The sequence below is a fragment of the Pseudophryne corroboree genome, chromosome 4, assembly GCF_028390025.1.
Source record: "Pseudophryne corroboree isolate aPseCor3 chromosome 4, aPseCor3.hap2, whole genome shotgun sequence".
In the NCBI taxonomy this organism is placed as follows: domain Eukaryota; kingdom Metazoa; phylum Chordata; class Amphibia; order Anura; family Myobatrachidae; genus Pseudophryne; species Pseudophryne corroboree.
In genome coordinates, this window is record NC_086447.1 from 513096964 (window position 1) to 513169052 (window position 72089).

A 72089-nucleotide genomic window follows, 5' to 3' on the forward strand; every position below is an offset into this window, starting at 1 on the left:
TAAGAAATGAAAGAGTGAAAAGAGGCTCAATAACACGCAAACCATGATTTGCTTCAATGTGACAAACTGTGATTGTTTATTGGAAGAAGTCCTGATTGGCTCAAAAATGGTGCAAATTTAAAATGACATTTCCTGACCAACTGAGTATGAATCTTTATTGATTAAAGCTTTCAAAAAATTAGTAACAGTGTCTTCTCAGGGGCCAAAGATCCAGCAGTGGTGGCAACCTTCATGGAATGATCCTTCTTCCGACAGGATAGTGCTACTAGAACACGTCTGACAAGCAGACGCTTCCTGCTTTTACCTATGAAAAGTATTTCTCATGCAGCTAATTTTTCGAAATCATCCTGGGGTTCCAAAGAGTCTCGCATCAGGAACCCTGCCATACCTATGCAAGTATTTTGTTAATATGCACTATGGTGATAAAGTGTTATATGACTTAAACTAGTACCAGATAAGAAATGAAAGAGAGAAAAAGAGGCTCAATAACACGCAATCCATGATTTGTTCACTGTGACAAACTGTGATTGTTTATTGTAAGAAGTCTTGATAGGCTCATAAATGGTTACAAATTAAATCATGTTTCTTGACCAACTGAGTATGAATTTTTATTGATTAGGGCTTTCAAACATTGATAAACAGTTTCTTCTCAGTGGCCAAAGATCCAGCGTTGTTGGCAACCTTCATGGAATGATCTTTCTTCGGACAGGTAAATGCTACTAACAGACGTCGACAAGTAGACACTTCCTGCTACAATGCTTTGAAATTAATTTTTCATGCAGCAAATTCATAGTAACGATACTGGGGTACCAAAGAGTCCCACATCAAGAACCCTGCCACACCTATGCAAGTATTACATTAATATGCACAATGGTCATAACGTGTTATATGACATAGTATTAATTTCCTATATTAATTATCAATGCTTAAATTGTACACAGCTGCCGTATTATATTGTATTATAATATTATTTGATAACAAAATAAATCATAATAACTGCCAAAGCATTTTGTACCTGTTTACAATTTTCATGTATCACTGTTATGCATGGTTATCTTCTACAGTTTTACTTCTTGATTTAGCATTCTTATATATGAGTTATAGATTGTTATAGGTCTGTGTATTATGTATATATATTGCACTGTTATGCATCAAAATTTTTAGTTTTAAGATGCGGCAGGATTATGTAACTAAATTTATGTAACACTAATACAGTATGTAGCTGATTTACATACTGTTGACTCTGTATAAAGCACTTGATATGCCTTAGGTTAAAGCATTTTTAAGCATTAGGTACATACACTGTTAGTTGTTGTAGCTCTAAAATAATGTAACAGACCTATACATTGTAAAAATGTGGCATCATAGTGCATATAATGGCTATGTATTGTATTTATGCAGAATTTATTGTTTGGATTATAGGGTCCTATTTTGCTAAAGATTTTCTGTTTCTGACTGCCACTACTAGACTGTGCTTTTTCTTACTAGAACTAGATAAGAAATGAAAAAGTGAAAAAGAGGCTCAATAACACACAGTCCATGATTTGCTCACTGTGACAAACTGCTTTATTGCAAAGAGTCTTCAATGGCTCAAAAAATGGTGCTAACTTAACATAACATTTCCTGACCAACTGAGTATGAATCTTTATTGATTATAGCTTTCAAAAAATGAGTAACGATGTCTTCTCAGGGGCCAAAGATCCAGCGGGTGGTGGCAACCTTCCATGGAATGATCCATCTTCGAACAGGTAAGTGCTACTATCAGAAGTCGACAAGCAGGCACTTCCTGCTACAACACTATAAAAGAATTTCTCATGCAGCAAGTCATCAAAATGAACCTGGAGTTCCAAAGAGTCTCAAATCAGGAACTCTGCAAGTACTACGTTAATATGCACAATGGTCATAAAGTGTTATATGACTTAAACTAGTACCAGTTAAGAAATGAAAGAGTGAAAAAGAGGCTCAATAACACGCAAATAATGATTTGCTCAATGTGACAAACTGTGATTGTTTATTGCTAAGAAGTCTTGATGGGCTCATAAATGGTTACAATTTAAATCATGTTTCTTGACAACTGAGTATGAATTTTTATTGATTAGGGCTTTCAAACATTGATAAACAGTTTCTTCTCAGTGGCCCAAAGATCCAGCGTTGTTGGGCAACCTTCATAGAATGATCTTTCTTCGGAGAGGTAAATGCTACTAACAGACGTCGACAAGTAGAAACTTCCTGCTACAATGCTTTGAAATTAATTTTTCATTCAGCAAATTCATAGTAACGATACTGGGGTACCAAAGAGTCCCACATCAAGAACCCTGCCACACCTCTGCAAGTATTACATTAATAAGCACAATGGTCATAACGTGTTATATGACATAGTATTAATTTCCTATATTTAATTATCAATGCTTAAATTGTACACAGCTGCAGTATTATATTGTATTATAATATTATTTGATAACAAAATAAATCATAATAACTGCCAAAGCATTTTGTACCTGTTTACAATTTTCATGTATCACTGTTATGCATGGTTATCTTCTACAGTTTACTTCATGATATAGCATTCTTATATATGAGTTATAGATTGTTATAGGTCTGTGTATTATGTATATATATTGCACTGTTATGCATCAAAATTTTTAGTTTTAAGATGCGGCAGGATTATGTAACTAAACCTATGTAACACTAATACAGTATGTAGCTGATTTACATACTGTTGACTCTGTATAAAGCATTGATATGCCTTAGGTTAAAGCATTTTTAAGCATTAGGTACATACACTGTTAGTTGTTGTAGCTCTAAAACAATGTAACAGACCTATACATTGTAAAAATGTGGCATCATAGTGCATATAATGGCTAGGTATTGTATTTATGCAGAATTATTGTTTGGATTATAGGGTTCCTATTTTGCTAAAGATTTTCTGTTTCTGACTGCCACTACTAGACTGTGCTTTTCTTACTAGAACTAGATAAGAAATTAAAAAGTGAAAAAGAGGCTCAATAACATGCAGTCCATGATTTGCTCACTGTGACAAACTAATTTATTGCAAAAAGTATTCATTAGCTCAAAAATGGTGCTAACTTAAAATAACATTTCCTGACCAACTGAGTATGAACCTTTATTGATTATAGCTTTCAAAAAATGAGTAACGATGTCCTTCTCAGGGGCCAAAGATCCAGCGGGTGGTGGCAACCTTCCATGGAATGATCAATCTTCGAACAGGTAAGTGCTACTAACAGAAGTCGACAAGCAGGCACTTCCTGCTACAACACTATAAAAGAATTTCTCATGCAGCAAGTCATCAAAATGATCCTGGAGTTCCAAAGAGTCTCAAATCAGGAACTCTGCAAGTACTACGTTAATATGCACAATGGTCATAAAGTGTTATATGACTTAAACTAGTACCAGTTAAGAAAATGAAAGAGTGAAAAAGAGGCTCAATAACACGCAAATAATGATTTGCTCAATGTGACAAACTGTGATTGTTTATTGGAAGAAGTCCTGATTGGCTCAAAAATGGTGCAAATTTAAAATGACATTTCCTGACCAACTGAGTATGAATCTTTATTGATTAAAGCTTTCAAAAAATTAGTAACAATGTCTTCTCATGGGCCAAAGATCCAGCGGTGGTGGCAACCATCATGGAATGATCCTTCTTCTGACCGGATAGTGCTACTAGAACACGTTGGCAAGCAGACACTTCCTGCTTTTACTATGAAAAGTATTTCTCATGCAGCTAATTTTTCAAAATCATCCTGGGGTTCCAAAGAGTCTCGCATCAGGAATCCTGCCATACCTCTGCAAGTATTACATTAATATGCACAATGGTCATAAAGTGTTATATGACTTAAACTAGTACCAGATAAGAAATGAAAGAGAGAAAAAGAGGCTCAATAATACACAATCCATGATTTGTTCACTGTGACAAACTGTGATTGTTTATTGTAAGAAGTCTTGATAGGCTAATAAATGGTTACAATTTAAATCATGTTTCTTGACCAACTGAGTGTGAATTTTTTATTAATTAGGGATTTCAAACATTGATAAACAGATTCTTCTCAGTTGCCAAAGATCCAGCGTTGTTGGCAACCTTCATGGAATGATCTTTCTTCAGACAGGTAAATGCTACTAACAGACGTCAACAAGTAGACACTTCCTGCTACAATGCTTTGAAATTAATTTTTCATGCAGCAAATTCATAGTAACGATACTGGGGTACCAAAGAGCCCCACATCAAGAACCCTGCCACACCTCTGCAAGTATTACATTAATATGCACAATGGTCATAACGTGTTATATGACATAGTATTAATTTCCTATATTTAATTATCAATGCTTAAATTGTACACAGCTGCCGTATTATATTGTATTATAATATTATTTGATAACAAAATAAATCATAATAACTGCCAAAGCATTTTGTACCTGTTTACAATTTTCATGTATCACTGTTATGCATGGTTATCTTCTACAGTTTTACTTCATGATTTAGCATTCTTATATATGAGTTATAGATTGTTATAGGTCTGTGTATTATGTATATATATTACAATATTACACTGTTATGCATCAAAATTTTAAAATTTAAGATGTGGCAGCATTATATAACTAAAGTTATGTAACACTTATATGTGGCTGATTTACGTACTGTTGACTCTGTATAAAGCATTGATATGCCTTAGGTTAAAGCATTTTTAAGTATTAGGTACATACAGTGTTAATTGTTGTAGCACTAAAATAATGTAACAGACCTATACATTGTAAAAATGTGGCATCATAGTGCATATAATGGCTAGGTATTGTGTTTATGCATAATTATTGGTTGGATTATAGGGTCCTATTTTTCTAAAGATTTTCTGTTTCTGACTGCCACTACTAGACTGTGCTTTTCTTACTAGAACTAGATAAGAAATGAAAAAGTGAAAAAGAGGCTCAATAACACACAGTCCATGATTTGCTCACTGTGACAAACTGATTTATTGCAAAAAGTCTTCAATGGCTCAAAAATGGTGCTAACTTAAAATAACATTTCCTGACCAACTGAGTATGAATCTTTATTGATTATAGCTTTAAAAAATGAGTAACAGTGTCTTCTCAGGGGCCAAACATCCAGCGGTGGTGGCGACCTTCATGGAATGATCCATCTTCGAACAGGTGCTACTAACAGAAGTCGACAAGCAGGCACTTCCTTCTACAACACCATAAAAGAATTTCTCATGCAGCAAGTCATCAAAATGATTCTGGAGTTTCAAAGAGTCTCAAATCAGGAACTTTGCAAGTACTACGTTAATATGCACAATGGTCATAAAAGTGTTATATGACTTAAACTAGTACCAGTTAAGAAATCAAAGAGTGAAAAAGAGGCTCAATAACACGCAAACCATGATTTGCTCAATGTGACAAACTGTGATTGTTTATTGGAAGAAGTCCTGATTGGCTCAAAAATGGTGCAAATTTAAAATGACATTTCCTGACCAACTGAGTATGAATCTTTATTGATTAAAGCTTTCAAAAAATTAGTAACAGTGTCTTCTCAGGGGCCAAAGATCCAGCGGTGGTGGCAACCTTCATGGAATGATCCTTCTTCCGACTGGATAGTGCTACTAGAACACGTCGACAAGCAGACGCTTCCTGCTTTTACTATGAAAAGTATTTCTCATGCAGCTAATTTTTCGAAATCATCCTGGGGTTCCAAAGAGTCTCGCATCAGGAACCCTGCCATACCTCTGCAAGTATTACGTTAATATGCACTATGGTGATAAAGTGTTATATGACTTAAACTAGTACCAGATAAGAAATGAAAGAGAGAAAAAGAGGCTCAATAACACGCAATCCATGATTTGTTCACTGTGACAAACTGTGGTTGTTTATTGTAAGAAGTCTTGATAGGCTCATAAATGGTTACAAATTAAATCATGTTTCTTGACCAACTGAGTATGAATTTTTATTGATTAGGGCTTTCAAACATTGATAAACAGTTTCTTCTCAGTGGCCAAAGATCCAGCGTTGTTGGCAACCTTCATGGAATGATCTTTCTTCGGACAGGTAAATGCTACTAACAGACGTCGACAAGTAGACACTTCCTGCTACAATGCTTTGAAATTAATTTTTCATGCAGCAAATTCATAGTAACGATACTGGGGTACCAAAGCGTCCCACATCAAGAACCCTGCTACACCTCTGCAAGTATTACATTAATATGCACAATGGTCATAACGTGTTATATGACATAGTATTAATTTCCTATATTTAACTATCAATGCTTAAATTGTACACAGCTGCCGTATTATATTGTATTATAATATTATTTGATAACAAAATAAATCATAATAACTGCCAAAGCATTTTGTACCTGTTTACAATTTTCATGTATCACTGTTATGCATGGTTATCTTCTACAGTTTTACTTCATAATTTTGCATTCTTATATATGAGTTTTAGATTGTTATAGGTCTGTGTATTATGTATATGTATATATATTACAATATTACACTGTTATGCATCAAAATTTTTAAATTTAAGATGTGGCAGGATTATATAACTAAAGTTATGTAACACTTATATGTGGCTGATTTACGTACTGTTGACTCTGTATAAAGCATTGATATGCCTTAGGTTAAAGCATTTTTAAGTGTTAGGTACATACAGTGTTAATTGTTGTAGCACTAAAATAATGTAACAGACCTATACATTGTAAAAATGTGGCATCATAGTGCATATAATGGCTAGGTATTGTGTTTATGCATAATTATTGGTTGGATTATAGGGTCCTATTTTTCTAAAGATTTTCTGTTTCTGACTGCCACTACTAGACTGTGCTTTTCTTACTAGAACTATATAAGAAATGAAAAAGTGAAAAAGAGGCTCAATAACACGCAGTCAATGATTTGCTCACTGTGACAAACTGATTTATTGCAAAAAGTCTTCAAAGGCTCAAAAATGGTGCTAACTTAAAATAACATTTCATGACCAACTCAGTATGAATCTTTATTGATTATAGCTTTAAAAAATGAGTAACAGTGTCTTCTCAGGGGCCAAACATCCAGCGGTGGTGGCGACCTTCATGGAATGATCCATCTTCGAACAGGTGCTACTAACAGAAGTCGACTAGCAGGCACTTCCTTCTACAACACCATAAAAGAATTTCTCATGCAGCAAGTCATCAAAATGATTCTGGAGTTTCAAAGAGTCTCAAATCAGGAACTTTGCAAGTACTACGTTAATATGCACAATGGTCATAAAAGTGTTATATGACTTAAACTAGTACCAGTTAAGAAATGAAAGAGTGAAAAAGAGGCTCAATAACACGCAAACCATGATTTGCTCAATGTGACAAACTGTGATTGTTTATTGGAAGAAGTCCTGATTGGCACAAAATGGTGCAAATTTAAAATGACATTTCCTGACCAACTGAGTATGAATCTTTATTGATTAAAGCTTTCAAAAAATTAGTAACAGTGTCTTCTCAGGGGCCAAAGATCCAGCGGTGGTGGCAACCTTCATGGAATGATCCTTCTTCCGACAGGATAGTGCTACTAGAACACGTCGACAAGCAGACTCTTCCTGCTTTTACTATGAAAAGTATTTCTCATGCAGCTAATTTTTTGAAATCATCCTGGGGTTCCAAAGAGTCTCGCATCAGGAACCCTGCCATACCTCTGCAAGTATTACGTTAATATGCACTATGGTGATAAAGTGTTATATGACTTAAACTAGTACCAGATAAGAAATGAAAGAGAGAAAAAGAGGCTCAATAACACGCAATCCATGATTTGTTCACTGTGACAAACTGTGATTGTTTATTGTAAGAAGTCTTGATAGGCTCATAAATGGTTACAAATTAAATCATGTTTCTTGACCAACTGAGTATGAATTTTTATTGATTAGGGCTTTCAAACATTGATAAACAGTTTCTTCTCAGTGGCCAAAGATCCAGCGTTGTTGGCAACCTTCATGGAATGATCTTTCTTCGGACAGGTAAATGCTACTAACAGACGTCGACAAGTAGACACTTCCTGCTACAATGCTTTGAAATTAATTTTTCATGCAGCAAATTCATAGTAACGATACTGGGGTACCAAAGAGTCCCACATCAAGAACCCTGCCACACCTCTGCAAGTATTACATTAATATGCACAATGGTCATAACGTGTTATATGACATAGTATTAATTTCCTATATTTAATTATCAATGCTTAAATTGTACACAGCTGCTGTATTATATTGTATTATAATATTATTTGATAACAAAATAAATCATAATAACTGCCAAAGCATTTTGTACCTGTTTACAATTTTCATGTATCACTGTTATGCATGGTTATCTTCTACAGTTTTACTTCATGATTTAGCATTCTTATATATGAGTTATAGATTGTTATAGGTCTGTGTATTATGTATATATATTACAATATTACACTGTTATGCATCAAAATTTTAAAATTTAAGATGTGGCAGGATTATATAACTAAAGTTATGTAACACTTATATGTGGCTGATTTACGTACTGTTGACTCTGTATAAAGCATTGATATGACTTAGGTTAAAGCATTTTTAAGTATTAGGTACATACAGTGTTAATTGTTGTAGCACTAAAATAATGTAACAGACCTATACATTGTAAAAATGTGGCATCATAGTGCATATAATGGCTAGGTATTGTGTTTATGCATAATTATTGGTTGGATTATAGGGTCCTATTTTTCTAAAGATTTTCTGTTTCTGACTGCCACTACTAGACTGTGCTTTTCTTACTAGAACTATATAAGAAATGAAAAAGTGAAAAAGAGGCTCAATAACACGCAGTCCATGATTTGCTCACTGTGACAAACTGATTTATTGCAAAAAGTCTTCAAAGGCTCAAAAATGGTGCTAACTTAAAATAAAATTTAATGACCAACTCAGTATGAATCTTTATTGATTATAGCTTTAAAAAATGAGTAACAGTGTCTTCTCAGGGGCCAAACATCCAGCGGTGGTGGCGACCTTCATGGAATGATCCATCTTCGAACAGGTGCTACTAACAGAAGTCGACAAGCAGGCACTTCCTTCTACAACACCATAAAAGAATTTCTCATGCAGCAAGTCATCAAAATGATTCTGGAGTTTCAAAGAGTCTCAAATCAGGAACTTTGCAAGTACTACGTTAATATGCACAATGGTCATAAAAATGTTATATGACTTAAACTAGTACCAGTTAAGAAATGAAAGAGTGAAAAAGAGGCTCAATAACACGCAAACCATGATTTGCTCAATGTGACAAACTGTGATTGTTTATTGGAAGAAGTCCTGATTGGCTCAAAAATGGTGCAAATTTAAAATGACATTTCCTGACCAACTGAGTATGAATCTTTATTGATTAAAGCTTTCAAAAAATTAGTAACAGTGTCTTCTCAGGGGCCAAAGATCCAGCGGTGGTGGCAACCTTCATGGAATGATCCTTCTTCCGACTGGATAGTGCTACTAGAACACGTCGACAAGCAGACGCTTCCTGCTTTTACTATGAAAAGTATTTCTCATGCATCTAATTTTTCGAAATCATCCTGGGGTTCCAAAGAGTCTCGCATCAGGAACCCTGCCATACCTCTGCAAGTATTACGTTAATATGCACTATGGTGATAAAGTGTTATATGACTTAAACTAGTACCAGATAAGAAATGAAAGAGAGAAAAAGAGGCTCAATAACACGCAATCCATGATTTGTTCAATGCGACAAACTGTGATTGTTTATTGTAAGAAGTCTTGATAGGCTCATAAATGGTTACAAATTAAATCATGTTTCTTGACCAACTGAGTATGAATTTTTATTGATTAGGGCTTTCAAACATTGATAACAGTTTCTTCTCAGTGGCCAAAGATCCAGCGTTGTTGGCAACCTTCATGGAATGATCTTTCTTCGGACAGGTAAATGCTACTAACAGACGTCGACAAGTAGACACTTCCTGCTACAATGCTTTGAAATTAATTTTTCATGCAGCAAATTCATAGTAACGATACTGGGGTACCAAAGAGTCCCACATCAAGAACTCTGCCACACCTCTGCAAGTATTACATTAATATGCACAATGGTCATAACGTGTTATATGACATAGTATTAATTTCCTATATTTAATTAGCAATGCTTAAATTGTACACAGCTGCAGTATTATATTGTATTATAATATTATTTGATAACAAAATAAATCATAATAACTGCCAAAGCATTTTGTACCTGTTTACAATTTTCATGTATCACTGTTATGCATGGTTATCTTCTACAGTTTTACTTCATGATTTAGCATTCTTATATATGAGTTATAGATTGTTATAGGTCTGTGTATTATGTATATATATTACAATATTACACTGTTATGCATCAAAATTTTAAAATTTAAGATGTGGCAGGATTATATAACTAAAGTTATGTAACACTTATATGTGGCTGATTTACGTACTGTTGACTCTGTATAAAGCATTGATATGCCTTAGGTTAAAGCATTTTTAAGTATTAGGTACATACAGTGTTAATTGTTGTAGCACTAAAATAATGTAACAGACCTATACATTGTAAAAATGTGGCATCATAGTGCATATAATGGCTAGGTATTGTGTTTATGCATAATTATTGGTTGGATTATAGGGTCCTATTTTTCTAAAGATTTTCTGTTTCTGACTGCCACTACTAGACTGTGCTTTTCTTACTAGAACTATATAAGAAATGAAAAAGTGAAAAAGAGGCTCAATAACACGCAGTCCATGATTTGCTCACTGTGACAAACTGATTTATTGCAAAAAGTCTTCAAAGGCTCAAAAATGGTGCTAACTTAAAATAAAATTTAATGACCAACTCAGTATGAATCTTTATTGATTATAGCTTTAAAAAATGAGTAACAGTGTCTTCTCAGGGGCCAAACATCCAGCGGTGGTGGCGACCTTCATTCAATGATCCATCTTCGAACAGGTGCTACTAACAGAAGTCGACAAGCAGGCACTTCCTTCTACAACACCATAAAAGAATTTCTCATGCAGCAAGTCATCAAAATGATTCTGGAGTTTCAAAGAGTCTCAAATCAGGAACTTTGCAAGTACTACGTTAATATGCACAATGGTCATAAAAATGTTATATGACTTAAACTAGTACCAGTTAAGAAATGAAAGAGTGAAAAAGAGGCTCAATAACACGCAAACCATGATTTGCTCAATGTGACAAACTGTGATTGTTTACTGGAAGAAGTCCTGATCGGCTCAAAAATGGTGCAAATTTAAAATGACATTTCCTGACCAACTGAGTATGAATCTTTATTGATTAAAGCTTTCAAAAAATTAGTAACAGTGTCTTCTCAGGGGCCAAAGATCCAGCGGTGGTGGCAACCTTCATGGAATGATCCTTCTTCCGACTGGATAGTGCTACTAGAACACGTCGACAAGCAGACGCTTCCTGCTTTTACTATGAAAAGTATTTCTCATGCATCTAATTTTTCGAAATCATCCTGGGGTTCCAAAGAGTCTCGCATCAGGAACCCTGCCATACCTCTGCAAGTATTACGTTAATATGCACTATGGTGATAAAGTGTTATATGACTTAAACTAGTACCAGATAAGAAATGAAAGAGAGAAAAAGAGGCTCAATAACACGCAATCCATGATTTGTTCAATGCGACAAACTGTGATTGTTTATTGTAAGAAGTCTTGATAGGCTCATAAATGGTTACAAATTAAATCACGTTTCTTGACCAACTGAGTATGAATTTTTATTGATTAGGGCTTTCAAACATTGATAACAGTTTCTTCTCAGTGGCCAAAGATCCAGCGTTGTTGGCATCCTTCATGGAATGATCTTTCTTCGGACAGGTAAATGCTACTAACAGACGTCGACAAGTAGACACTTCCTGCTACAATGCTTTGAAATTAATTTTTCATGCAGCAAATTCATAGTAACGATACTGGGGTACCAAAGAGTCCCACATCAAGAACTCTGCCACACCTCTGCAAGTATTACATTAATATGCACAATGGTCATAATGTGTTATATGACATAGTATTAATTTCCTATATTTAATTATCAATGCTTAAATTGTACACAGCTGCAGTATTATATTGTATTATAATATTATTTGATAACAAAATAAATCATAATAACTGCCAAAGCATTTTGTACCTGTTTACAATTTTCATGTATCACTGTTATGCATGGTTATCTTCTACAGTTTTACTTCATGATTTAGCATTCTTATATATGAGTTATAGATTGTTATAGGTCTGTGTATTATGTATATATATTACAATATTACACAGGTATGCATCAAAATTTTAAAATTTAAGATGCGGCAGGATTATATAACTAAAGTTATGTAACACTTATATGTGGCTGATTTACGTACTGTTGACTCTGTATAAAGCATTGATATGCCTTAGGTTAAAGCATTTTTAAGTATTAGGTACATACAGTGTTAATTGTTGTAGCACTAAAATAATGTAACAGACCTATGCATTGTAAAAATGTGGCATCATAGTGCATATAATGGCTAGGTATTGTGTTTATGCATAATTATTGGTTGGATTATAGGGTCCTATTTTTCTAAAGATTTTCTGTTTCTGACTGCCACTACTAGACTGTGCTTTTCTTACTAGAACTACATAAGAAATGAAAAAGTGAAAGAGGCTCAATAACACGCAGTCCATGATTTGCTCACTGTGACAAACTGATTTATTGCAAAAAGTCTTCAAAGGCTCAAAAATGGTGCTAACTTAAAATAAAATTTAATGACCAACTCAGTATGAATCTTTATTGATTATAGCTTTAAAAAATGAGTAACAGTGTCTTCTCAGGGGCCAAACATCCAGCGGTGGTGGCGACCTTCATGGAATGATCCATCTTCGAACAGGTGCTACTAACAGAAGTCGACAAGCAGGCACTTCCTTCTACAACACCATAAAAGAATTTCTCATGCAGCAAGTCATCAAAATGATTCTGGAGTTTCAAAGAGTCTCAAATCAGGAACTTTGCAAGTACTACGTTAATATGCACAATGGTCATAAAAGTGTTATATGACTTAAACTAGTACCAGTTAAGAAATGAAAGAGTGAAAAAGAGGCTCAATAACACGCAAACCATGATTTGCTCAATGTGACAAACTGTGATTGTTTATTGGAAGAAGTCCTGATTGGCTCAAAAATGGTGCAAATTTAAAATGACATTTCCTGACCAACTGAGTATGAATCTTTATTGATTAAAGCTTTCAAAAAATTAGTAACAGTGTCTTCTCAGGGGCCAAAGATCCAGCGGTGGTGGCAACCTTCATGGAATGATCCTTCTTCCGACTGGATAGTGCTACTAGAACACGTTGACAAGCAGACGCTTCCTGCTTTTACTATGAAAAGTATTTCTCATGCAGCTAATTTTTCGAAATCATCCTGGGGTTCCAAAGAGTCTCGCATCAGGAACCCTGCCATACCTCTGCAAGTATTACGTTAATATGCACTATGGTGATAAAGTGTTATATGACTTAAACTAGTACCAGATAAGAAATGAAAGAGAGAAAAAGAGGCTTAATAACACGCAATCCATGATTTGTGCACTGTGACAAACTGTGATTGTTTATTGTAAGAAGTCTTGATAGGCTCATAAATGGTTACAAATGAAATCATGTTTCTTGACCAACTGAGTATGAATTTTTATTGATTAGGGCTTTCAAACATTGATAAACAGTTTCTTCTCAGTGGCCAAAGATCCAGCGTTGTTGGCAACCTTCATGGAATGATCTTTCAACGGACAGGTAAATGCTACTAACAGACGTCGACAAGTAGACACTTCCTGCTACAATGCTTTGAAATTAATTTTTCATGCAGCAAATTCATAGTAACGATACTGGGGTACCAAAGAGTCCCACATCAAGAACCCTGCCACACCTCTGCAAGTATTACATTAATATGCACAATGGTCATAACGTGTTATATGACATAGTATTAATTTCCTATATTTAATTATCAATGCTTAAATTGTACACAGCTGCCGTATTATATTGTATTATAATATTATTTGATAACAAAATAAATCATAATAACTGCCAAAGCATTTTGTACCTGTTTACAATTTTCATGTATCACTGTTATGCATGGTTATCTTCTACACTTTTACTTCATGATTTAGCATTCTTATATATGAGTTATAGATTGTTATAGGTCTGTGTATTTTGTATATATATTACAATATTACACTGTTATGCATCAAAATTTTAAAATTTAAGATGTGGCAGGATTATATAACTAAAGTTATGTAACACTTATATGTGGCTGATTTACGTACTGTTGACTCTGTATAAAGCATTGATATGCCTTAGGTTAAAGCATTTTTAGGTATTAGGTACATACAGTGTTATTTGTTGTAGCACTAAAATAATGTAACAGACCTATACATTGTTAAAATGTGGCATCATAGTGCATATCATGGCTAGGTATTGTGTTTATGCATAATTATTGGTTGGGTTATAGGGTCCTATTTTTCTAAAGATTTTCTGTTTCTGACTGCCACTACTAGACTGTGCTTTTCTTACTAGAACTATATAAGAAATGAAAGAGTGAAAGAGAGGCTCAATAACACACAGTCCATGATTTGCTCACTGTGACAAACTGATTTATTGCAAAAAGTCTTCAATGGCTCAAAAATGGTGCTAACTTAAAATAACATTTCCTGACCAACTCAGTATGAATCTTTATTGATTATAGCTTTAAAAAATGAGTAACAGTGTCTTCTCAGGGGCCAAACATCCAGCGGTGGTGGCGACCTTCATGGAATGATCCATCTTCATAGGTGCTACTAACAGAAGTCGACAAGCAGGCACTTCCTTCTACAACACCATAAAAGAATTTCTCATGCAGCAAGTCATAAAAATGATTCTGGAGTTTCAAAGAGTCTCAAATCAGGAACTCTGCAAGTACTACGTTAATATGCACAATGGTCATAAAGTGTTAAATGACTTAAACTAGTACCAGTTAAGAAATGAAAGAGTGAAAAAGAGGCTCAATAACACGCAAACCATGATTTGCTCAATGTGACAAACTGTGATTGTTTATTGGAAGAAATCCTGATTGGCTCAAAAATGGTGCAAATTTAAAATGACATTTCCTGACCAACTGAGTATGAATCTTTATTGATTAAAGCTTTCAAAAAATTAGTAACAGTGTCTTCTCAGGGGCCAAAGATCCAGCGGTGGTGGCAACCTTCATGGAATGATCCTTCTTCCGACAGAATAGTGCTACTAGAAAACGTCGACAAGCAGACGCTTCCTGCTTTTACTATGAAAAGTATTTCTCATGCAGCTAATTTTTCAAAATCATCCTGGGGTTCCAAAGAGTCTCGCATCAGGAACCCTGCCATACCTCTGCAAGTATTACGTTAATATACACTATGGTCATAAAGTGTTATATGACTTAAACTAGTACCAGATAAGAAATGAAAGAAAGAAAAAGAGGCTCAATAACAGGCAATCCATGATTTGTTCTCTGTGACAAACTGTGATTGTTTATTGTAAGAAGTCTTGATAGGCTCATAAATGGTTACAATTTAAATCATGTTTCTTGACCAACTGAGTATGAATTTTTATTTATTAGGGCTTTCAAACATTGATAAACAGTTTCTTCTCAGTGGCCAAAGATCCAGCGTTGTTGGCAACCTTCATAGAATGATCTTTCTTCGGACAGGTAAATGCTACTAACAGACGTCGACAAGTAGACACTTCCTGCTACAATGCTTTGAAATTAATTTTTCATGCAGCAAATTCATAGTAACGATACTGGGGTACCAAAGAGTCCCACATCAAGAACTCTGCCACACCTCTGCAAGTATTACATTAATATGCACCAGGGCCGGCTCTAGGCATGTTCGAATAGAGCGGCCGCGCAGGGCGCCACCCTTAATGGGCGCCGCCATATTCGAAGCTGGAGCCGGCCCTGTGTGTGCAGCATTGGCCTGTCCCGTCCGTGTGTGCGCTATGCGCGCTGCGCGGCGCCGGTGTCCAACGTCAGACGCCGACACTGCGCAATGCGCATACAAATGGCCGCCCACCCATTCGCACCCAGACCCGCACCCTCACTCGGCCGGCCGCCCGCCCGCCTGCACTCCCGTACTCGGACAGCAGTACTCCTCTTCCTCTCAGCGCCGCAGGTACTTGGGGGGGCACATTTATGGATCGCACTGTGGGGGCATTTATCTGGCACTGTGGGGGCATTTATCTGGCACTGTGGGGGCATTTCTGGCACACTGGGGGCATTTCTGGCTCTGTGGGGGCATATCTGGCACTGTGGGGGGCATTTCTGGCACTGTGGGGCATATCTGGCACTGTGGGGGCATATCTGGCACTGTGGGGGCATTTCTGGCACACTGGGGGCATTTCTGGCTCTGTGGGGGCATATCTGGCACTGTGGGGGCATATCTGGCACTGTGGGGGCATTTATGTATCTGGCATTGTAGGGGCATATCTGGCACTGTGGGGGCATATCTGGCACACTGGGGGCATATCTGGCACTGTGGGGGCATTTATCTGGCACTGTGGGGGCATTTATCTGGCGCTGTGGGGGCATTTCTGGCACTGTGGGGCATTTCTGGCACACTGGGGGCATTTCTGGCACACTGGGGGCATTTCTGGCTCTGTGGGGGGCATTTCTGGCTCTGTAGGGGCATATCTGGCTCTGTGGAGTCATATCTGGCACTGTGGGGGCATATCTGGCACTGTGGGGGCATTTATGTATCTGGCATTGTGGGGGCATATCTGGCACTGTGGGGGCATATCTGGCACACTGGGGGCACATCTGGCACTGTGGGGGCATTTATCTGGCACTGTGGGGGCATTTCTGGCACACTGGGGGCATTTCTGGCTCTGTGGGGGCATATCTGGCACTGTGGGGGGCATTTCTGGCTCTGTGGGGGCATATCTGGCACTGTGGGGGCATTTATGTATCTGGCATTGTGGGGGCATATCTGGCACTGTGGGGGCATATCTGGCACACTGGGGGCATATCTGGCACACTGGGGGCATTTATATGGCACTGTGGGGGCATTTATCTGGCACTGTGGGGGCATTTCTGGCTCTGTGGTGGCATATCTGGCACTGTGGGGGGCATATCTGGCTCTGTGGGGGCATATCTGGCACTGTGGGGGCATTTATGTATCTGGCATTGTGAGGGCATATCTGGCACTGTGGGGGCATATCTGGCACACTGGGGGCATTTATCTGGCACTGTGGGGGCATTTATCTGGCACTGTGGGCATTTATCTGGCACTGTGGGGACATTTATCTGGCACTGTGGGGACATTTATCTGGCACTGTGGGGGCATTTATCTGGCACTGGGGGCATTTATCTGGCACTGTGGGGACATTTATCTGGCACTGTGGGGGCATTTATCTGGCACTGGGGACATTTATCTGGCACTGGGGGGACATTTATCTGGCACTGGGGGCATTTATATGGCACTGGGGGCATTTATCTGGCACTGTGGGGGCATTTATCTGGCACTGTGGGGGCATTTATCTGGCACTGGGGGGCATTTATGTAGCACTGTGGGGTCATATCTGGCACTGTGGGGGCATTTATCTGGCACTGTGGGGGCATTTATCTAGCACTGTGGGGGCTTTTCTGTATCTGGCACTGTGGGGGCTTTTCTGTATCTGGCACTGTGGGGGCTTTTCTGTATCTACATATCTGGCACTGTGTGGCCATTTATGTATCTGGCATTGCTGGGGGGCATGTCATGTGTTGCTGGCACTGCTGGAGGGCATGTCATGTGTAACTGGCACGGCTGGGGAGCATATCATGTAGTGTTCCCACTAGGCATCTGTGGCTAGGCAATGTGTCTAACGTGCTCTGCCTGGCGCAAAGTGTCTAACGTGCTCTGCCTGGCGCAAAGTGTCTAGGAGGTTCTACCTGATGCAGTGTGTATTAACTGCACTACTGTGTGGTGTAATGCAAATTGCCACTATTATGTGGCCACGCACCTTCCCCACAAAGCAACGCCCCTAAATTTTTGCTGCACGCCTTCGGAGCGCACTGTCCATGCTTTACCATGTAGGTAGATGAGCAACAAGCATTACAGTATGTACATCATTTTGCCCTCCTTACTTAAAAATGTGCCCTCCCTGCCCTAAAAAGTGAACACTATCATGTAGCTGGCACTGCTGGGGGGCATATTGTGTGTAGCTGGCACTGCTGGGGGGCATATCATGTCTATCTGGCACTGCACATTGTGTATCTGGCACTATACTGGAGACATTATGTGTATCTGACACTATACTGGAGACATTGTGTGTAAGGAACACTACTGTGGCTGTTATGTGTAAGGCTGCTAATTGTGTGCGTAGAGGGGGTGTGAAAACATATTTATTTATAGTCTAATAATATGAAGTTATGAGGCCACGCCCACTTTCCAAGAGGCCACGCCCACTTTTCCTGGAGAGCGCGCATGGGGGGGGGGGGGGGGCGCTTTTACATGCTTTAGCTCAGGGTGCTAGTAGGCCTGGAGCCGGCCCTGATATGCACAATGGTCATAACGTGTTATATGACATACTATTAATTTCCTATATTTAATTATCAATGCTTAAATTGTACACAGCTGCAGTATTATATTGTATTATAATATTATTTGATAACAAAATAAATCATAATAACTGCCAAAGCATTTTGTACCTGTTTACAATTTTCATGTATCACTGTTATGCATGGTTATCTTCTACACTTTTACTTCATGATTTAGCATTCTTATATATGAGTTATAGATTGTTATAGGTCTGTGTATTATGTATATATATTACAATATTACACTGTTATGCATCAACATTTTAAAATTTAAGATGTGGCAGGATTATATAACTAAAGTTATGTAACACTTATATGTGGCTGATTTACGTACTGTTGACTCTGTATAAAGCATTGATATGCCTTAGGTTAAAGCATTTTTAAGTATTAGGTACATACACTGTTATTTGTTGTAGCACTGAAATAATGTAACAGACCTATACATTGTTAAAATGTGGCATCATAGTGCATATAATGGCTAGGTATTGTGCTTATGCATAATTATTGGTTGGATTATAGGGTCCTATTTTTCTAAAGATTTTCTGTTTCTGACTGCCACTACTAGACTGTGCTTTTCTTACTAGAACTAGATAAGAAATGAAAAAGTGAAAAAGAGGCTCAATAACACGCAGTCCATGATTTGCTCACTGTGACAAACTGATTTATTGCAAAAAGTCTTCAATGGTTCAAAAATGGTGCTAACTTAAAATAACATTTCCTGATCAACTGAGTATGAATCTTTATTGATTATAGCTTTCAAAAAATGAGTAACAGTGTCTTCTCAGGGGCCAAACATCCAGCGGTGGTGGCAACCTTCATGGAATGATCCATCTTCGAACAGGTAAGTGCTACTAACAGAAGTCGACAAGCAGGCACTTCCTGCTACAACACTATAAAAGAATTTCTCATGCAGCAAGTCATCAAAATGATCCTGGAGTTCCAAAGAGTCTCAAATCAGGAACTCTGCAAGTACTACGTTAATATGCACAATGGTCATAAAGTGTTATATGACTTAAACTAGTACCAGTTAAGAAATGAAAGAGTGAAAAAGAGGCTCAATAACACACAAACCATGATTTGCTCAATGTGACAAACTGTGATTGTTTATTGGTAGAAGTCCTGATTGGCTCAAAAATGGTGCAAATTTAAAACGACATTTCCTGACCAACTGAGTATGAATCTTTATTGATTAAAGCTTTCAAAAAAATAGTAACAGTGTCTACTCAGTGGCCAAAGATCCAGCGGTGGTAGCAACCTTCATGGAATGATCCTTCTTCCGACCGGATAGTGCTACTAGAACACATCGACAAGCAGACACTTCCTGCTTTTACTATGAAAAGTATTTCTCATGCAGCTGATTTTTCGAAATCATCCTGGGGTTCCAAAGAGTCTCGCATAAGGAACCCTGCCATACCTCTGCAAGTATTACGTTAATATGCACTATGGTGATAAAGTGTTATATGACTTAAACTAGTACCAGATAAGAAATGAAAGAGAGAAAAAGAGGCTCAATAACACGCAATCCATAATTTGTTCACTGTGACAAACTGTGATTGTTTATTGTAAGAAGTCTTGATAGGCTCATAAATGGTTACAATTTAAATCATGTTTCTTGACAACTGAGTTTGAATTTTTATTGATAAGGGCTTTCAAACAGTGAGAAACAGTGTCTTCTCAGTGGCCAAAGATCCAGCGTTGTTGGCAACCTTCATGGAATGATCTTTCTTTGGACAGGTAAGTTCTACTAACAGACGTCGACAAGTAGACACTTCCTGCTACAATGCTTTGAAATAAATTTTTCATGCAGCAAATTCATAGTAACGATACTGGGGTACCAAAGAGTCCCACATCAAGAACCCTGCCACACCTCTGCAAGTATTACATTAATATGCACAATGGTCATAACGTGTTATATGACATAGTATTAATTTCCTATATTTAATTATCACTGCTTAAATTGTACACAGCTGCAGTATTATATTGTATTATATTATTTGATAACAAAATAAATCATAATAACTGCCAAAGCATTTTGTTCCTGTTTGCAGTTTTCATGTATCACTGTTATGCATGGTTATCTTCTACAGTTTTACTTCATGATTTAGCATTCTTATATATGAGTTATAGATTGTTATAAGTCTGTGTATTATGTATATATATTACACTGTTATGCATCATTTTAAGTTTTAAGATGCGGCAGGATTTTGTAACTAAACTTATGTAACACTTATACAGTATGTAGCTGATTTACATACTGTTGACTCTGTATAAAGCATTGATATGCCTTAGGTTAAAGCATTTTTAAGTATTAGGTACATACACTGTTAGTTGTTGTATATCTAAAATAATGTAACAGACCTATACATTGTTAAAATGTGGCATCATAGTGCATATAATGGCTAGGTATTGTGTTTATGCATAATTATTGGTTGGATTATAGGGTCCTATTTTTCTAAAGATTTTCTGTTTCTGACTGCCACTACTAGACTGTGCCTTTCTTACTAGAACTAGTTAAGTAATGAAAAAGTGGCTCAGTAACACGCAGTCCTTGATTTGCTCACTGTGACAAACTGATTTATTGCAAAAAGTCTTAATTGGCTCAAAAATGGTGCTAATTTAAAATAACATTTCCTGACCAGCTGAGTATGAATCTTTATTGATTATAGCTTTCAAAAAATGAGTAACAGTGTTTTCTTAGGGGCCAAACATCCAGCGGTGGTGGCAACCTTCATGGAATGATCCATCTTCGAACAGGTAAGTGCTACTAACAGAAGTTGACAAGCAGGCACTTCCTGCTACAACACTATAAAATAATTTCTAATTTAGCAAGTCATAAAAATGATCCTGGAGTTCCAAAGGGTCTCAAATCAGGAACTCTGCAAGTACTACGTTAATATGCACAATGGTCATAAAGTGTTATATGACTTAAACTAGTACCAGTTAAGAAATGAAAGAGAGAAAAAGAGGCTCAATAACACACAAACCAAGATTTGCTCAATGTGACAAACTGTGAATGTTTATTGGAAAAAGTCCTGATTGGCTCAAAAATGGTTCAAATTTAAAACGACATTTCCTGACCAACTGAGTATGAATCTTTATTGATTAAATCTTTCAAAAAATTAGTAACAGTGTCTACTCAGGGGCCAAAGATCCAGCAGTGGTGGCAACCTTCATGGAATGATCCTTCTTCCGACCGTATAGTGCTACTAGAACACATCGACAAGCAGACACTTCCTGCTTTTACTATGAAAAGTATTTCTCATGCAGCTGATTTTTCGAAATCATCCTGGGGTTCCAAAGAGTCTCGCATAAGGAACCCTGCCATACCTCTGCAAGTATTACGTTAATATGCACAATAGTCATAAAGTGTTATATGACTTAAACTAGTACCAGATAAGAAATGAAAGAGAGAAAAAGCGGCTCAATAAAACGCAATCCATGATTTGTTCACTGTGACAAACTGTGATTGTTTATTGTAAGAAGTCTTGATAGGCTCATAAATGGTTACAATTTAAATCATGTTTCATGACAACTGAGTATGAATTTTTATTGATTAGGGCTTTCAAACAGTGAGAAACAGTGTCTTCTCAGTGGCCAAAGATCCAGCGTTGTTGGCAACCTTTATGGAATGATCTTTCTTCGGACAGGTAAGTTCTACTAACAGAAGTCGACACTTCCTGCTTCAATGCTTTGAAATTAATTTTTCATGCAGCAAATTCATAGTAACGATACTGGGGTACCAAGGAGTCCCACATCAAGAACCCTGCCACACCTCTGCAAGTATTACATTAATATGCACAATGGTCATAACGTGTTATATGACATAGTATTAATTTCCTATATTTAATTATCACTGCTTAAATTGTACACAGCTGCAGTATTATATTGTATTATATTATTTGATAACAAAATAAATCAAAATAACTGCCAAAGCATTTTGTACCTGTTTGCAGTTTTCATGTATCACTGTTATGCATGGTTATCTTCTACACTTTTACTTCATGATTTAGCATTCTTATATATGAGTTATAGATTGTTATAGGTCTGTGTATTATGTATATATATTACACTGTTATGCATCAAAATTTTAAGTTTTAAGATGTGGCAGGATTTTGTAACTAAACTTATGTAACACTTATACAGTATGTAGCTGATTTACATACTGTTGACTCAGTATAAAGCATTGATATGCCTTAGGTTAAAGCATTTTTAAGTATTAGGTACATACACTGTTAGTTGTTGTAGCTCTAAAATAATGTAACAGACCTATACATTGTTAAAATGTGGCATCATAGTGCATATAATGGCTAGGTATTGTGTTTATGCATAATTATTGGTTGGATTATAGGGTCCTATTTTTCTAAAGATTTTCTGTTTCTGACTGCCACTACTAGACTGTGCCTTTCTTACTAGAACTAGTTAATAAATGAAAAAGTGAAAAAAAGGCTCAATAACACGCAGTCCATGATTTGCTCACTGTGACAAACTGATTTATTGCAAAAAGTCTTAATTGTCTCAAAAATGGTGCTAACTTAAAATAACATTTCCTGACCAACTGAGTATGAATCTTTATTGAGAATAGCTTTCAAAAAATGAGTCACAGTGTCTTCTCAGGGGCCAAACATCCAGCGGTGGTGGCAACCTTCATGGAATGATCCATCTTCGAACAGGTAAGTGCTACTAACAGAAGTCGACAAGCAGGCACTTCCTGCTACAACACTATAAAATAATTTCTAATTTAGCAAGTCATAAAAATTATCCTGGAGTTCAAAAGGGTCTCAAATCAGGAACTCTGCAAGTACTACGTTAATATGCACAATGGTCATAAAGTGTTATATGACGCTTCCTGCTTTTACTATGAAAAGTATTTCTCATGCAGCTAATTTTTCGAAATCATCCTGGGGTTCCAAAGAGTCTCGCATCAGGAACCCTGCCATACCTCTGCAAGTATTACGTTAATATGCACAATGGTCATAAAGTGTTATATGACTTAAACTAGTACCAGTAAAGAAATGAAAGAGAGAAAAAGAGGATCAATAACACGCAATCCATGATTTGCTCAATGTGACAAACTGTGATTGTTTATTGGAAGAAGTCCTGATTGGCTCAAAAATGGTGCAAATGTAAAATGATGTTTCTTGACAACTGAGTATGATCTTTATAGATTAAGGCTTTCAAAAAATGAGAAACAGTGTCATCTCAGGGGTCAAAGATCCAGCGTTGCTGGCAACCTTCATGTAATGATCCTTTTTCGGACAGGTAAGTGCTACTAACAGACGTCGACAAGCAGACACTTCCTGCTAGAACATTATGAAAAGAATTTCTCATGCAGCAAATTCATTAAAATGATCCTGGGGTTCCAAAGAGCCTCATATCAGTAACCCTGCCATACCTCTACAACTATTCAGTTAATATGCGCAATGACATAATGGGGGGAATTCAATTGTTTGAAAAGTCGGTTGGGTGTTTTTTCCCCCCGTCTATTAGATAGGAAAAAAAAGACACCCAACTGACTTTTCAAACAATTGAATATCCCCCAAAGTATTATATGACATAAAGTATTATTAGTTTCCTATATTTAACTATTATTTTTAACTGTTTAATTTGTACACAGCTGCAGTATTATATTACATTGTAACATGGGCCCTCATTCCGAGTTGTTCGCTCGCAAGGCGAATGTAGCAGAGTTACACACGCTAAGCCGCCGCCTACTGGGAGTGAATCTTAGCTTCTTAAAATTGCGACCGACGTACGCGCAATATTGCGATTACAAACGAGTTAGCAGTTTCAGAGTAGCTCCAGACTTACTCTGCCTGTGCGATCATTTCAGTGCTTGTCGTTCCTGGTTGACGTCACAAACACACCCAGCGTTCGCCCAGGCACTCCCACCGTTTCCCCGGCCACTCCTGCGTTTTTTCCGGAAACGGTAGCGTTTTCAGCCACACGCCCCTGAAACGCCGTGTATCCGCCCAGTAACACCCATTTCCTGTCAATCACATTACGATCGCCGGAGCGAAGAAAAAGCCGTGAGTAAAAATACTTTCTTCATAGTAAAGTTACTTGGCGCAGTCGCAGTGCGAACATTGCGCATGCGTACTAAGCGGATTTTCACTGCGATGCGATGAAAAATACCGAGCGAACAACTCGGAATGAGGGCCATTATTTGGTAACACAGTTACGTATTATCTGCCAAAATATTTTGTACCGGTTTAACATTTTCACGTATCACTGTTATCAATGGTTCTCTTTTACAGTTTTACTTCATGATTTAACATTCTTATAGATGAGTTATACATTATTATAGGACTGTGTATTGTATACATATATTACTCTGTTATGCAACACAATTAAAAGTTTTAATATGCCGCAACATTATGTTACTAAATTAGTTATGTAACAGGTATAGGTTTCTGATTTATGCATTTTTGCCTGTGTATAAGTATTGTTATGCCTTAGGTTAAAGCATTCACCTCACAATATAACCATGAAGACCAGATAGTGGTGATTGAATAACTCCTGATAAGTGGGTGGGAAGAGATAGGGACCGTGTTCATGGCTTTATGTGTGTGATGCCTGTGAACTCCCAAAGAATAGGTTCAGTATTAGTGATGAGCGGATTCGGTTTTACTCGGTTTTACTCGGTTCTCAAAACGGCATCTTATTGGCTCACGGATGTCACGTGTTTTGGATAGCCAATAAGATGCCGTTTTGAGAACCGAGTAAAACCGAGTAAAACCGAACCTCGCTCATCACTATTCAGTATATGAGTGGGGAGAGGGAGGTTCAGATCTGTACTATTCATGTGTGTTAGGTCAGTGATCTCTCCCACTGGCTACAGTCTATAACATTTCTATGTATTAGATTATACAATATTATCTAATGAAGTATTAAGAAAGTATGCATGATGGTCATAAATTGGAATCTGAAACAGAATTACTTTCCATCATATAAAACCACGTAACAAAGTATACATTTTATAAAAGCAGCAGAGAGAGGTCATGGGGCAGAGAGGACGTCAGACTGAGGTGACCCAGCACAGGCCAGGTCACTTAGGTTCATTTACTAGTAATTATATATTGTTATCTGACAAAGAATTGTTCTATATCAAAAATAATGTATGACATTGCAACATAGCAGTATGATGTATCTCAGTTTTATAATGACATCTGCGCCAGTATTTTCTCCCTGTGTTAGTGTGTGAGGTGCTAGTGAGCGGCTGGGTGCAGGGGGCTGTGTGACAGTGTGTGAGGTGCTGGGTACAGGGGACAGTGTGTGTGGTTCTGGAGAGGTCTGGGTACGGGGGCAGTGTGTCAGCTTGTGACGTGCTGGGTACAGGGGGCAGTGTGTGAGGTGCTGGTGAGGGGTAGGATGCAGGGGGCTGTCTGTCAGTGTGTGTGGTGCTGGGTACAGGGTCTGTGTGTCAGTGTGTAAGGTGCTGGGTACAGGGGGCAGTGTGTGAGGTGCTGGTGAAAGGCTGGGTGCAGGGGGCTGTCTGTCAGTGTGTGAGGTGCTGGGTACAGGAGGCAGTGTGTGAGGTGCTGGTGAGAGGCTGGGTGCAGGGGGATGTGCGTCAGTGTGTGAGGTGCTGGGTACTGAGAGCAATGTATGTGGTGCGGAGTACAGGGGCTGTGTGTGAGGTGCTGGTGAGAGGCTGGGTGCAGGGTCTGTCTGTCTGTCTGTCAGTGTGTGTGGTGCTGAGTGCAGGGGGCAGTGTGACAGTGTGGTGGTGCTGGGTACAGGGGGCAGTGTGTGTCAGTGTGTGAGGTGCTGGGTACAGGGGGCAGTGTGTGTCAGTGTGTGAGGTGCTGGGTACAGGGGGCTGTGTGTCAGTGTGTGAGGTGCTGGGTACAGGGGGCAGTGTCTGTGGTGCTGGGTATAAGGGGCAGTGTGTGAGGTTCTGGTGAGAGGCTGGGTACAGGGGGCTGTCTGTCAGTGTGTGAGGTGCTGGGTACAGGAGGCAGTGTGTGAGGTGCTGGTGAGAGGCTGGGTGCAGGGGGATGTGCGTCAGTGTGTGAGGTGCTGGGTACTGAGAGCAATGTATGTGGTACGGAGTACAGGGGCTGTGTGTGAGGTGCTGGTGAGAGGCTGGGTGCAGGGTCTGTCTGTCTGTCTGTCAGTGTGTGTGGTGCTGAGTGCAGGGGGCAGTGTGACAGTGTGGTGGTGCTGGGTACAGGGGGCAGTGTGTGTCAGTGTGTGAGGTGCTGGGTACAGGGGGCAGTGTGTGTCAGTGTGTGAGGTGCTGGGTACAGGGGGCTGTGTGTCAGTGTGTGAGGTGCTGGGTACAGGGGGCAGTGTCTGTGGTGCTGGGTATAAGGGGCAGTGTGTGAGGTTCTGGTGAGAGGCTGGGTACAGGGGGCTGTGTGTCAGTGTGTGAGGTGCTGGGTGTATAGGGGGCCGTGTTTGTGTCAGTGTATGAGGTGCTGTGTGTGTGTGTGTGTGTGTGTGTGTATATATAGGGGACTGTGTGTCAATGTGCGAGCATGGGGTTGGAGAGAGCTAGGGTAGTGAGTAATAGAGGGGCTGCCTCCCATCAACGAAGCCGGCCAGCCCCCCACCAACTTACCAAGGTCCTGCTTCCTTGCACTGGTGTCCGTGCTCAGAGCTGAGGTCAGCAGCAGGTAGAGAACTGCTGTTCCTCAGCCATCTTATCCACAGACTCCACACTCCACCGCAGATACTCGCTGCAGCCACGGCTATGAGAAGTTCCTGGATGTCGCCCACTATGCAAATAACCCAGCTGCAGCCAGCGCAGTGAGAGGCCGTCGGCCTGGATATGTGTGTTGCCTGGAGTCTCTCTGTGCTGGCTGCGGCTGGGTTATTTGCATAGTGGGCAGCATCCACCAACTTCATAGCCGTGGTTCAAGCGAGTCCAGCGGCAGCAGTAGATTAGATTAATCTGCCCGGCGTTGTCGGGGAGGGAGAGCACGGCCACCACAGAGGATGGAGCTCAGCCCACTAGCAAACCGTCCTGGCATCCCGGCGTACCAATCCACCCCTGCTCATCAACATATCATTTAAGTTATAAATAATAATTGCTTTTCCTTTCGATCAAATAGATCTTCACACTCACTAGATACACATTTTTATTATGTCACCTATATAGTTACACTTCTTTTTAATTTCACATTATGCACAACAAAATGTTACATATTCTAATTGTATGAATATTTTAATTAAGTAGAAAACACGCACACTTAATATTTATCATGTATTTTATTTAATCATAGATGAGGTCATTTTAACTGTTGAGTTATGTACAGGAAATCAAATCCTTCCCATAATACTGTCAGACCTTAACACCACTATATTGTCGTTATATTATGTTTTGCACTATCTATAATAAGTTATTGTTTTTCATTTAATTTATTTTATATTAGCATTACATTGAGACATATTAGCATTTTTGACTTGTCATTACCAGTTTTAAATAAAAATCTATTTACATTTCTACCTTTGGATGCTTACCCAATATTGGTATTTTTTATTAAAAAATGCATGTACCATTTTGCATAGAGAGAGACAGAATTCCTACTAATTATATATACATCCATATACTTATAAAGGTTATATCTTATCGGCAATAGATCAACTATCGATGTAGAATCCTGAATTCATGACTATACACAGAATGGTAATCCCGATCACGTGACCTGAGAACCAAACTTTTACTGCCCTCCCTCCCTGCTTGGACTTAGTGGATGAGGAGAGCAATTCATCTGTGCATTATCCGCAGCATATGTGTGAACGGGGATAAATGTGTCCCGAATACCATAACGGGCGCTTGAGCATAGGCACTGGATTACTCTATATTTGGATGAACTCATTATAGCCTCAGTGGCTAATCCCTCCTGACCGACACTGTGCGGTCCCTGGTTGGACACACTTCCGTCCATCAATGACGCGGTGCTGTCCTCAGATCTGTCTATCATAGATTTATATGCGGATTGGTTATACTCACCTAGAAGGGGTATAAATTCCAGATCTGGGATACAATTAGGGGGGGGGGGGGGTGTCTGTGTGTGTGTGTGTGTGTGTGTGTGTGTGTGTGTGTGTGTGTGTGTGTGTGTGTTTGTGTGTTACAATGTGCTCCACTCGGTATTACTATGAATGAATAACACTAGAAATCAATACCTCTGGTGCTATGCTATTGTAATATGTAATACATTACCCACAAGCCTGCGGACTAACGTGTCCTGTGATTGCAGTAACTAATATCTGGTTGATAAGGACTCCCACTTGTTATGCAAAGACCCACAATACTTTGCAAGGATTCATTCTATATGTGACATACTTTTGGGTCATTTTAAGTTAATAAAACGTTTCCTGAACATTGTTGTCCCATGACTACAAGGGACCACATAACAATTAGACCACACTAGGAAGACTGATCACTATGAATAGAGCGAGAAGCGTCTATAGTCAGCCTCCCTGAGTTCTAGAGATACTGCCAGCATAGTGGTCTTTTACCCACCCAGGTATATTCCTAATACATGTTATAAATAGATCTAACTCAACTAGTATTGTAGCTTTCTAAGCCACGCACCTCAGGCTTCAAGTAAAAAAAAAATAAAAAAAAAAATGTTGCTGTCTTATACTGGCAGGTAGTGTGTAAGTGTGTGCGTGTACATGGGCTGACTAGATGGGCCATGTGGTTCTTATCTGCTCTCACATTTTATGTTTCTATACGCCTACCAGCAGTCGGATCACATGTGGGCACCTGCATCCCGGATACACACTGAGACACACCATGCCCCTTCTGACTGATTGTGGAATCACCTCTGACGCTCCCTCATGTTATATCATTGTTGTGGGTGGATCTCAGAATGTTCTGTTACTGTCACTTGCACTGTGCATGAGAGGAGATTATATCTGCTCCATTATACAGCATTATCGTATTATGTAAATGAAGCCTAATAGAGCTTTGGGCTTGTGATTACTGGGTGTCTCAGCTGGTAGAGAGCATGTATTCAGGGGTGTATCTAGGGGTCCGAGCGCCCCTGGCAAAGTAAGGGGCTGGCGCCCCCCCTACACACATTTGGAATAAGGTGTGAGTATTGGAAATGGGGCATGGTCTTGTGGGGGAAGGGTGTGGACACAATAGTACTTCCAATTCAAATTATGCCACACAGTAGTGTCCCTCATTCACATTACACGGCACAGTAGTGTCTCGTATTCACGTTACACCATCCCTCCCCCCTAACCCACCTTTCCCACAGCCTGACCTTAACCTGCCCCCCTCCCCCAAAAGCTTCTTCAGTGGTGCCTAACCCTAACCCACCCTTCCTAATCTCCCTCCCTGCAGCCTAACCCTAGCCCTCCCGCCCTCGCAGCCTAACCCTAACCCTACCACGTGGCTTGCCAGTACAGACTTTGGCACCAACTCAATCCGGATTTTGCAATTCTGCATCGCTATCTATGTTGGGATGCCAGCATCAGCATTCCGAGCAGTGTCGGGATGCTGGCGTCAGCTTTCCGATCGCCGGGATGCCAAATGCCGGCATCTTGACTGCATCCTGAATGAAATGCTAATGAGCTGCAGTGAGATGAGCCTCAAATGGACCCAGCCATTAACCAAACACTATTAGTTGGATGGTAGAAGTACTTCCTGTTAGAAAAAACATCAGGGTGCCATCACTTTCAAGATAAAATGATCAATTATACAATTAACTGATATACGTTTCCTTGAACATGGCCTTGAAATAGGTAAGATATGTATTTTCTTTATTACACTCAACAAGTTAAAGTTTTCACTTACTACTTACTTACATCTAACATGCATGAAAATCATGTAGATTTCCAGATTCTACAGTCCCTTCTCCCAAACACTGACACTTTTTTATTATCTTCAACAACAAATAGATCTATAGCACTGTGCTATATAACAATTGCTGTGTACCTGGTGAGAGTCTGTTACTGCCGCTGCGGCGCCGGTGTCCGTCAGCACGGCACTGCACTAGTGATCAGACTAGTGTCCGGCAGCACCGCACTGCACTAGTGATCAGACTAGTGTCCGGCAGCACCGCACTGCACTAGTGATCAGACTAGTGTCCGGCAGCACCGTATTTGTAAGCAGACTCACAATAAACTACAGTTCCCAGTAGAGATGAGCGGGTTCGGTTTCTCTGAATCCGAACCCGCACGAACTTCATGTTTTTTTTCACGGGTCCGAGCGACTCGGATCTTCCCGCCTTGCTCGGTTAACCCGAGCGCGCCCGAACGTCATCATGACGCTGTCGGATTCTCGCGAGACTCGGATTCTATATAAGGAGCCGCGCGTCGCCGCCATTTTCACACGTGCATTGAGATTGATAGGGAGAGGACGTGGCTGGCGTCCTCTCCATTTAGATTAGGAGAGAGAGAGAGAGATTGACCTGAGGCTGATACTGTAGAAGAGAGTGCAGAGTTTAGTGACTGACCACAGTGACCACCAGCAGTGCAGTTGTTTTATTTAATATATCCGTTCTCTGCCTGAAAAAAACGGTACACACAGTGACTCAGTCACATACCATATCTGTGTGCACTGCTCAGCCCAGTGTGCTGCATGCCTGCATCATCTATGTATATATTATATATCTGACTGTGCTCAGCTCACACAGCTTATAATTGTGGGGGAGACTGGGGAGCACTGCAGTGCCAGTTATAGGTTATAGCAGGAGCCAGGAGTACAAGACAGTCACATACCATATCTGTGTGCACTGCTCAGCCCAGTGTGCTGCATCATCTATGTATATATTATATATCTGACTGTGCTCAGCTCACACAGCTTATAATTGTGGGGGAGACTGGGGAGCACTGCAGTGCCAGTTATAGGTTATAGCAGGAGCCAGGAGTACATATTATATTAAAATTAAACAGTGCACACTTTTGCTGCAGGAGTGCCACTGCCAGTGTGACTGACCAGTGACCTGACCACACTGACCACCAGTATAGTTAGTAGTATACTATATTGTGATTGCCTGAAAAAGTTAAACACTCATCGTGTGACTTCACTTGTGTGGTGTTTTTTTTTTTATTCTATAAAAAACTCATTCTGCTGACAGACAGTGTCCAGCAGGTCCGTCATTATATAATATATATACCTGTCCGGCTGCAGTAGTGATATATATATATTTTTTATATCATTATTTATCATCCAGTCGCAGCAGACACAGTACGGTAGTTCACGGCTGTAGCTACCTCTGTGTCGGCACTCGGCAGTCCATCCATAATTGTATACCACCTACCCGTGGTTTTTTTTTCTTTCTTCTTTATACATACATACTACTACATCTCTTTATCAACCAGTCTATATTAGCAGCAGACACAGTACAATACGGTAGTTCACGGCTGTGGCTACCTCTGTGTCGGCACTCGGCAGTCCGTCCATAATTGTATACCACCTAACCGTGGTTTTTTTTTTCTTTCTTCTTCATACATACATACTACGACATCTCTTTATCAACCAGTCTATATTAGCAGCAGACACAGTACAGTACGGTAGTTCACGGCTGTGGCTACCTCTGTGTCGGCACTCGGCAGTCCGTCCATAATTGTATACCACCTAACCGTGGTTTTTTTTTCTTTCTTCTTTATACATACATACTACGACATCTCTTTATCAACCAGTCTATATTAGCAGCAGACACAGTACAGTACGGTAGTTCACGGCTGTGGCTACCTCTGTGTCGGCACTCGGCAGTCCGTCCATAATTGTATACCACCTAACCGTGGTTTTTTTTTCTTTCTTCTTCATACATACATACTACGACATCTCTTTATCAACCAGTCTATATTAGCAGCAGACACAGTACAGTACGGTAGTTCACGGCTGTGGCTACCTCTGTGTCGGCACTCGGCAGTCCATCCATAATTGTATACCACCTACCCGTGGTTTTTTTTCTTTCTTCTTTATACATACATACTACATCTCTTTATCAACCAGTCTATATTAGCAGCAGACACAGTACAGTACGGTAGTTCACGGCTGTGGCTACCTCTGTGTCGGCACTCGGCAGTCCGTCCATAATTGTATACCACCTACCCGTGGTTTTTTTTTCTTTCTTCTTCATACATACATACTACGACATCTCTTTATCAACCAGTCTATATTAGCAGCAGACACAGTACAGTACGGTAGTTCACGGCTGTGGCTACCTCTGTGTCGGCACTCGGCAGTCCGTCCATAATTGTATACCACCTAACCGTGGTTTTTTTTTCTTTCTTCTTCATACATACATACTACGACATCTCTTTATCAACCAGTCTATATTAGCAGCAGACACAGTACGGTAGTTCACGGCTGTAGCTACCTCTGTGTCGGCACTCGGCAGTCCGTCCATAATTGTATACTAGTATCCATCCATCTCCATTGTTTACCTGAGGTGCCTTTTAGTTGTGCCTATTAAAATATGGAGAACAAAAATGTTGAGGTTCCAAAATTAGGGAAAGATCAAGATCCACTTCCACCTCGTGCTGAAGCTGCTGCCACTAGTCATGGCCGAGACGATGAAATGCCAGCAACGTCGTCTGCCAAGGCCGATGCCCAATGTCATAGTACAGAGCATGTCAAATCCAAAACACCAAATATCAGTAAAAAAAGGACTCCAAAACCTAAAATAAAATTGTCGGAGGAGAAGCGTAAACTTGCCAATATGCCATTTACCACACGGAGTGGCAAGGAACGGCTGAGGCCCTGGCCTATGTTCATGGCTAGTGGTTCAGCTTCACATGAGGATGGAGGCACTCAGCCTCTCGCTAGAAAAATGAAAAGACTCAAGCTGGCAAAAGCAGTAGCACCGCAAAGAACTGTGCGTTCTTCGAAATCCCAAATCCACAAGGAGAGTCCAATTGTGTCGGTTGCGATGCCTGACCTTCCCAACACTGGACGTGAAGAGCATGCGCCTTCCACCATTTGCACGCCCCCTGCAAGTGCTGGAAGGAGCACCCGCAGTCCAGTTCCTGATAGTCAGATTGAAGATGTCAGTGTTGAAGTACACCAGGATGAGGAGGATATGGGTGTTGCTGGCGCTGGGGAGGAAATTGACCAGGAGGATTCTGATGGTGAGGTGGTTTGTTTAAGTCAGGCACCCGGGGAGACACCTGTTGTCCGTGGGAGGAATATGGCCGTTGACATGCCTGGTGAAAATACCAAAAAAATCAGCTCTTCGGTGTGGAACTATTTCAACAGAAATGCGGACAACAGGTGTCAAGCCGTGTGTTCCCTTTGTCAAGCTGTAATAAGTAGGGGTAAGGACGTTAACCACCTCGGAACATCCTCCCTTATACGTCACCTGCAGCGCATTCATAATAAGTCAGTGACAAGTTCAAAAACTTTGGGTGACAGCGGAAGCAGTCCACTGACCAGTAAATCCCTTCCTCTTGTAACCAAGCTCACGCAAACCACCCCACCAACTCCCTCAGTGTCAATTTCCTCCTTCCCCAGGAATGCCAATAGTCCTGCAGGCAATGTCACTGGCAATTCTGACGAGTCCTCTCCTGCCTGGGATTCCTCCGATGCATCCTTGCGTGTAACGCCTACTGCTGCTGGCGCTGCTGTTGTTGCTGCTGGGAGTCGATGGTCATCCCAGAGGGGAAGTCGTAAGCCCACTTGTACTACTTCCAGTAAGCAATTGACTGTTCAACAGTCCTTTGCGAGGAAGATGAAATATCACAGCAGTCATCCTGCTAAGCGGATAACTGAGGCCTTGACAACTATGTTGGTGTTAGACGTGCGTCCGGTATCCGCCGTTAGTTCACAGGGAACTAGACAATTTATTGAGGCAGTGTGCCCCCGTTACCAAATACCATCTAGGTTCCACTTCTCTAGGCAGGCGATACCGAGAATGTACACGGACGTCAGAAAAAGACTCACCAGTGTCCTAAAAAATGCAGTTGTACCCAATGTCCACTTAACCACGGACATGTGGACAAGTGGAGCAGGGCAGGGTCAGGACTATATGACTGTGACAGCCCACTGGGTAGATGTATGGACTCCCGCCGCAAGAACAGCAGCGGCGGCACCAGTAGCAGCATCTCGCAAACGCCAACTCTTTCCTAGGCAGGCTACGCTTTGTATCACCGGTTTCCAGAATACGCACACAGCTGAAAACCTCTTACGGCAACTGAGGAAGATCATCGCGGAATGGCTTACCCCAATTGGACTCTCCTGTGGATTTGTGGCATCGGACAACGCCAGCAATATTGTGTGTGCATTAAATATGGGCAAATTCCAGCACGTCCCATGTTTTGCACATACCTTGAATTTGGTGGTGCAGAATTATTTAAAAAACGACAGGGGCGTGCAAGAGATGCTGTCGGTGGCCAGAAAAATTGCGGGACACTTTCGGCGTACAGGCACCACGTACAGAAGACTGGAGCACCACCAAAAACTACTGAACCTGCCCTGCCATCATCTGAAGCAAGAAGTGGTAACGAGGTGGAATTCAACCCTCTATATGCTTCAGAGGTTGGAGGAGCAGCAAAAGGCCATTCAAGCCTATACAATTGAGCACGATATAGGAGGTGGAATGCACCTGTCTCAAGCGCAGTGGAGAATGATTTCAACGTTGTGCAAGGTTCTGATGCCCTTTGAACTTGCCACACGTGAAGTCAGTTCAGACACTGCCAGCCTGAGTCAGGTCATTCCCCTCATCAGGCTTTTGCAGAAGAAGCTGGAGACATTGAAGGAGGAGCTAACACGGAGCGATTCCGCTAGGCATGTGGGACTTGTGGATGGAGCCCTTAATTCGCTTAACAAGGATTCACGGGTGGTCAATCTGTTGAAATCAGAGCACTACATTTTGGCCACCGTGCTCGATCCTAGATTTAAAGCCTACCTTGGATCTCTCTTTCCGGCAGACACAAGTCTGCTGGGGTTGAAAGACCTGCTGGTGAGAAAATTGTCAAGTCAAGCGGAACGCGACCTGTCAACATCTCCTCCTTCACATTCTCCCGCAACTGGGGGTGCGAGGAAAAGGCTCAGAATTCCGAGCCCACCCGCTGGCGGTGATGCAGGGCAGTCTGGAGCGACTGCTGATGCTGACATCTGGTCCGGACTGAAGGACCTGACAACGATTACGGACATGTCGTCTACTGTCACTGCATATGATTCTCTCACCATTGAAAGAATGGTGGAGGATTATTTGAGTGACCGCATCCAAGTAGGCACGTCACACAGTCCATACTTATACTGGCAGGAAAAAGAGGCAATTTGGAGGCCATTGCACAAACTGGCTTTATTCTACCTAAGTTGCCCTCCCACAAGTGTGTACTCCGAAAGAGTGTTTAGTGCCGCCGCTCACCTTGTCAGCAATCGGCGTACGAGGTTACATCCAGAAAATGTGGAGAAGATGATGTTCATTAAAATGAATTATAATCAATTCCTCCGCGGAGACATTGACCAGCAGCAATTGCCTCCACAAAGTACACAGGGAGCTGAGATGGTGGATTCCAGTGGGGACGAATTGATAATCTGTGAGGAGGGGGATGTACACGGTGATATATCGGAGGGTGATGATGAGGTGGACATCTTGCCTCTGTAGAGCCAGTTTGTGCAAGGAGAGATTAATTGCTTCTTTTTTGGGGGGGGTCCAAACCAACCCGTCATATCAGTCACAGTCGTGTGGCAGACCCTGTCACTGAAATGATGGGTTGGTTAAAGTGTGCATGTCCTGTTTTGTTTATACAACATAAGGGTGGGTGGGAGGGCCCAAGGACAATTCCATCTTGCACCTCTTTTTTCTTTTATTTTTCTTTGCGTCATGTGCTGTTTGGGGAGGGTTTTTTGGAAGGGACATCCTGCGTGACACTGCAGTGCCACTCCTAAATGGGCCCGGTGTTTGTGTCGGCCACTAGGGTCGCTAATCTTACTCACACAGTCAGCTACCTCATTGCGCCTCTTTTTTTCTTTGCGTCATGTGCTGATTGGGGAGGGTTTTTTGGAAGGGACATCCTGCGTGACACTGCAGTGCCACTCCTAAATGGGCCCGGTGTTTGTGTCGGCCACTAGGGTCGCTAATCTTACTCACACAGTCAGCTACCTCATTGCGCCTCTTTTTTTCTTTGCGTCATGTGCTGATTGGGGAGGGTTTTTTGGAAGGGACATCCTGCGTGACACTGCAGTGCCACTCCTAAATGGGCCCGGTGTTTGTGTCGGCCACTAGGGTCGCTAATCTTACTCACACAGTCAGCTACCTCATTGCGCCTCTTTTTTTCTTTGCGTCATGTGCTGATTGGGGAGGGTTTTTTGGAAGGGACATCCTGCGTGACACTGCAGTGCCACTCCTAAATGGGCCCGGTGTTTGTGTCGGCCACTAGGGTCGCTAATCTTACTCACACAGTCAGCTACCTCATTGCGCCTCTTTTTTTCTTTGCGTCATGTGCTGATTGGGGAGGGTTTTTTGGAAGGGACATCCTGCGTGACACTGCAGTGCCACTCCTAAATGGGCCCGGTGTTTGTGTCGGCCACTAGGGTCGCTAATCTTACTCACACAGTCAGCTACCTCATTGCGCCTCTTTTTTTCTTTGCGTCATGTGCTGATTGGGGAGGGTTTTTTGGAAGGGACATCCTGCGTGACACTGCAGTGCCACTCCTAAATGGGCCCGGTGTTTGTGTCGGCCACTAGGGTCGCTAATCTTACTCACACAGTCAGCTACCTCATTGCGCCTCTTTTTTTCTTTGCGTCATGTGCTGATTGGGGAGGGTTTTTTGGAAGGGACATCCTGCGTGACACTGCAGTGCCACTCCTAAATGGGCCCGGTGTTTGTGTCGGCCACTAGGGTCGCTAATCTTACTCACACAGTCAGCTACCTCATTGCGCCTCTTTTTTTCTTTGCGTCATGTGCTGATTGGGGAGGGTTTTTTGGAAGGGACATCCTGCGTGACACTGCAGTGCCACTCCTAAATGGGCCCGGTGTTTGTGTCGGCCACTAGGGTCGCTAATCTTACTCACACAGTCAGCTACCTCATTGCGCCTCTTTTTTTCTTTGCGTCATGTGCTGATTGGGGAGGGTTTTTTGGAAGGGACATCCTGCGTGACACTGCAGTGCCACTCCTAAATGGGCCCGGTGTTTGTGTCGGCCACTAGGGTCGCTTATCTTACTCACACAGTCAGCTACCTCATTGCGCCTCTTTTTTTCTTTGCGTCATGTGCTGATTGGGGAGGGTTTTTTGGAAGGGACATCCTGCGTGACACTGCAGTGCCACTCCTAGATGGGCCAGGTGTTTGTGTCGGCCACTAGTGTCGCTTAGCTTAGTCATCCAGCGACCTTGGTGCAAATTTTAGGACTAAAAATAATATTGTGAGGTGTGAGGTATTCAGAATAGACTGAAAATGAGTGGAAATTATGGTTTTTGAGGTTAATAATAATATGGGATCAAAATGACCCCCAAATTCTATGATTTAAGCTGTTTTTTAGTGTTTTTTAAAAAAAACACCCGAATCCAAAACACACCCGAATCCGACAAAAAAAATTCGGTGAGGTTTTGCCAAAACGCGGTCGAACCCAAAACACGGCCGCGGAACCGAACCCAAAACCAAAACCCGAAAAATTTCAGGCGCTCATCTCTAGTTCCCAGCAGCCCTTGCTGCCAGGAGCTCCCAGCAACAAGGGCTGCTGGGAGCTGTAGTTTATTTTGAGTCTGATTACAAGTGCGGTGCTGCCGGACACCAGCGCCGCTCCAGCAGTAACAGACTCTCACCAGGTACAGTCTGACAGTACTGCTTTTCTATCCTTTGGCCGCGGGTGGCACAGCCAGGCGGCGCCCCCTCCTTGCCTGGCGCCCCTGGCGAGTGCCATCCTGGCCAATAGGCAGATACACCCCTGCATGTATTGTACATTAAGAGTCAGTCTGTCGCAGGTTTGAAACCCAAGCTTTGGGCTTGTGACTCCCCCACCCTCACCCTCTTACCCTCCACACCCATAGCCTTATTAACTGTTGTATTTGTTATATTTTATATGCATAGTACATGACATGATTTATAGTGTATGCTTGCCTTATGCTGCAGTATTTAAATGTATTATACCCTATGTATTTGTATTGTGTTTTAGCTGTGCTGCAACATGTGTGTAATGTCTATGTAAGTTTTTGCTTCTTTATGCAAAAAAACATTCCTTTTTCTATCAAAAAATCTAGTATTGTGGTCAAAGGAAAAATATCTGGGTGATAAGGCTCCCATTTGCTATGCAAAGACCCATGATGTTTTGTAAGGATGTACACTATGGGGTATATTCAATTAGCAGTGATAACGGACTTTTCACTTGAAAAGTCCGGTTTTCGGGTGAAAAAACTGACTTTTCACGTGAAACGCAATTACAGGCTATTCAATTATCCTGGAAAATTTATCGGTGATCATTTTTTCACTAATTTCACTTCACCTTCTCTGAAGCAGGTGAAAAGTTGGGAAAAGTCACTATTTTAAGGTAAAAATGTTTGGATATGGTACAGAACTCCTGGGACACCCCCCTTAATGACTAATTAGGCACGTTGAAGTTTTTAATTATTTTTAATTGGCCAATAATGACATGTCATTTTTGGGGTGAAAAAGTAAAAAGTCATGGAAATTGGGGTTCAAGGTATGGGACAGGTATATTGGGGTGCTTTATGAGTGGGACAGGTGTTTTTTAGGCTTGCAGATGGGAGTAATCAGTCTGTTTCCACTTTTTTTAAAAGTACCCTAAAATGACCCAAATATATACTTATACCCATTTTCATGTACCCCAAATTTAATGAGAGCATTTATTTTGCTAAAAAAAATAGCTTTCTATAATTTTTTTGCATTTTTAAAAAAATGCATATAACAGCCATTTCACACAATTTAAGTCCCCAAAAACGCTCTAATGTGATCTCTAACACACTTCTCTTCTGTTTTCCTATGTTAGTTTAGCATTTTTTGGGGTACAGGCTGATTTCCCCATTTTCACCTGCACTTTTCACTGCAAGAATTTTCACGTGAAACCCGGTCGGAATTGAATAGGTCGAAAAACGGAGCGTTTTCGCGGCAATTTTCGGCCGATTGCCGCGAAAAATTTCCGGGCGCAAAATTGCAGCGAATTTGCGGATAATTGAATATCCCCCTATATGTGACACACCTTTGGGTCATTTGGATCAACAAAACGTTCCCTCAACATTTTTTTCTTTTTTTTTCTTTTTATTACCTTTCTCACATAAGCCCTAATAAAATTTATTTTTTCATAACATTAATAACCTTTTTCTGTATGCACCACTCCCAGGACATTTTTCCTTTTCCTCTCTTGAATGTGACAAAAAGATCCTGTTTAATCGCACATTTCACATTTTCAACGAGGACCACTCGGCTTCAATGTGAACAATAAAATGTGCACATACTGTAGATATAGACAAAAACAAAATCCTAACTTTCAGCTGCACTTACCTGGAGCCATCGCAGTGCATTCCGGAGCTGTATGCAGGAGCTGTGCTTCACATGCTCTGTGACATCATTCAGCTCTGTGACATCATCTTACGGGAGCTGCCTAACAACCGTGTCGTGCAGTCTACATACAGAAATAATGTGATATGAATAGTGCTTCACCTATATCAAAAACATGTGACTAAACATAGACATTATAATACAAAATTTTGGGGGAAAAATGCATAAAAATAAGAACCGGGCAATTATAATCTAAAGGAATAATGCAGTATTAAACACTTCTGCAAGAACATTGATCAGCATAATTATAATGTTTACATAAAATAGGTAGGCACCAGAGCATATTAAAAGCGGGTTGAGTGCTAGAACTACTACATATATAATACTGCATATGTATATATATATATATATATATATATATATATATATATAATAATGCATATGTATATATATATATATATATATATATATATATATATATATATATATAGTCTTGGAAGATCCTGCACTCTCATCAAAAATAATAACGACGGCGGGTGCTCCTAATGACCTGAGAGGCCACCAATATACCACAACAACCACCTAGGTGGAAGGTGCACTCACGCCCAGAAATTAGTCTCTGAAGTCACTTGTAAATTCAGTATATTTTTATTCGGGTTCACTGTTGATGCCGTATTTCATCGACGTTTCGGTCCTTATGCGGACCTTTATCAAGATTGGCACTTAAATCACCTATACAATCAGAAACAGTTACAATTAATATGTATAAGAACCCAGATTTATTCAACACCAACACCACCAGTGCCTCCCAGGCCCTGAAGACTGTCACAAAAACCAGAAAACGTATTAAAAAGCTGTTTTTTTATATATGTAAAAAAGAGATACTTGGAAATAATCCACGTGTGATGAAAGAGACACCTCCACCGTTAGGACTATCTGTTTAGATAGGCAAATGATTACCTGGACGGCAAGCCAGATCACTCAGATGTGTGGAATGGCCTTCAAAGTTGGCAACATGCCTGATCACATAATGAAGTTAAAAAGCCTATAACGTAGGGGAAGCTGCAAGGCGTAGTCACCTATTAGATAAATAACAGAGTAACTACACCATAAGAAAATACACTAACAACGTCATTTTGGAAAAGATCATACCTAGTTACATGTAGAAATAGCTCATGGCAGCTTGTGGGCTCTGTACATGTGTCAGACACTCAGTCTGTAAGGAGGCACAACAGGAAAAAATAATCACCAACCGTAATCATGTGTCAGAAGGGAGCTGCAGGAGAGCCATACTCACTGCTCAAGTGTCCAGAGCCAAATGGAAGCTGCATAAAGTTCAGCCTCAGCTGAGCACTATTTAAGGATCAACCACAGGAAGTGCCAATTAGGGAGATTAGTATAAACCCAGTCTCTCATTAACTGATCACCTCTCAGATAACTAACTCAGACCAACTGGGAAAAACGTTACAGGGTTCACAGGACAGGCAGTGGCTATCGCTAACGCACGGCTACTTAAATGAGTGTATTTTAACGATTTAGAAGGGCAACTGCCGGAGACGCGTCTTTTGCGTTCCACCGTCGGTGGAACGCAAAAGACGCGTCTCCGGCAGTTGCCCTTCTAAATCGTTAAAATACACTCATTTAAGTAGCCGTGCGTTAGCGATAGCCACTGCCTGTCCTGTGAACCCTGTAACGTTTTTCCCAGTTGGTCTGAGTTAGTTATCTGAGAGGTGATCAGTTAATGAGAGACTGGGTTTATACTAATCTCCCTAATTGGCACTTCCTGTGGTTGATCCTTAAATAGTGCTCAGCTGAGGCTGAACTTTATGCAGCTTCCATTTGGCTCTGGACACTTGAGCAGTGAGTATGGCTCTCCTGCAGCTCCCTTCTGACACATGATTACGGTTGGTGATTATTTTTTCCTGTTGTGCCTCCTTACAGACTGAGTGTCTGACACATGTACAGAGCCCACAAGCTGCCATGAGCTATTTCTACATGTAACTAGGTATGATCTTTTCCAAAATGACGTTGTTAGTGTATTTTCTTATGGTGTAGTTACTCTGTTATTTATCTAATAGGTGACTACGCCTTGCAGCTTCCCCTACGTTATAGGCTTTTTAACTTCATTATGTGATCAGGCATGTTGCCAACTTTGAAGGCCATTCCACACATCTGAGTGATCTGGCTTGCCGTCCAGGTAATCATTTGCCTATCTAAACAGATAGTCCTAACGGTGGAGGTGTCTCTTTCATCACACGTGGATTATTTCCAAGTATCTCTTTTTTACATATATAAAAAAACAGCTTTTTAATACGTTTTCTGGTTTTTGTGACAGTCTTCAGGGCCTGGGAGGCACTGGTGGTGTTGGTGTTGAATAAATCTGGGTTCTTATACATATTAATTGTAACTGTTTCTGATTGTATAGGTGATTTAAGTGCCAATCTTGATAAAGGTCCGCATAAGGACCGAAACGTCGATGAAATACGGCATCAACAGTGAACCCGAATAAAAATATACTGAATTTACAAGTGACTTCAGAGACTAATTTCTGGGCGTGAGTGCACCTTCCACCTAGGTGGTTGTTGTGGTATATATATATATATATATATATACTGTGTGTGTATATATATATACTGTGTATATACCGTGTGTATATATATATATATATATATAATATATTTATTTATTGCCGATCAGATGCCTAGTACTCAGCATATTGCCAGTGGAGAACTTGTCCCTGTGCCCTTCCAGCAGTGTAGCAATACATAGAGGGAGGTCCGGCACTACAAATATACACAGCTCCAATAGTCTTAAAGGTTGTTAATCCAGAGGTTCACTCTTTCTTCGGGACCCAACTAGGCAGCTGCTGAGGGTCATTTGTCTGTGATAGATGATAATTTATTAACCCCCTTTAAAGACAATAATATAAATAAATTAAATGGGAGAATCCACAAGTTTTACATTTGTATCTGACACCCGAGGAACTATGTATTATTTCCTAATATGTTGGTTAGGTTTAGCAGTTAGCAGTTATTACTTACTGTCCTGCTGATCACCTCCGGCTCTGGTTCAGGCAGCTGATCCATGTAGTGCTTCCAACACACTGAGCAGGTCATGCTCCATATACACTTACAAGTGGCAACACTGGTACTGTGACATCACTGGTACTGTGACATCATTGTGGTAATCTATAGGTAATGTGACAGGCCAAGCAGTCAGCTTTGTACAGATGAAGTGGCCCAACACAAGCTGTATGACTAGTTCCAAAAAAATAGTTTTGTCAGTTATCACCACTATATGCTAAATGGCATCTTTAAATCATGACACAGATTCTCATGTTTTCTCATGCAAATATCTCAGGACTGGGAGGCGGGAGAGCCTTGGGACAATCAGTAATTTGTTGTAAAAACTGCTGAGGTCTGAGATTTGTGCCTCACCATTTTAAGACTTTAACATTTATATTTTTTTCTACACTTTACCCATTTTAGAACTAAATATTTCTGTTTGGCAACATGGTAAAATACATATTTTTGCCAGAAGTCAAGGTCTATACAATACTAAACTACTGTAAAAATTTCAAGGCACCTGGAGCAAAATCATGCTACGTCGCCACTCCCATTACCGAAGTCTGCTGTTTACCGAAGTCTGTGTCAACTGCTCTCTACGGTCTTTATTGTATGGTGGTAACAAATCCGCTCTTAGAATTGTATGGTAGCCATAAACAATGCTCTCAATATTGTATGGAAGAAAAAAAGGATCTCTGTATAGTATAGTGGTCACAAAAATGCACAGTTTTATACATTGCCCGAATAGTATGCTTCCCACTTGAAAAACTGGATGGGAGTTTTCATTTAGGGGTCTATTCATGATGCAGTGAAAAGTGTGGAGAAGTGAGCCAGTGAAGAAGTTGCCCATGGCAACCAATCAGTATTGACGTAACATTTATAAAGTGCTTTCTCTAAAATTAGGTGTAGCAGCTGATTGGTTTCCATTGACAACTTCTCCACAGGCTCACTTCTCCACTTTTTTCACTGCTTTATGAATAGACCCCTAAATTACTTTAATGTGCAGTTTACACAGTGCCAGAAAGTATGGCGCTTCAACAAACCGCAGCTTAGTACATTTATCCCATTGTGTATCTCTTTTTTGCACAACCAAATAAAAAAACAAAAAAAAAACAAAAGAAAAGATATGTTTATGTTTTAATATGTAAAGTTCTTGTGAATATATATATATATATATATATATATATATATATATATATATATATATATATATATATATATATATATATATACACATACATATACATATATAGTTAAAATAGAACTATTAGCCCAACATCTGAAAGCTTCATTCTACATAATTCTGTCATCGCTTGTAAGTCTGCCATTATTGCATGGAAATGTATAAGCATTTGGGACAAAGATGCTATAATTATAAAGAACACAAATACTTTTCAATGAATATGGACTAGAAAACAATCAATACGAGGTATAAATGGTTCTATGTAAACACAGGAATAGGTATATATACTCTACTTTGCAGAGTTTAGTACAGTATGTTGCCTAAAACTGGATCATCTAGAAAATGTTGATTTTTTTCTCATTTGATTTCCAATGCACAACTCAAAAGGAACCTAAATTATCTGCACACTATTATATGAATAGGTAATTGGTTACAAGGACCATCCCGTATATTGCTAATGTATTGTCATTTATTGACGGGGGTGCTACCTAAGACACAGTGGCGTAAGTTCATCCCAGTTGCCCGGAGGCAAGATAAATATTGGTGCCCCCCTATTTCCTCTATTAAGATAAATGTGTGTGTGTGCGTGTGTGTGTGTGTGTGTGTGTGTGTGTGTGTGTGTGTGTGTGTGTGTGGGTGTGTGTGTGTGTCTGGTGTTCTGAAAAAAAATTATATACTGTATTTATACATTTAATTGTCTTTTATTTTAAATCACACTTTCCTTAACAGTCATACCCAGGTTTAGGACCCATGACCTGTTACACTGACAGCTTCATCAGTAAGGTGTCTGCTTCCTGTGTAATAGGTCGTGGGTTCTAATCCTGGGTATGACACTTGTAAAATGTGTATCTACAGTATAATAAAAAGGGTGAGATTTGTAAGGTGCAGGGACCAGTGAGGAAGTCGGCCACTGAAGAGATAGTGGCAGCTATCAATTAACTTAATTCAATGGTGTCACTGAATGGGAGGAGAGGTGTCCCCCTTCAGAGCAGGAGCCCGGCGGCAGATGACTCCGTTGCCTCCCAGAGTTCTGCCTCTGCTAAGACAGCAATTCACATACTGAAGGACAAAGGAGAAAAGGGGTAGTATCGATAAGGTGCACACATGTCGTATTAAAACATCACGTTTATTAATTCCAATCAAATTCCGTCTTTACGGATAATTAGTCAACAGTGAAATATAGAGGTTAAAATCAATTACACAAATGAAACAGTTGTGCTCAAAAATAAAAAGGTGTAAAATTATAAGTGAAGAATAAAAAAGAAGAATGCCTGCTCCATTTGGCTTTTTTATACTGTATATAGACAGAATTTTTCATATACCACATTAGTTATTATATGTGTATATATGCCAGATCACTCAATTGAAACGTGTCCTATTCCGGAATTCTGATATTATTCCCTTGTTTCAATATGTAGGCTATCAGCGCAGAGTAGTTATGTGATTAACTAAATACATTTGCTTTATGACTCGAAAATACATTGTCTTAGTTTGATACTGGTATATTCAGGGGCGTAGGGAGGGTGGAACAAGTGGAGCTCGAGCTCCAGGCGCCGCTTGAGACAGAAGGCGCCGGCTCACTGCACAGCTGAGAACCGGGATCTCGGGCAGGGGTAGGAGGAGATGACTAGAAGAGAGTGAAGGGGTGGCCACCACACTGCCTGCATGTTGCATATCACTGATTACACAGTACAGAGAGTCCAGTGCAGTGCAGTGTGGTGTGTTAGGGAAGAGGGGAGGTTTGAAGGCTTGTCAGAAGAACTTTCCTGGCTGTCAGGGATTTGCATTCAGTGATCCCTTTCCTCAGTCCTTTCCTTTCCTTTCCACCCCTTCCCTTTCCTCAGTCCTTTCCTTCTACCCACGGAGGTCCAGCCTGTCAATCACATAGAAGCTCCGCCCCTCCAGGCTGGAACGAGGAGCTGCTCTGCTGGTGCCCTCTTGGTGAAAATTACTGTGTGTATACTGTGTGTTTATGTCTGTTTATACTGTGTGTTTATGTGTATATATCTGTGTTTGCGTGTAATTGTGTGTGCATATGTCTGTGTGCTAATGTGTATGTGTGTGTGTTTGTGTATATATATCTTTGTATACAGTATGTGTGAGTATATGTGTGTGTTTATGTATGTCTGTGTGTATATGTGTAATTGTGTGTGCATATGTCTGTGTCCTAATGTGTATGTGTGTGTGTTTGTGTATATATATCTTTGTATACAGTATGTGTGAGTATATGTTTGTGTTTATGTATGTCTGTGTGTATATGTGTATGTCTATGTATATCTGTGTGTGTATATTTGTGTGTTTATGTCTGTGTGTGTATATATCTGTATATACTGTATTTGAGTGTTTATGTCTGTGCCTAAATGTGTGTGAATCTATGTATGTATGTGTGTATGTATGTATGTGTGGGTGGGGGTGTCTTGACATGACCCTGCTCCGGGTGTCATGTCTCCACGCTACGCCTCTGGGTATATTCATTAACAATTGAGATATATGAAAGTATAATCAAAATGATTCCCTTATTAATAAGAAATCCTTGATATTTGTTTATCAATTGCAGCTATAAATACCAGTCAGAATCATTTACAATATCTGGGAACTAAGTGAAGATGTAGACACAATGGCCAGTATTTACTAAAAATCCGAGTTTTGCCGATTTGTGTTTTTTTTCTAAGTCCCAATCCGGGAATTCACTAAGCAGAAAACTCGGCAGTGTCTGGTCTATTTGTAATGGTTTGATTGGCAAAGTTCTGAAATACGAATGAATAGACCATCAGTCAAACGCGGCTGTTATTTCATATAATACGGGTATTCACTATTCATTCGTATTTGGGTGTTAGTCTCTGAGTGCTCAAGTGCGGGTCTATTTTTTTTAGATTCGTTAAAAAAAGCAGGAAAAAAATAGACCTGCTTTTTCCAGTCGAGTTTGGATAACCATGCACGGATCAGTGAGATCTATGCATGGTTATCTATGGGAAAGGGTGTGTTTAGTGTCAAAAGTGAAAAAGCACAACCAGCCTCGGGCTCTTTGAGCCGGTCCTGGTTGTCAAAATATGGGGGGGAAAATGACAGGGGTTCCCCCATATTTCATCAACCAGCACTGGGCTCTGCGCCTGGTCCTGGTTCCAAAAATACGGGGGACAAAAAGCGTAGGGGTCCCCCGTATTTTTTAAACCAGCACCGGGCTCTACTAGCCAGGTACATAATGCCACAGCCGGGGGGACACTTTTATAGTGGTCCATGCGGCCCTGGCATTACATACCCAACTAGTCACCCCTGGCCGGGGTACCCTGGAGGAGTGGGAACCCCTTAAATCAAGGGGTCCCCCCCTCCAGCAACCCAAGGGAGAGGGATGAAGCCCGAGGCTGTCCCCCCCATCCAAGGGCGGCGGATGGGGGGCTGATAGCCAAGTGTAAAAAATGTGAATATTGTTTTTTGTAGCAGTACTACAAGTCCCAGCAAGCCTCCCCGCAAGCTGGTACTTGGAGAACCACAAGTACCAGCATGCGGTGGAAAACCTGGGCCGCTGGTACCTGTAGTACTACTACAAAAAAATACCCCCCAAAAAACAGGACACACACCGTGAAAGTATAAGTTTATTACATACATGCACACCTCCATACATACATACTTACCTATGTTCCCACGAGGCTCGGTCCTCTTCTCCATGTAGAATCCTTGGGAGACCTGTGAAAAAAATTATACTCACATAATCCAGTGTAGATTCTGTCCTTTGTATAATCCACGTACTTGGCAAAACAAAAAAACGGAAACCCGACCACGCACTGTATCCAATGGTGGGAACTTTGCGGTCAGCGGTTGACCGAAAGTAACCTCACCGCTGACCGCAAAGTTCCCACCATTGGATACAATGGAGCGCATAGGTGCTACATTGTATCTCTGCCGTGTGCTGCCTCACAGACACTACAGGAGCACACAGCCAATCAGAAGAATGCCACGACGTGGCGCTCCCTGATTGCCTGAAGGGACCCTCTTTGACAGGAGTCAGGGGGGGTCCTAGCAGTCGGGGAAAGGGGTCCCATGTGTAAACATGGGACATGTGTAAACATGCGTGGTCGGGTTTCCGCTTTTTTGTTTTGCCAAGTACGTGGATTAAACAAAGGACAGAATCTACACTGGATTATGTGAGTATAATTTTTTTCACAGGTCCCCCAAGGACCAGGTTTTCTACCGCATGCTGGTACTTGTGGTTCTCCAAGTACCAACTTGCGGGGGAGGCTTGCTGGGACTTGTAGTACTGCTACTAAAAACAATATTCACATTTTTTACACTTGGCTATCAGCCCCCCATCCGCCGCCCTTGGATGGGGGGGACAGCCTCGGGCTTCACCCCTGGCCCTTGGGTGGCTGGAGGGGGGGACCCCTTGATTTAAGGGGTTCCCACTCCTCCAGGGTACCCCGGACAGGGGTGACTAGTTGGGTATGTAATGCCAGGGCCGCAGGGACCACTATAAAAGTGTCCCCCGGCTGTGGCATTATGTACCTGGCTAGTGGAGCCCGGTGCTGGTTTAAAAAATACGGGGGACCCCTACGCTTTTTGTCCCCCGTATTTTTGGAACCAGGACCAGGTGCAGAGCCCGGTGCTGGTTGATTAAATATGGGGGAACCCCTGTCATTTTTTTCCCCATATTTTGTCAACCAGGACCGGCTCAAAGAGCCCGAGGCTGGTTGTGCTTTTTTTCAGAATTTTAAAGACTTTAAACACCTTTTTAAGGTACACAATGAAGCCCTGCATGGATCTCACAGATCCCGCCGGGATTCCTTGTGTTTTGTCAGGCAATGTTTTACTCATCACTCCCGTAAAACACTGCCTGACATTACGAATCACATCGACATCGAAAAATACGAATTGTGAAAAGTCGGCAGCTTAGTGAATGACCGTATCAGGATTCAAAAAGTTGCAGTAAAATGCACCCGATACCATTCGAGATCAAACACCCTTCAAAACGGCAAAAACACAAATCTTTGTAAATATACCCCAATGTTTCTTAACTGTACAATGGGCCTAATTCAGGCCTGATCGCTAGGCTGCATTTTGTACAGCCTGCGATCAGGTCTGAACTGCGCATGCATATGCACCACAATGCGCAGGCATGTCGGTCCACAGCTACGGGGAGCGAAGGGCAGCGACGGGATGGTGCGAGAAAAGCGACCACACGGGCGATTGCAAGGTGACTGACAGGAAGAGGCCATTTGTGGGTGGCAACTGACCGTTTTCAGGGAGTGTCCAGAGAAACGCAGGAGGGACCAGGCGTTTGAAGGGAGTGTTTCTGACATCAGCTCCGGCCCCGATCATCGCACTCGAAGAGTAAGTCATGGGCTGTGCAGAGACTGCACAAACTTTTGCTCTCTGCACATGCAATCGCACCCCTGCATGGCGATTTCCCCCTCCCCCTGTAGGCGGTGTCAAAGTCAGAAAAATGTCTTAATGCACACTGCCATATTTGCACCGCACACTGGTCCGTGCTGCGCATGCGTACGCTCTCCCGTGGAAGCGCATACCCGCAATAGCGTGCACACGCAGGCGCGGTATGCGCATTTACGGTAGAGTTTATGTGATCATAGCGTGCGACTCATTCGTTACAAATGTTCACAATTAATGTAGTTTATAGATTATGGTCCCTTTGATAGATTCTGAAAGTTTGGTTAAAATAGAACGTCCCTGAGCCGAGGAATCCCTCTTTACATCGTACGAAGGGTCTAACAGGAATCATACAGCAGTGTTTGGTACCCATCGGAAGAGTATTTAATCAGCAATATTCCGGTGTTGGTTTGGAGCGGATTAATCGCTCGTGCGAATAGTTATGGACATAACAAGTTATGTCTATTTTCTATTATCATTTGTTCTTACTTAGTCATGCATCAGTGGGTCTCAAATGGCTCTTTGACCTCAGAGATCCCCCAAACAATAGTTTGCATGTTAAGAGGGCCTCATATCTACACATGCATAAGGTAATCACAAGAATAGTAATTGAAGATCAATTGTACTCCAAATCAGTATCTTTCCCGCAGACGGAGTGCAATAGCCTTTAATTACATTGAGCTTTGAGACTCAATGGAGAAGACCAACACCTGTGTTTACAAATGGGGCTGGATTTGTATACAGGAAAATAAGGGCTGAGACGTCATTGTCTCAATTGAAAGTGGACATCATGAATATAGAGCAGAACCCAGACAGGATTCTGTTTTGTATTCGCCAAACAAAAGGTCTCCAGAAGACAGGAATGTGCTGGTCATCACCCATTGTTTTGCATAACCAGGGCCACTGATATGAATCAACCTATGACCTTTGTTATAATGCGAAGCCGAGTTCCTGCGTCCAATGGACAGTGAGACTGTAGGGACCAATAGATTGCATTGTGTGAGTAGCATAAAAGACGGGTCAGTGACATCCAGCCTGCACTTCTCTTCAAACTGTTATCATTGCTGATAATCGGGAAGCTGGCTGTCCAGAGGCGCTTGCGATCGTTACCCTTTGTGCGTAAGTTCTCTCCATAATCATTGTCTTTCTGTGAGCCAAATTCTCTCTCTCTCTCTCTCTCTCTCTCTCTCTATCTCTCTCTCTCCTCTTTTCTCTTAAATACCTCATAGTATTATAGTATTGTATTGTATTGTATTTAGGTCAGCGTAGTATTGTCTTTTTGTATTTATTGTTTAGTTCTGTGGTTAGGAGGTCTCTGTTATATTGTAGCGTATCATATGTACTGTTATCCCCTTTTACAAGTATATTAGATATAATACAGTTAATAGGCTTTGGAAACCTAAACCAGTATCTGTGTATTTACTATAGTGTTAAGTGTTCACTTGAGCTTCGGTGACGCTCAAGCAGCTTTGTAGGTAGTCAGGTTACACAAGGTTGCACTTACACCCTGTACTCACATTAAGGTATTCTGTGTATTTCATCGGTATAAGGTTTAACATAAAGGTATAGTGTTGTGAGCGTCTGCATCGCTGGTGACCTCCTCGTGGTCTCTAGCGTACGCTACGTTACAGCGAATCTTTTCCCTAGACATAACCAATAACGTGTCCTGTGATCACTAGGCCGTGAGCAAACGTGACGCTTGTGCGTCTCGCTTACCGCTGAGCGATCGTTACGCAAATAGCGTATCATTACGGTATTTCTTAAGTAAACAGCGTACAGTGTTCTTAGCTTCATAAAGGGTTGATTATACGACAAAGGAATTTAGCATTGTCAATTGGGGGCGTGTCCTATCCTTCTCATATCTGCACTGGGTAGATCAGCAGACATTATCCCTCCAGCAAAGGGTGGGAGGTTGTCTCGCAGTTGCTGACGGGATAAGCGTCTGCTTTCGCTTAGATTAAGAGTGCTGAAGGAATCCGGGACCGGAAGTAAGAACAAAACGCTTGTGTCTTTTTAAAACTGTTTATTTTTCTTTTGTCTTGCGTACGCACGCATATATCTGCATTTCTGTTTCATTTTTCGTATATCACTATTCCTGTTTGCCAAATTTTATAGTTGATAGAAAGGGCTAAAAGGAGATTTGCTGTTATTTAATAAGTAGAGGTAATAGTTAAAGTATAGAACAACACACGGCTTGTCCGAGAGACGAGGCAGCCAGTGTGCAGTGTGGATTGCGGTAGATGATCAGGGATCGTCTACATTGATAAAATATATATTGTGTTACGGTGGATCCTTTGCATTGCGTACACGTGTCGCTAACAAAGACTAGCGTACGCAATCCGAAAGGCAGACGCACGCAGCGTACACTACGCAACGTAGCGTCTGGTTACGCCCACGTAGCTCAAGTCACGAAAAGTTGAATTAGCGCAAAGCGATAATTAGCGCAAAGGCGATAAGTAACGCACAGCGGTAAATAACGCAAGGCGATAAATAACACAAATTGATTTCAGCTTTCCAAAACTTAGTTTAAATACCTTGTTTTACTGTAGTACCTCTGGGGAGAGCTATCAGACTACGGGAAATGATTTTTCTGATCAGAAAACTATAAGAATGATATTGGGTTGAAAACGGTATGAGTGTATTGAATCCCGCTTTGTGGACTTTGTGATCTAGGTGATAATCCCGCTTTGTGGACTTTGTGATCTATGTGATAATTTGTGATCTATGTGGAATGTGATGAGCACGATCTGAGTGAAAACGTGCAACAGAGTGTGATAAAGTTTTCGTTGTATTACGCTCTGGCTGTTTAGGAGCACAGTAGGGAGACTCCAATGATCCTACCATTTATGGGCAACAAGTGTCTATAAGTGGTACGATTGGACCGCACGGTTGTATGTGTGACCAATAACAACGGGTTATGAGGTCGTATATCCATGCGTAAATCTTGCCCTCATACGTGTTGTAGGGAGCACATGCAAGCGTGATTTGTGTAAAGAAAAAGGAAGGGAATTTTCTCAGGAAAATCTCTAGAGATAGGGCCTGCAACGGCTACACGTGTCTGCTAGAAGGCGGAACGGAGATACCCGGAGCAGAAGAAGTTTTAAGGAAGTTCTGTGTTTGGTGCATTTTAGGAAGTTTTTTCTGTGTTAAAAAGGTCCACAATGGCAGCCAAGTGCACAATACAGAGACGGTCGGAGGTCGGGATTCAGACTCCAGAGGCTTGCAGACCCCGAGGGTCTGCTCGGTTAGTAATGTGGGGGAAATATGGTCCCCACTCTGAGACCTTTTGTGATGAATGGACACGAATGACTGCGGGGGATAAGGCACCATTTCCCGGGATAGGTAGTTTTGACTCAGAGGTGTTGCATAATTTAAGGCGAAGGATATGTCTCGTCAAATCAGCAAAGAGACGAATCAAGCATTGATTGTTTACAAATATGGCAACAGGAGAGTGAAATGCAAAGAAATATAACTTACTTACCTAACTTTCATCTTGAGAGAGGAGAAGTGGCAATGGAGGGGATTGTGGTTGCGGAGAGAAGCACAAGGGTGAACAATAAAAATGCTCTTAGCAACAGTAGTACAGATAATAAGAATAAGTGTAATAAATGTAACAAAGATAATTGTAATACTGTTGAATGTACAACTATTAACCCATGCAAGTCGCACCCCATGTTAAACTTTCCTCAGGAACACCAACCAGAAAGTGAACCAAGAACGATGTCGGCACCTCTTTCAGAAGCCATCACACAAGACGTCCAGGTGGACACGACCCAGTCGGTAAAAACTGTAATCAAACCCCCTAATGGAGGGTTAGGTGAGGTCGTGTTCACAGGTATGTATGGTAATATACATCACGCACAAACAAATGTACCTTATATCCTAGAACCAATTCAGAATGACATTACTGGACTTAATCCTGTTAGGGTAATTGCAGTACCAAATGGGGAAACTGACTCTTCAGGAATCACTCCTGTCAGGAACATCGCCATGTACTGCCCTTTTTCCCGAACAGAATTAAGAGCAATTCTGTCTGAATTTCCTGATCCCAGGAAAGATTTAGTTGCTTGTCAAAGATACATTAGAGTGCTAGGACATACTGCAGAGCCAAGTAACAAAGATTGGAGGACAGTGCTGAGGGCATGTTTACCCCCCGATGTTGATTCATTGAAATTTATCACTGATTGTAAGCTAGATGAGGAAGTGCCACTAACAAACAAGTATAACCAAGATAATATAAAAAGAATCAATCTACAGTTGAAAGAATATTTTCCTACAGTAGCAAAGTGGAATAAAATCTATACAATAAGACAAAAAGAAGGTGAATCCGCAGAAGAGTATTTTCACCGGGCTCTGCAGGATATGGCTAGGTACACTGGTATAGATGACATTGAAACTAATGTACACCACAGAGAGGTAGCTGTGTCCGTATTAGCGAGCAACTTGAAAGACACACTAAAAATTAGGGTACAAACTTCAATACCTCATTGGAGAGGTATCTCGGTGGCGGCATTAAGAGAGTCCGCTATCGAGCATGACCGAAATATCCAAAGAACCAGGGAAGCGCAGGGAGAGCGGTTGATGACACTGAACATCCAAGCACTAGAGGATGCATCAAGTCGACCGGAACCCCAGGCCCCTAGCACATGGAGAAGGCCAAGGATTTGTTACCATTGTAGAAGAGAAGGGCATTATGCCAACAACTGTAATAACCCACCTAAAGTTAGACCCCCTAGACCAAGAAATGAGCAAAGTTACAACATACACCATTATAATCAGGGATCATATAGGAAGAATTTTGGGCCACACCCATAAAATATAGTCAAGAAAGGTGATCATTAGGACTGATGGTAAGCCTGAGGTAACGATTAATAAAGTGGGAGGTCATTCACTAAAGACACAGGGATGACCAGGTGAAACGTTGTAAATGTATTTGTGAAAAATGTTTTTCTCTCCCTCTCTCTATCCCCATCTCTGACTAGTAGTGGTAAGAATTCACACATTGCATATCCACTTGGTCCTTGCAGAAGTCTACCAAACCCCAGCATGACCTCCGCCACAATGTATTCTGGCCAGATACAGACAGTGGAATAATGCAAGTGCTGGTGGGGAGGGACTGCTCAAGGAGACCATTAGACACGTAGATACGACAGCCTGATAGTCTGACAATGTTTTTCTAATGCTAACAATGTTTTCTTACAATGTTTAAAAATGCTTTGTTTCTCTTCTCTTATTGGTGGTTATTGTCGGGTTATGTAATGTATATATGCACATGAATTGTTCTCTATCTCTTTTGTTTTTTTTTTATTTTCTCTCTCTTCTCACTCATGTTTCCATGGTTTAAAGATGTTATGTCACCCCTCAGTTGGACCAATGGTAATGCCAGATTTTTGCTCCTTACAGAAAGATCGTCGGTTAGGAAGGAATATTGCATCACCAGAATGATCGTTTTTGAAGACTGAGAGACAACACCTTTGAGAGGACAGCAGAACAAGAAGAACAACAAGACGAGAGAACTTATTATCGTAACAAGTTCTCTCCCCCTCAAACTGATTTTCTTATACCCCATTTACAAATTTCTTCTTTTCTCCTCCTGTAAGATGGACTTGCCCCAAGAGACTGTGATATGGATTTTTTCCCGTTAACCATGATGTTGACCAGAGCAGTCTGTTTCGGTGAGAGTACCAGTGAGGTCGAGAAAGGATCCAGAAAGGTCCTGAGGACTGAGACGGAGGTGTAAATTTCCAATAGCAACCCAATCACCAAGCAAAGGCGAGTACCGGGCACGATCTAACCACCCTGTTATCTGTAAACATTTTCTTTGAAGGATTGTTAGTTTAAGAAGAAAGACCGTATCTGTAGGCTCTGTAACAAGAATGCCAATCCAGTCTTAATAACCATATGGACCGGCATCCATTGAGTGACTATCACTCTCTAGTGGGTAGCGTATTAAACCAAACAGATTGTTGGGTATGCTCTCAAGTACCTCAGGGTCACAGCAAATCAGGGCTAGTACCATTTCCTTTAACGGTAGGGGAGGTACTTGAGCTAAAGGGTGGGAGACCGGTGGACAGGAGGTTTAATATCTCCAGCCCTCCTAGTTTGAAGCTCCACCAATACCATGTGGATAGGTCCCTCTTATGTTTTAACATCTCCAATCCTAGAAAACCGGGAAATTGGGAAGTGTCATGGAGCAACCAAACCATGACCTTTTCACACAGAGCAGATAGAATGCCCACAGATACAGAGCTCGTACGCCACATAGCCAGTAGAGGAAAATCATTCCGGTATCGATATACCTTAGGAAATAGGATTACTAAAGTTGGAGAGGTATCACCAGGATACTGTGCACATATCGTACAAACCGATACGTGCATTAGACAGATGGAAGAATTAGGGTCAGGAGATTTCACCTGGAAGGTTTGTAACATGGTCATGTCCTTCTCCGTCCCATATGTTCTCCCCGATGATGCATATTTCATATGCGGGAGAAAGGCGTACAAGTGGCTTGCCCCAAACTCTGAAGGATTGTGTTATATTGGAAAAGTATTGCCTGAAGTGATGACTTTTACACATGACAAAATGAAGGACATACACCGTGGTGCCCAAGCTCCTTACACTCACACTCACTACGAGCACCGAGTTAAAAGACAACTGTCAGAAAGGTTAGAGCATCCGGCCTCTGATCTTATCCATGAATCCACCGGGATTCAGGTTCTGGTAGCGTTAGATTTCACTCGTACCGCTCGAGGAGTGATGAATTATAAATACATTTCCGCACTCGCCAATTTGTTAGATAATATCACTGAAATGTATGATGACACGTTTAGATACACTGGAAGAGAACTCCAAGCTTATAAAACAGAACTAGTTCAGCATAGGATGGTTCTTAATTATCTTACAGCAGTAACAGGCGGATATTGTGTTACATTGGCAACACAGTACGGCATAAAGTGTTGCACGTACATCACAAATAGTACCGAGGATCCGGTAGAGGTCATAGACCAAAAGATGGATGATATTCTGCAATTAAAGTGGGAATTTCGTCGGAAACACAATCTCACCCTTGCTGCTGTAGGTAATGAGCTGACTGGTTGGGTGTCATGGTTGAACCCGCGAAATTGGTTCTCCGGTTTGGGAGAGTGGGCTCAAGGAGTCATAATGGATGTTGGAAAGTTTCTCCTGTGTATCTTAGGTGTTGTAATATCGTTTGGATTGATATTTAGATGCGGGCAGGCTTTGATGAGGTGTAAACAAAGTACGAAAGTGATGAGCTTGAGGAGTGAGGAAACTGTAATTAACCTGGATTTGATTTATGACCCAATGCTAGAAACCATGACGTAATGATGTAATGAGTATACGGTCCGTCTTTCACCCATTTCTATGTTTTCCTCCGAGGTACAAAGACCCACGTAGACGAAGGATTTGATGAGCCAAGGGGCCGACAACGGAAAGATGGAAAGAAGAAGAGCAGACGACCTGATATACAAGATTTTGATGGACAATGCCATGGGTACCCAGTTTCCCTAGGAACTTTAAAATCACGCTAGCCCAACATTTTTTTGTAAATCCATGGACGTTGTTTGCTTTACTCACGATTTATGAGCAAAAGCACAAAGAAGAAGACTCCAATCAACCGACACCAATCAAGACCTCAATCGACAGATGTACATTTCCCTGACATAGAATATCATTGCATTTTCCATAAGTGTTCTTTATCTTCATCTCTACAACCCTCAGGTAATGACACACATAGTCGATAGGGAATACAGGCACAGATATCAGCAACCACATACCTCCCCCATTCATGTATCATCAACTAAAATGTGCATCCCCATTTTGTTACAACTGAAAGCCGAAATGAGCTCGGTAGAGTTTGACAGCCCATCCACAGACCCTTAGTACGGGATAAGAAGGAATTCAAATGTATACTTCGCAATACCTCGAAGCTTGATTTACCACACGTACGGCACGATGATACATGACCCTCCAAACATGGACTCATACACACATGCTTCTGCTTTCTCACTAGGTCATACCCTCTTCACACCTACTCCATTCTTCTTCCTTTCCCCACCATGGAAATCAATTAACCCCTGACTTACATTTTTCTCCTTAAATATTTTGTGGCAGTTATTATTGACTGCCAAAGGGTGGACTGTCAAAGTCAGAAAAATGTCTTAATGCACACTGCCATATTTGCACCGCACACTGGTCCGTGCTGCGCATGCGTACGCTCTCCCGTGGAAGCGCATACCCGCAATAGCGTGCACACGCAGGCGCGGTATGCGCATTTACGGTAGAGTTTATGTGATCGTAGCGTGCGACTCATTCGTTACAAATGTTCACAATTAATGTAGTTTATAGATTATGGTCCCTTTGATAGATTCTGAAAGTTTGGTTAAAATAGAACGTCCCTGAGCCGAGGAATCCCTCTTTACATCGTACGAAGGGTCTAACAGGAATCATACAGCAGTGTTTGGTACCCATCGGAAGAGTATTTAATCAGCAATATTCCGGTGTTGGTTTGGAGCGGATTAATCGCTCGTGCGAATAGTTATGGACATAACAAGTTATGTCTATTTTCTATTATCATTTGTTCTTACTTAGTCATGCATCAGTGGGTCTCAAATGGCTCTTTGACCTCAGAGATCCCCCAAACAATAGTTTGCATGTTAAGAGGGCCTCATATCTACACATGCATAAGGTAATCACAAGAATAGTAATTGAAGATCAATTGTACTCCAAATCAGTATCTTTCCCGCAGACGGAGTGCAATAGCCTTTAATTACATTGAGCTTTGAGACTCAATGGAGAAGACCAACACCTGTGTTTACAAATGGGGCTGGATTTGTATACAGGAAAATAAGGGCTGAGACGTCATTGTCTCAATTGAAAGTGGACATCATGAATATAGAGCAGAACCCAGACAGGATTCTGTTTTGTATTCGCCAAACAAAAGGTCTCCAGAAGACAGGAATGTGCTGGTCATCACCCATTGTTTTGCATAACCAGGGCCACTGATATGAATCAACCTATGACCTTTGTTATAATGCGAAGCCGAGTTCCTGCGTCCAATGGACAGTGAGACTGTAGGGACCAATAGATTGCATTGTGTGAGTAGCATAAAAGACGGGTCAGTGACATCCAGCCTGCACTTCTCTTCAAACTGTTATCATTGCTGATAATCGGGAAGCTGGCTGTCCAGAGGCGCTTGCGATCGTTACCCTTTGTGCGTAAGTTCTCTCCATAATCATTGTCTTTCTGTGAGCCAAATTCTCTCTCTCTCTCTCTCTCTCTCTCTCTCTATCTCTCTCTCTCCTCTTTTCTCTTAAATACCTCATAGTATTATAGTATTGTATTGTATTGTATTTAGGTCAGCGTAGTATTGTCTTTTTGTATTTATTGTTTAGTTCTGTGGTTAGGAGGTCTCTGTTATATTGTAGCGTATCATATGTACTGTTATCCCCTTTTACAAGTATATTAGATATAATACAGTTAATAGGCTTTGGAAACCTAAACCAGTATCTGTGTATTTACTATAGTGTTAAGTGTTCACTTGAGCTTCGGTGACGCTCAAGCAGCTTTGTAGGTAGTCAGGTTACACAAGGTTGCACTTACACCCTGTACTCACATTAAGGTATTCTGTGTATTTCATCGGTATAAGGTTTAACATAAAGGTATAGTGTTGTGAGCGTCTGCATCGCTGGTGACCTCCTCGTGGTCTCTAGCGTACGCTACGTTACAGCGAATCTTTTCCCTAGACATAACCAATAACGTGTCCTGTGATCACTAGGCCGTGAGCAAACGTGACGCTTGTGCGTCTCGCTTACCGCTGAGCGATCGTTACGCAAATAGCGTATCATTACGGTATTTCTTAAGTAAACAGCGTACAGTGTTCTTAGCTTCATAAAGGGTTGATTATACGACAAAGGAATTTAGCATTGTCAGCGGCGACTACCTGATTGCAGAGATACAGAAAACGCACCCTAGCGATCAGGTCTGAATTAGGCCCAATGTTTCTTCTCCTCAGAGACTGTTTAATAAATTGTTACTTGTTTTAACAGACTGCTGCTGATGCCTTTATAATAAAGGGCCTAATTCAGACCTGGTCGCTGCAGCTGCAGGGAGTGCAGGCTGAAGCCCTGTGCTGTGTGCGCACGTGCAGCAGCCGCATCTCAATCGCCTCTTCCTGATTGACAGGCAGAGACGGTCGTGGGGCATGTCGATGGCGTTGCAGCAGCGTTTTCGGGGTGCAGTCCAGAAAACGCAAGCGTGTCCGGACCATTTGCGGGGCGGGCCAAGGTGGCTGCGTGACATCACACGCAGCTGCTGCAGCCAAAAACATGGTGGGTTTCCGGCTTACTTCGCAACTAGGCTGCATGGGCAGGGAGCTAGTCGGCAGGAGTGAAAGCATCACCGCCGTGCAAAGCTTTCGCATCTCTGCAGGTGTGGGCCGGACCCAGCATGCAGGGCGGACTTGCCCTGTGCTGGGCGTCCCCCCACATGCCTAAGATTTTGATCGTAGAGATATGTTTTTTCGCACATCTACGATCAGGTCTGAATTAGGCCCAAAGTGTATTGATGTTAATACCTGTGTTATAGTATTTAGGTTCTATTATGTATACACTCTCATTGTGACTTTCCACTAATGAGCAGTTAGCTTATAATACACTCATGGCCAACCCTTAGCTGTTAAACTGTAAAAACCATATAGTACTGTGTAGATGTATTTATGCAGTTTTCCTCAATAGGATTAGATTGCGTGTCCGCTTTCATTGGCACCAGTAATCTCTATATGACAATATTGTAATCTTGTTACCACACAAACACTTTCTGATACTAACTGATAGCCGTCTCCTCACTGGATATGGTTATAGATTCAATTAGTCTAATCAAACATTGTATAGTTGACAGAAGTGGATCTAGGCAAGGGCAAGCCGGGCCTGTGCCCAGGACGCTGCGGCCTGCGGGCACGGTTGCAGTCACCCCGCAGGCGCCTGGTGCCCACCTGCACCCTGCACTCCGCATATCACAGTCCCCAGCTGTAGCAGGCGCCGTGGGCTGTGTTGGCGCCCGCTGCAGCCGACACCATTGTCAGACGCTAGAGGTCCTAACTGACCTCTAGTGTCTGTGTGGCGCTATGGGAGAGACATCATGATGTCTCTCCCATGGGTTCACTACGATATGCCGGCGGTCGGGCTCCCGGCGACCAGCATACCGGCGCCGGGAGCCCGACCGCCGGCTTGCCGACAGTGTGGCGAGCGCAAATGAGCCCCCTGCGGGCTCGCTGCGCTCGCCATGCTACGGGCACGGTGGCGCGCTACGCGCGCCACACTATTTTATTCTCCCTACAGGGGGGTCGTGGACCCCCACGAGGGAGAATAAGTGTCGATATGCCGGCTGTCGGGATCCCGGCATCGGTATACTGTGCACCGGGATCCCGTCAGTCGGCATACTGAAGACCACCCCTCTCCCATAGATGATAGATCCGTGGAGCAGCGGCCAGAGATGGAGGGCTACAGTGGTTGGGAAGCAGGAGCAGGACTGGTGAGTATTGTGTGTATTTTTTTTTTACATTTGTTTGTGTGTGTAAGCAGCGCTACTAGGGGGGTATAACTACAGGGGGCACATCTACTGGGGTCACATCTACAGGGGGCACATCTACGGGAGGCACATCTAGTGGGGCATATCTACGGGGGGCACAACTACTGGGGGGCACACCTGGTGGTGTAATGTGACTGACTGTCACTACTGTGTGGTATAATGTGACTGATGGACACTACTGTGTGGTGTAATGTGACTGACGGACACTACTGCTACTGTGTGGTATACTGTGACTGATGGACACTGCTGTGCGGTGTAATGTGAATAGGTACTATTCTGTGGCCATGCCCTTTTCCTATGAAACCACACCCTTATTTTGACGCACACAGTTTCCCTATTGGGGGGCGCCAAAGGAAACTTTCGCCTTGGGCGCCACAAGGTCTAGAACCAGCCCTAATAGTTGAACTGTAACAGTCATGCTAGGTGAGTATATCTGGACAATTGTCCGCAATGGCAGTAGATCTTAGACTATCTTTCCAAATACCGGTGTTTTATATTTATTGGTATTGTACTTGTTTTAATGTTACCAGGGCTGGCTCCAGGTCATCTACCACCCTGAGTGAGAATTTTTTAAGCACCTCCCCCCCCCCCCTTCACACACCACCATGCATGCGCTCTTAGGAAAGCGGGTATGGCATTGCAACTATACTTTGTCAAATATATATTATCACCCCCCCCCCCCCCGCTACACACACACACACAATTGGCAGCCTTACACATAATGCCCCAGTATAGTGCCAGATAAACATAATGGCCTCCATAGTGTCAATTACACATGTCCCTAGTAGTGCCAATTATACATAATGCCCCCAGTGTAGTGCTAGATACACATAATGCCCCCAGTAGTGCCAGACAAACACAAGAAGAGAAGGGAACCTGTGTGTGTCTGACAGTTGGTGAATGGGTGCCGCAGATATGGGAGTGGGGTTTGTAACTGTGAGGTAAACCTGAGCGGTGGAAGGGGGGTTTGCGGTTGGGGGGCTTTGAAGCTGGGGGGGAAAAGAGGAGAGGAGAACATGTGTGGGAGAGAAGGATGGTTGGGGTGCTGCGGATGGTTGGCTTTGGAGCTGTGAGGTGTACTTGTCTGAATAGGGGAGGGAGGGGTCGGGGAGAGATTGGAGCTGTCAGAGGGAGGGAAGAAAGCAGGAGCAAAAGGAAGGAGAAGGGCCATTAGCACAGAGAAATAAGGCACTGACTTATCGTACCTGTATCGCTCTCTGAGATGCTGCGCTGTCCAGTCTGGGTGGGTTCCAGGGACTGGTGACTCCAAGCCGCAGGCCTGACAGGCACCAGTGGGCTGTCAATGCCTGTCACAATGTTGAGTGACGTGCTGCTGGGGGTGGGGCCACATGTCGGTTTTCCCAGGACACTCTGCAGACTACAGCACTGGGAATAGCGGCGCTGCCTGGGTAGGTAAGTACTACAAGTCCCAGCAAGCCTCCCCCGCAAGCTGGTACTTGGAGAACCACAAGTACCAGCATGCGGTGGAAAACCTGGGCCGCTGGTACCTGTAGTACTACTACAAAAAAATACCCCCCAAAAAACAGGACACACACCGTGAAAGTATAAGTTTATTACATACATGCACACCTCCATACATACATACTTACCTATGTTCCCACGAGGCTCGGTCCTCTTCTCCATGTAGAATCCTTGGGGGACCTGTGAAAAAAATTATACTCACATAATCCAGTGTAGATTCTGTCCTTTGTATAATCCACGTACTTGGCAAAACAAAAAAACGGAAACCCGACCACGCACTGTATCCAATGGTGGGAACTTTGCGGTCAGCGGTTGACCGAAAGTAACCTCACCGCTGACCGCAAAGTTCCCACTATTGGATACAATGGAGCGCATAGGTGCTACATTGTATCTCTGCCGTGTGCTGCCTCACAGACACTACAGGAGCACACAGCCAATCAGGAGAATGCCACGACGTGGCGCTCCCTGATTGCCTGAAGGGACCCTCTTTGACAGGAGTCAGGGGGGGTCCTAGCAGTCGGGGAAAGGGGTCCCATGTGTAAACATGGGACATGTGTAAACATGCGTGGTCGGGTTTCCGCTTTTTTGTTTTGCCAAGTACGTGGATTAAACAAAGGACAGAATCTACACTGGATTATGTGAGTATAATTTTTTTCACAGGTCCCCCAAGGACCAGGTTTTCTACCGCATGCTGGTACTTGTGGTTCTCCAAGTACCAACTTGCGGGGGAGGCTTGCTGGGACTTGTAGTACTGCTACTAAAAACAATATTCACATTTTTTACACTTGGCTATCAGCCCCCCATCCGCCGCCCTTGGATGGGGGGGGACAGCCTCGGGCTTCACCCCTGGCCCTTGGGTGGCTGGAGGGGGGGACCCCTTGATTTAAGGGGTTCCCACTCCTCCAGGGTACCCCGGACAGGGGTGACTAGTTGGGTATGTAATGCCAGGGCCGCAGGGACCACTATAAAAGTGTCCCCCGGCTGTGGCATTATGTACCTGGCTAGTGGAGCCCGGTGCTGGTTTAAAAAATACGGGGGACCCCTACGCTTTTTGTCCCCCGTATTTTTGGAACCAGGACCAGGTGCAGAGCCCGGTGCTGGTTGATTAAATATGGGGGAACCCCTGTCATTTTTTTCCCCATATTTTGTCAACCAGGACCGGCTCAAAGAGCCCGAGGCTGGTTGTGCTTTTTTTCAGAATTTTAAAGACTTTAAACACCTTTTTAAGGTACACAATGAAGCCCTGCATGGATCTCACAGATCCCGCCGGGATTCCTTGTGTTTTGTCAGGCAATGTTTTACTCATCACTCCCGTAAAACACTGCCTGACATTACGAATCACATCGACATCGAAAAATACGAATTGTGAAAAGTCTGCAGCTTAGTGAATGACCGTATCAGGATTCAAAAAGTTGCAGTAAAATGTACCCGATACCATTCGAGATCAAACACCCTTCAAAACGGCAAAAACACGAATCTTTGTAAATATACCCCAATGTTTCTTAACTGTACAATGGGCCTAATTCAGGCCTGATCGCTAGGCTGCATTTTGTACAGCCTGCGATCAGGTCTGAACTGCGCATGCATATGCACCACAATGCGCAGGCATGTCGGTCCACAGCTACGGGGAGCGAAGGGCAGCGACGGGATGGTGTGAGAAAAGCGACCACACGGGCGATTGCAAGGTGACTGACAGGAAGAGGCCATTTGTGGGTGGCAACTGACCGTTTTCAGGGAGTGTCCAGAGAAACGCAGGAGGGACCAGGCGTTTGAAGGGAGTGTTTCTGACATCAGCTCCGGCCCCGATCATCGCACTCGAAGAGTAAGTCATGGGCTGTGCAGAGACTGCACAAACTTTTGCTCTCTGCACATGCAATCACACCCCTGCATGGCGATTTCCCCCTCCCCCTGTAGGCGGCGACTACCTGATTGCAGAGATACAAAAAACGCACCCTAGCGATCAGGTCTGAATTAGGCCCAATGTTTCTTCTCCTCAGAGACTGTTTAATAAATTGTTACTTGTTTTAACAGACTGCTGCTGATGCCTTTATAATAAAGGGCCTAATTCAGACCTGGTCGCTGCAGCTGCAGGGAGTGCAGGCTGAAGCCCTGTGCTGTGTGCGCACGTGCAGCAGCCGCATCTCAATCGCCTCTTCCTGATTGACAGGCAGAGACGGTCGTGGGGCATGTCGATGGCGTTGCAGCAGCGTTTTCGGGGTGCAGTCCAGAAAACGCAAGCGTGTCCGGACCATTTGCGGGGCGGGCCAAGGTGGCTGCGTGACATCACACGCAGCTGCTGCAGCCAAAAACATGGTGGGTTTCCGGCTTACTTCGCAGCTAGGCTGCATGGGCAGGGAGCTAGTCGGCAGGAGTGAAAGCATCACCGCCGTGCAAAGCTTTCGCATCTCTGCAGGTGTGGGCCGGACCCAGCATGCAGGGCGGACTTGCCCTGTGCTGGGCGTCCCCCCACATGCCTAAGATTTTGATCGTAGAGATATGTTTTTTCGCACATCTACGATCAGGTCTGAATTAGGCCCAAAGTGTATTGATGTTAATACCTGTGTTATAGTATTTAGGTTCTATTATGTATACACTCTCATTGTGACTTTCCACTAATGAGCAGTTAGCTTATAATACACTCATGGCCAACCCTTAGCTGTTAAACTGTAAAAACCATATAGCACTGTGTAGATGTATTTATGCAGTTTTCCTCAATAGGATTAGATTGCGTGTCCGCTTTCATTGGCACCAGTAATCTCTATATGACAATATTGTAATCTTGTTACCACACAAACACTTTCTGATACTAACTGATAGCCGTCTCCTCACTGGATATGGTTATAGATTCAATTAGTCTAATCAAACATTGTATAGTTGACAGAAGTGGATCTAGGCAAGGGCAAGCCGGGCCTGTGCCCAGGACGCTGCGGCCTGCGGGCACGGTTGCAGTCACCCCGCAGGCGCCTGGTGCCCACCTGCACCCTGCACTCCGCATATCACAGTCCCCAGCTGTAGCAGGCGCCGTGGGCTGTGTTGGCGCCCGCTGCAGCCGACACCATTGTCAGACGCTAGAGGTCCTAACTGACCTCTAGTGTCTGTGTGGCGCTATGGGAGAGACATCATGATGTCTCTCCCATGGGTTCACTACGATATGCCGGCGGTCGGGCTCCCGGCGACCAGCATACCGGCGCCGGGAGCCCGAACGCCGGCTTGCCGACAGTGTGGCGAGCGCAAATGAGCCCCCTGCGGGCTCGCTGCGCTCGCCATGCTACGGGCACGGTGGCGCGCTACGCGCGCCACACTATTTTATTCTCCCTACAGGGGGGTCGTGGACCCCCACGAGGGAGAATAAGTGTCGGTATGCCAGCTGTCGGGATCCCGGCATCGGTATACTGTGCACCGGGATCCCATCTGTCGACATACTGAAGACCACCCCTCTCCCATAGATGATAGATCCGTGGAGCAGCGGCCAGAGACGGAGGGCTACAGTGGTTGGGAAGCAGGAGCAGGACTGGTGAGTATTGTGTGTATTTTTTTTTACATTTGTTTGTGTGTGTAAGCAGCGCTACTAGGGGGGTATAACTACAGGGGGCACATCTACTGGGGTCACATCTACAGGGGGCACATCTACGGGAGGCACATCTAGTGGGGGCACATCTAGTGGGGCATATCTACGGGGGGCACAACTACAGGGGGGCACACCTGGTGGTGTAATGTGACTGACTGTCACTACTGTGTGGTATAATGTGACTGATGGACACTACTGTGTGGTGTAATGTGACTGACGGACACTACTGCTACTGTGTGGTATACTGTGACTGATGGACACTGCTGTGCGGTGTAATGTGAATAGGTACTATTCTGTGGCCATGCCCTTTTCCTATGAAACCACACCCTTATTTTGACGCACACAGTTTCCCTATTGGGGGGCGCCAAAGGAAACTTTCGCCTTGGGCGCCACAAGGTCTAGAACCAGCCCTAATAGTTGAACTGTAACAGTCATGCTAGGTGAGTATATCTGGACAATTGTCCGCAATGGGAGTAGATCTTAGACTATCTTTCCAAATACCGGTGTTTTATATTTATTGGTATTGTACTTGTTTTAATGTTACCAGGGCTGGCTCCAGGTCATCTACCACCCTGAGTGAGAATTTTTGAAGCACCTCCCCCCCCCCCCCCCCTTCACACACCACCATGCATGTGCTCTTGGGAAAGCGGGCATGGCATTGCAACTATACTTTGTCAAATATATATTATCACCCCCCCCCCCCCCCGCTACACACACACACACAATTGGCAGCCTTACACATAATGCCCCAGTATAGTGCCAGATAAACATAATGGCCTCCATAGTGTCAATTACACATGTCCCTAGTAGTGCCAATTATACATAATGCCCCCAGTGTAGTGCTAGATACACATAATGCCCCCAGTAGTGCCAGACAAACACAAGAAGAGAAGGGAACCTGTGTGTGTCTGACAGTTGGTGAATGGGTGCCGCGGATATGGGAGTGGGGTTTGTAACTGTGAGGTAAACCTGAGCGGTGGAAGGGGGGTTTGCGGTTGGGGGGCTTTGAAGCTGGGGGGGAAAAGAGGAGAGGAGAACATGTGTGGGAGAGAAGGATGGTTGGGGTGCTGCGGATGGTTGGCTTTGGAGCTGTGAGGTGTACTTGTCTGAATAGGGGAGGGAGGGGTCGGGGAGAGATTGGAGCTGTCAGAGGGAGGGAAGAAAGCAGGAGCAAAAGGAAGGAGAAGGGCCATTAGCACAGAGAAATAAGGCACTGACTTATCGTACCTCTATCGCTCTCTGAGATGCTGCGCTGTCCAGTCTGGGTGGGTTCCAGGAACTGGTGACTCCAAGCCGCAGGCCTGACAGGCACCAGTGGGCTGTCAATGCCTGTCACAATGTTGAGTGACGCGCTGCTGGGGGTGGGGCCACATGTCGGTTTTCCCAGGACACTCTGCAGACTACAGCACTGGGAATAGCGGCGCTGCCTGGGTAGGTAAGTGGGGGAGGCCACAGTGCCAGATTAAGGTCCTCATGGGCTTGGAGCTGAAGTTTATGATGGGCCTATTGTGCTCTGCCGCAGGGGCTGTGACTACTGATATGGGGGTGTGACCAGTGCTGTGGGGTATGCTATGTGCCAGTGAGGTGTGGCTAGCACCATGCATAGCATAGCTATCCACCTACCTTCAACCACCTCTAACTCCCTCCCCTTTACCTCACGGAGCATTCACACCAAAAGTGAGCCGTAAACAAAGAATGTGATTAGGACTCTGCTACCCTCTCACTCCCTACACTACTCACTCCCGGCTTCCCTAACTCAGCCCATGCACTTCTCTTGATCTTCATTCCTTACTCAACCCCTGGTCCTCTCACTCCCTGATATCATCTTAGGGCCTGCTTACCTCTCACCCCCCTGCATTACTAACTCCGTTCTTCCATCACTTATCCCTGCACCTTCCCTCTTTTCATTCCTTGCTCAACCCAGTCCGCCTACTCCCTGCTACCCTCTCAGGGCCTGCTTACCTCTCACGTTGTGCTTTACTCACCCCATTTCCCTCACTTAGCCTTTGCACCTCTCACTCTCTCCATTTACTGCTCAACCCACGGTCCTTTCACTCTCTGCTTATCTCTCACCGCCTGCATTATTCACTCCCTGCTTCCCATTCTGAGCCCCTGCCCTGGACACACACATACCATGATCCTTCCCTCCAGCTGTTTAGCCCGTGTTTGGTACATTTATTTTCCTACCGTTATTTTCTTCTACCCTCATCTGGTTGCTGCCCTCGATACAGCACTGCCGATTTCCTTTCATTCCATATGTTGACACTGACAGTCTCCCCTCTAGGGCCCCGCATCCTGAATACAGAGGAGGAGATGGTCTGAGTGGCAGATTAGAGGGCCAGAGGCTGCCTTTGCACTCTGCAGCTGGACAATTAGTGGCCGACATGCTCAAGTGCCCTGCTGTGTATTCTTCTGCTCTCACAAACAGAGCACCATGGCTTTCCCTCAGTATATCACCAGCCTCAGGACCCTGCGTGACAGCCCCAAGCTGCACAGTATAGAGTCAGATATCCTATACGGAGCAGAAGACAAGAGAAGGGTGGGAGTCTGAAAAGCACACTCTCATTGGTCTCTACCACGTCCTCTGGAGCAAGACTGATAGGACAGCTCTGCTGATTGGTCAGAGCGCATTCTGAGAGACACAGTATTTTTTAGTTTTTTTTTCAATTCCCATATAAAAGTGGCACACCGCCCCACTTCGACGCACATATATAAATATACACACAGCACCACTTCGACACACATATGAAAATATACACACGGCACCACTTCGACACACATCTGAAAATATACACACAGCACCACTTCGACACACATATATAAATATACATACGGCACCACTTCGACACACATATATAAATATACACACGGCACCACTTCGACACACATGAAAATATACACACTGCACCACTTCAACACACATATATAAATATACACACTGCACCACTACAACACACATATATAAATATACACACTGCCACACTTCGACACACATATATAAATATACTCACAGCCACACATATATAAATATACACACGGCTACACATACAGTATATAAATACAGACACAGCTACTCTTACACACACACACACACACACACATACATATACATATACCGCCACACATATATATAAATTAGTGGGATCCGGTCAAGATGCCGCCGTAAAGAATCCCGGCGGTCGAAATACCGACGCCGGAATCCCGACCGCCGCAATCCCGACATATTTTCCCTCCGTGGGTGTCCACGACACCCATAGAGGGAGAATATAATAGTGTGCCGAGCGTAGCGAGGCACCGTGCCCGCAGCGTGGCGAGCGAAGCGAGCCCGCAAGGGGCTGCGTTCCGCTCGCCACCCCTGTCGGGATTGTGTGGTCGGGATTCCGGTGTCGGTATTTCGACCGCCGGGATTCCGACCACCGGCATTTAGTACTGATCCCAAATTAGTGCACCGGCAATTTTTCGGGTTTTGTGTTTTGGGTTTGGGTTTGGTTCCGCGGCCGTGTTTTGGGTTCGAACGCGTTTTGGCAAAACCTCACCGAAATTTTTTTGTCGAATTCTGGTGTGTTTCGGATTCGGGTGTTTTTTTCAAAAAACCCTAAAAAACAGCTTAAATCATAGAATTTGGGGGTCATTTTGATCCCATAGTATTATTAACCTCAATAACCATAATTTCCACTCATTTTCAGTCTATTCTGAACACCTCACACCTCACAATATTATTTTTAGTCCTAAAATTTGCACCGAGGTCGCTGGATGACTAAGCTAAGCGACCCAAGTGGCCGACACAAACACCTGGCACATCTTGGAGTGGCACTGCAGTGTCACGCAGGATGGCCCTTCAAAAAAATACTCCCCAAACAGCACATGACGCAAAGAAAAAAAGAGGCGCAATGAGGTAGCTGTGTGACTAAGCTAAGCGACCCTAGTGGCCGACACAAACACCTGGCCCATCTAGGAGTGTCACTGCAGTGTCACGCAGGATGGCCCTTCAAAAAAATACTCCCCAAACAGCACATGACGCAAAGAAAAATGAAAGAAAAAAGAGGTGCAAGATGGAATTGTCCTTGGGCCCTCCCACCCACCCTGATGTTGTATAAACTGGACATGCACACTTTAACGAACCCATCATTTCAGCGACAGGGTCTGCCACACGACTGTGACTGAAATGACTGGTTGGTTTGGGCCCCCACCAAAAAAGAAGCTATCAATCTCTCCTTGCACAAACTGGCTCTACGGAGGCAAGATGTCCACCTCATCATCATCGTCCGATTCATCACCCCTTTCACTGTGTACATCCCCCTCCTCACAGATTATTAATTCATCCCCACTGGAATCCACCATCTCAGGTCCCCGTGCACTTTCTGGAGGCAATTGCTGCTGGTGAATGTCTCCACGGAGGAATTGATTATAATTCATTTTAATGAACATCATCTTCTCCACATTTTCTGGAAGTAACCTCGTACGCCGATTGCTGACAAGGTGAGCGGCGGCACTAAACACTCTTTCGGAGTACACACTGGAGGGAGGGCAACTTAGGTAGAATAAAGCTAGTTTCTGCAAGGGCCTCCAAATTGCCTCTTTTTCCTGCCAGTATACGTACGGACTGTCTGACGTGCCTACTTGGATGCGGTCACTCATATAATCCTCCACCATTCTTTCAATGGTGACAGAATCATATGCAGTGACAGTAGACGACATGTCAGTAATCGTTGGCAGGTCCTTCAGTCCGGACCAGATGTCAGCACTCGCTCCAGACTGCCCTGCATCACCGCCAGCGGGTGGGCTCGGAATTCTTAGCCTTTTCCTCGCACCCCCAGTTGCGTGAGAATGTGAAGGAGGAGATGGTGACGGGTCACGTTCCGCTTGACTTGACAATTTTCTCACCAGCAGGTCTTTGAACCTCTGCTGACTTGTGTCTGCCGCAAAGAGAGATACAACGTAGGTTTTAAATCTAGGATCGAGCTCGGTGGCCAAAATGTAGTGCTCTGATTTCAACAGATTGACCACCCGTGAATCCTGGTTAAGCAAATGAAGGGCTCCATCCACAAGTCCCACATGCCTAGCGGAATCGCTCTGTTTTAGCTCCTCCTTCAATGCCTCCAGCTTCTTCTGCAAAAGCCTGATGAGGGGAATGACCTGACTCAGGCTGGCAGTGTCTGAACTGACTGCACGTGTGGCAAGTTCAAAAGGTTGCAGAACCTTGCACAACGTTGAAATCATTCTCCACTGCGCTTGAGACAGGTGCATTCCACCTCCTTTGCCTATATCGTGGGCAGATGAATAGGCTTGAATGGCCTTTTGCTGCTCCTCCATCCTCTGAAGCATATAGAGGGTTGAATTCCACCTCGTTACCACCTCTTGCTTCAGATGATGGCAGGGCAGGTTCAGGTGTTTTTGGTGGTGCTCAAGTCTTCTGTACGCGGTGCCTGTATGCCGAAAGTGGCCCGCAATTCTTCTGGCCACCGACAGCATCTCTTGCACGCCCCTGTCGTTTTTTAAATAATTCTGCACCACCAAATTCAAGGTATGTGCAAAACATGGAATGTGCCCAGATGTAATGCACGCACAATATTGCTGGCGTTGTCCGATGCCACAAATTCCCAGGAGAGTCCAATTGGGGTAAGCCATTCTGCGATGATCTTCCTCAGTTGCCGTAAGAGGTTTTCAGCTGTGTGCGTATTCTGGAAAGCGGTGATACCAAGCGTAGCCTGCCTAGGAACGAGTTGGCGTTTGCGAGATGCTGCTACTGGTGCCGCCGCTGCTGTTCTTGCAGCGGGAGGCAATACATCTACCCTGTGGGCTGTCACAGTCATGTAGTCCTGAGTCTGCCCTGCTCCACTTGTCCACATGTCCGTGGTTAAGTGGACACTGAGTACAACTGCATT

General features: G+C 42.8%; 3 long non-coding RNA genes across 5 annotated transcripts; 1 reads left to right on the forward strand and 2 right to left on the reverse strand.

Annotated features, from left to right (window-relative positions):
- Positions 1–21973: 21973 nt before the first annotated feature.
- LOC134911562 (uncharacterized) lies at positions 21974–43052 on the reverse strand. 2 transcript variants are annotated; one of them, XR_010176674.1, is made up of 3 exons: positions 42962–43052; positions 39924–40044; positions 21974–22326 (listed from the first exon to the last, which is right to left on the reverse strand). It is a non-coding gene; the product is annotated as an uncharacterized LOC134911562 (long non-coding RNA). The 2 variants fall into 2 exon arrangements; XR_010176675.1 differs by lacking the exon at positions 21974–22326 and adding an exon at positions 23073–23271.
- Positions 40429–41147, reverse strand: LOC134911561 (uncharacterized). The gene is made up of 3 exons (XR_010176673.1): positions 41073–41147; positions 40881–40999; positions 40429–40652 (listed from the first exon to the last, which is right to left on the reverse strand). It is a non-coding gene; the product is annotated as an uncharacterized LOC134911561 (long non-coding RNA).
- Positions 41720–43790, forward strand: LOC134911563 (uncharacterized). 2 transcript variants are annotated; one of them, XR_010176677.1, is made up of 4 exons: positions 41720–41824; positions 41999–42117; positions 42346–42474; positions 43409–43790. It is a non-coding gene; the product is annotated as an uncharacterized LOC134911563 (long non-coding RNA). The 2 variants fall into 2 exon arrangements; XR_010176676.1 differs by lacking the exon at positions 41720–41824 and adding an exon at positions 41851–41925.
- Positions 43791–72089: the final 28299 nt, after the last annotated feature.